Source organism: Puma concolor, chromosome C1 (genome assembly GCF_028749965.1).
Source record: "Puma concolor isolate L17-30 chromosome C1, mPumCon1.1.hap2, whole genome shotgun sequence".
In the NCBI taxonomy this organism is placed as follows: domain Eukaryota; kingdom Metazoa; phylum Chordata; class Mammalia; order Carnivora; family Felidae; genus Puma; species Puma concolor.
Genome location: NC_141674.1, coordinates 32,238,811 through 32,308,782, shown reverse-complemented (window position 1 = coordinate 32,308,782; position 69,972 = coordinate 32,238,811). Strand labels below are relative to the sequence as shown.

General features: G+C 57.6%; 1 protein-coding gene across 1 annotated transcript; it reads right to left on the bottom strand.

The window, feature by feature from the left end:
• Positions 1–37,314: 37,314 nt before the first annotated feature.
• FOXO6 (forkhead box O6) lies at positions 37,315–58,871 on the bottom strand. Its single transcript, XM_086716636.1, has 2 exons — positions 57,975–58,871; positions 37,315–39,524 (listed from the first exon to the last, which is right to left on the bottom strand). The coding sequence occupies exons 1-2, from the start codon at positions 58,386–58,388 to the stop codon at positions 38,265–38,267; spliced, it is 1,674 nt and encodes a 557-aa protein (XP_086572762.1). The 5' UTR covers positions 58,389–58,871; the 3' UTR covers positions 37,315–38,264.
• Between the last annotated feature and the right edge of the window lie 11,101 nt (positions 58,872–69,972).

Below are 69,972 nucleotides of genomic sequence, written 5' to 3'. Positions count from 1 at the left end.
GCTGTGACTCCCCGTCTCTGAGACTCAGCTTCTCCAGGTGAAATGAGGGCTGACCCACAGCTGGAAGGATTTTTCCAACCCAGAGAATCCCGGGGCTGGAATCCCAGAAGCCAAGGGTTGGAAAGAGCGTCAGGCTATGATGTCCCAATATGGCTCTGTGGCCTGACAAAGTCAGGGGTCACCTGGGGAGCCCGTGAACGTGTAGACACGGGGGCTCTGTTCCACCCCTAGCAGATGAGGAGACGGGGGCCTGTACGTCTGTGGATTTAGTCAGTGTCCCAGGTCCATGCCCTCAGTGGGCTTCCTGCCCCTCTGACTTCTGGAGGGCAGCGGGGAGAGGGAGGTTCTTCCAGAGACACGATGCCCAGGGATCCCTGAGCCTCCCGAAATCTTTGAGGCTTCACCCACTATCCAGACCCCCTCCCCAGAGCGGGGCTCCAGCATTCACTCCCCCATAGAGTTCTCCACCAGCTTCTCTCTCCATCCAGACCTTTCCAGGCTTCCCTCCCATCCAGGGCACGGGTCTACTCTTTGTTTCTCCTTCTTCTGAAGCTTGCACTTACTTCTTCACTTTTTCTTTCCTTTTTTAGTTGTTTTTTTTGTTTGTTTGTTTATTAATTTATTTTGAGAGAGAGAGAGAGAGAGACAGAGCACAAGTGGAGGGGCAGACAGAGAGGGAGAGAGAAAATCCCAAGCAGGCTCCGTGCTCTCAGCGCAGAGCCCGATGCAGGGCTCCAACTCACGAACCGTGAGATCGTGAGCTCAGCCAAAATCAAGAGTTGGATGCTTAACCGACTGAGTCACCCAGGTGCCCCAAGGGTTTGCTTTTTCGAAGTGAACGTCTCAATGCACTGCTCCCTACGTGTACCCCGTGTGACTACCGCCCTGTTAGCTCTGGAATTTCCCTCACTCTGCTGACCTCACATTAGATGTCCGAGGCCCCTTTCTAAGGCAGTTTCTTTTGTGCTCCTCAGGCTGGACTGCAAACTCCCCAGGCCACACCTGGCACCGAGCAGGAGCTCAGGAAAGCCTCTGGGAGGGAAACAAGATGGCTGGAGGCACGTAGCCCCCGCTACAGCTGCTGCCGTGCTAAGGCCAGCTCCTTGGCTGGCATTGATGCCTGACCCTCAGGACACCCTGACACACGGGCACGCAAGTGCGGGCACCCACCTGCCCCCGCCGTGCCCGTGTCAATGCTCAGACACCTCTTTCCTGCCAGGCTCCCACCCCATCCCCGTGCATCGGCTCCAGCTGTCGCTTCCTGGAATTCCGCAATCACACATGTACCAGATTCCAGGATCTGCCACTTTCTCTGCAGGGCCTCCAGCCTCACCCAGCGAGGCCACGCTTGTCCCAAAAGGCGGCACTGTCTTCCATCCCCGTCCCAACTCTGCCTCAGCCCACATGGCGGCCAAGCGCTGAGCTGAGCACGGACGGTCAGCTCTCCCACAAACTCGCATACTCACATGTGTGACCTTGGGACAGTCATTCTCCCTCGCTGGGCCTCAGTTTCCCCATCTATAAAGTGGTAGTCAGACTAGGTGGATTCTATGGGCTTCTCTGGGTCTGAGGCTTCCCACCGGGCACTGCCCACAGTAGGTATCAATAGATATTTTTTGGACAAATAGGTAGCCCCAAAGGATGGGTCCTCATTGATGGTGGAACCATAGGCATCGGTGCAGATAATCTAGAGGCAGAATTCCAAGTGTGGACTGCCTGGGTTTGAAACCCTGGTGTCAACTTTCCCATCTGTAAGGTGGAGATCCTAGCAGGGTAGGCTGGGGATAAAGTGAGATAGTGCACAGAAGCAGCTAGAAGAGGGCCAAGCCCATCCCAGGGCTCAGCAGAGTTTAGCTCCTATTGGTACTCCTAGTACTCAGTGTCCCTCAGCAAGGACCTGGATGGAGTCCATGCCCAGGACCAGCGGGCAGTGAAGTGCGGCGGCAGTGCCTACCTGGTGCCACCAGAGGGCACCACGATGCAGCCAAAGCTGCCCAGGGGCGCCAAGGCCTCCCTGACTCCCGTGGGGCAAGACCCGGTCAGGAGAGAATTGGCAATGCCAGCCAGAGGCCTGTCAGTTGGAGCGCAAGGGCAGAGAGCGGATACCCACGCAGTGCTTTCTCCACAAGATGCCCCACACCATCTTGGCTTGATATTCTGCCCATTTCTATCATGTCTGGGACCAACAGCAGCCCAGAGAGCACCTCGACGTTCCCACCAGGGCCCTTAGACCCATTTAACAGAAGGGAAAGCGGAGGCTGGAGAGAAGGAGAGGCCAAATCCAGTCATGAGGTGAAAGCTGGCTTCCCTGCTCCGATGGACCTCCCTTCACATCCCGCTGAACATCCCAGGGTGTGACATGTACCCCCAACCAAGGCTGGGGAGCCAGCACCTGTGCCCACCTCTGACACTCCTTGTTCAGAGACACGGCAGGGGAAGAAGCATTGATGGAGGGGAGACCTTGAGGAGAAGGGGCCGGAGAGAGTGCTGGGGTGCACAGAGAGAGACAGAGAGACAAAAAATATGAGGGGGGCCAAAAGGTAGGGGCATGGAAGAGACAGAGATGTGAGAGAGACATTTGAAAGAGACAGAGACATGGAATAAGACCCAGAAAAAAGTGCATGGGATAGAAAGAGAGATGGGGAGGGGCGCCTGGGTGGCGCAGTCGGTTAGGCGTCCGACTTCAGCCAGGTCACGATCTCGCGGTCCGGGAGTTCGAGCCCCGCGTCAGGCTCTGGGCTGATGGCTCAGAGCCTGGAGCCTGTTTCCGATTCTGTGTCTCCCTCTCTCTCTGCTCCTCCCCCGTTCATGCTCTGTCTCTCTCTGTCCCAAAAATAAATAAAAACGTTGAAAAAAAAATTAAAAAAAAAAAAAGAAAGAAAGAGAGATGGGGAATCCTTAGAACTGAGAAGAGGGGCGGGAGGTGGGGAGACTGGGCAGGGGAGAGAGGGAGAGAGAGACAACCTGAGAGGGAGGAAGAGGAGGGAAGGGTAGAGGGAGGGAGTGAGGGAGGTGGAGGGGCAGGGCCCTCTGAAGGCAAGAGAATAGAGATAGAGGGAGAAGGGAGACAGCTCCCAAAAGGCAGACAGAGTGATGCAGGAGAGATCAGGAAACCTGGAGGGAGACAGAGATGGGAGACGGACACACAAAGAAAGAGCCGGGCAGCAGGGGAGCCAGCCTCCGCCAAGGCCACCCCACGGCAGCTTTGCCCTCCTGGGGGCTCAGCCAGAGCTTTTGCCCCAGCCCCTCCACCCCACCCCCTACCTCAGCAGGGCTTGCCAGCCAGACAGCCCCTCCTGGGGGTGGTGGTTGAGCAGGGCTCCCGGGGGCACCTAAGGCAGACGGGCCTGGGGCCCTGGGGCCACGTTGCTAAGAGATACACCCAGGGCCCCAGGCTGTCTCCTGAGCCTCTCCCAGGCAGGGCTTGGCACTCACCTGGGGGCTCACCTGGGGCTGGGGTCCCCCCAGCTCCCACCCCCCACCCCAGCCCTGGTGGGCTTCCGCCCTGTGGGCCCCTGTGGGGCGAGAGGCAGTGAAGACGGAGGGCATTCACACTTGGTGAGCGCCTACTCTTGGCCAGGCCTCACCAGCTCCTGTCCCTGGGTGTGGGGACTGGCGCGCTTCTAAGAAACACTGAACCCCCAGGCTGGGGTTCAGGCTGCTGAGAGGCTCGTTCAGATCCAGCCTGCCTTTCACCAGCTGTGTGCCCTTGGGCAAGTCAGGTGCTCTGAGTCTGAGCACCTCTTCTTTTCTTGTTGTTTTTGTTTTGTTTTTGTTTATTTATTTTGGGAGAGACAGAGACAGCAGGAGTGTGGAAGGGGCAGAGAGGGAGAAAGAGGATCCCACACAGGCTCCGTGCTGCCAGTGCAGAGCCCGACACAGGGCTCAAACTCACGAAACCATGAGATCCTGACCTGAGCTGAAACCAAGAGTCAGACGCTTAACAGACTGAGCCACCCAGGTGCCCCTGAACACCTCCTCTTTAAACCAAGATATCAATAGTAGCCATCCCTGAGGGTCTTCCAGAGGAGGAAACGCCTCAAGGGGGTCACAGAGAGGGGCCGGGAGGCAGGTTTTGAGCTCTGTCCCCACAGGAGCTACGGCTGGGTGCACCCCCCCCCGCCCCCCACGGCTCCCCAGCGGGTCCTGCCCTGGCCCCACTTGGAGCCTGCTGACCAAGCACAGATCTGATTCACAGCAGCCTCCGGGGAAGGGCCACCTTGACCCCTCGCCAGGTGCGCAGACGGACACCCGAGGCATAAACCCTAGGGCGCAGGCCAAGCCAGCTCCAGGCCTCTGCGTGCTGCCCCGGGGCCTCAGGTGAGAGCAGCTCACTTCTCAGGCCCTGTTCTAAGCACCTTAGCGAACCCACCGAACCCTCACCAGGCCCACGCACAGGTGCGCCCGTTTTCTCCATGTCAGCTGAAGAAATGGAGGCAGAGAGCTGTGACTTTGCCCAAGCTCCCATGTCGGGCGTGGGGGACCTGGTTCTTGGGCCCACGGAAGGGTCTTTCAGAGCCCAGCTCTTCACCTCCAGCCCCGGTGTCAGTAAACCCAGAGGCTCCACAGGGAAGGGGAGGGCGGAGGGCCGCGACTTCTCCCTAACGTCCTCGCCCAGCTCTGGGCTTGGTTTGCGCAGGGTGGGTGAGGGAGCCTTGAAGGTGGTCGGGGGAGAGGGCCAGCCTAGGGCCAGGCTGCAGCTTGGGCCTCCCAGCTGTGACTTACCTGCCCCCACGTCCCGGGCTGATGCTCACCTCCGCAGAAATCTGTGGCCGCAGTGCAGGGGCAGCTCCGGGCACTTTCAGAGCACGCCGCCCTGCCATCCCTTCCCAGCCAGCGCTGCGGCTGCCTCCAGGGGGAGAGCTAAGAACCAACCCCACCCCCCAGCTAAGCTCGGCATCACCTGGGCTTAAGGACCTGTGGCCTGCACGGGACAGCTGGCCCAAAGCCTCTCACCCCAGGCTGCTCCTGCCTGGGTCACCTTCTCATGGCCTCAGGCCTCGCATAGTCAGCCTGAGACGGTGGCTGAGTTGGGACCACTGTCGACAGCTTCACCAGGGCACTCCAGGCTCTATGCCTTCCCAGCCAGGCCCGTGGCTTTGTGGAGAGAGGCGCTTGAGGTCAAGGCTGGCCCTCTCCCACCCTGGCCCCATGAACCCTGCAAACCCCTCGACCTTTCACTTAGACGTGTGATGAGATGAAGGAGACCGGCATCGCCCCGGGCACCCAGCAGCTGCCCCTCCACGGATGCCAGCCCCTTCCCACCTCCCTCTGGCCTGCCTGTGGACACTGGGCATGGTCAGGCCGGTGGGAGCCTTCTGGATTATTCTCCAGGCGCACCAGGCCCCTGGCCGGAAGTGCCCTGCCTGGGCCCCAGGAGGTGGGTCCAGGGAGCTAAAAGGAAAACCAGAAGGGACACCAGAAGGCAGGATGTGGAAAGGGGCACCTGGGAGGCGCGTGGACAGTTCCCTGTGGCTATGCGTCCCTCACCCATCCTCCCTCTCCCTGGGGGTGTGGCCCTCTAGGGGCTCCTGGATTCACCTTCCACTCCTTGGTCTCCCTGCCCCCTTACACAGGCACACACACTAAAATGAGTCCAAATCCTGCCTCAGGCTCTTTCTAGCTATGTGACGCGGCTCGTCACACGGCTGCACGTGTGACTGATGTGGGACGGAAGGAGCCCCTGAGGTGCAGTTATGGCCTAGAGACCTATGGGCCTTGGGGTCTCAGACTGCAGGAGCGACTGACTGTGGGAGAGCGTGGGCGGGCGTGGCCAGGCTGGGGGGGAGGGGCCTGAGCATGCCTAGGTGCGCATGGGTGCTCACGTGTCTGTGTGCACGTGCTGTGTGCTTGTGTGTGCTCGCCTCAGCCTCTGCCACTGTCACCTTCCTTCCTACCCAGACTCCTGGGCCGGGGGCGCGCTTCTGATCACTCTGTGCCACTCACGAGGACGCTCTGATCCTCTTAGCTCCCGCTTAACCCCACGACCCCCTAGCGGAAACCCTCCCTGTCCGTACTCAGCTGGCCGGGGGGCACCACAGCAGAGGGCTTAGTGGGTTCATTGCTAACAGTGAACCCCAAATCCTCACTGGGGGTTGAGAGGGACACTTCTCAATCAATAAGACGCTTTCTTATCCACGATCCCTTTTGGTCCGGACAGTCTCCTGCGATGTGGGGATTTTCACTGCAGTTTGGTGGTGAAGGGCACTGAGGCCTTCGAGAGGGAGCGGGACCTTCCTGCGGCCCGACTGTGGGTAAGGGGCAGGACTCGCTTAGTTTGGACTGCTCCCATGCCTGAGGCCACAGGGAAGTGTCTTGGGGTGCCCCGTGGGGGAGACTCCGAAACCTGGGGGGTCTTCTGACATCCTGGGGGGTCTTCTCCCTCCCAGAGCTCTGCTCAGCTCTTAGGGCCCCAAGTCCTCACGACAGGCTCCTCTCCTTGGCTCTGGCCTCTGTACCCCGTCCGAGCTCCCTAGCAGCAGCCTCCCCCGGCTCCGCCTGTCCATCCTTTGGGGCCACAGGTCATGCTCAGGACCACCTTGGTGACAGTCCAGGCTTCGTGCCCTCCCCCATGGTTTGCCTTTCCACAGCCACACTGGCTCATCTGTCACACAGCAGTCAGACTGATATTAGTCTGGCCTTGCAGTTGCCATCACGAGAAAAGCCTGGACCGCCACCCCATCTGTCCTGTCCTGCCCTCTCTGTCCCCAGCAGCACCCCCTCCCTTCTCCTCACTGGTGGCACTCAGGTCACCGCCATGTTTCTTGCTGAATTCTCATCGTGCCTACAGTCTCCCCTCCTTACAGACGGTCCATGCTCTGGTCCCTGTGCCCGGAACGCCCTCTCCCTGAACTCTGCCTGCCTGACCCCCTTGCTCTAGACCTAAATGTCGCTGCCTCAGAGACTCTTCCCTGACTACCTCATTTAAACTAAGTGTCCCTGTTAATCTCTCCCAAGGCACATTTCCCAATTTATATGAATATCTCCCTTTATGTCTTTATTTGCTTCACATCTGTCTGCCACACTAGACCATAAGCTTCACACACGAGGTCAAGGGAACACATAAGTCCCTGTATGTCCAACACGGGTCATAGAGATGCCAGGCACACAGGAGGGTTTCGGTGAACCCGTGTTGGCTGAATAAACGAATCTGTGTTGGGAGATGAATAAGCAAGGCTTGCCTCTCGTACACCTGCTTGAATGGAGCTGGGCGGTAGGAAGGTGGGGAGAGCCTGCCCAGGTCCAGAAGGAGCGGCCCTGGTTTACTGCTCATACTCCGGGGGAGGTTGAGGAGGGGGGCTCCACCCTCCAGCCCACTCTCAGGGAGGCTGGCCAGCCCTTCAGCTGGGTGCTGGGTGCCTGGCATCTGCTTCCTGAGGGCTTCTCCTCCTCCCTCCTGGCCTTCCAGGGGACACTGGCCTATGTAGACTTGGCTTCCAGCCCAGGCCCTCACCCAAACTTGCTCGGTGGTCGTGGCCAAGTCCCTGCCTACGCCAGCCTCGGTTTCCTCACCCCCAGAACAAGGGAAAAGGATGCTCTCGCTCTATGCCAGCCAGCTTCCAAGGAGGCCCCCTGTTGTCACAACCCTTTGCGGTGTGTTGTTTTAGTTTCTTTTTTTTTTTTTTAAGTAAACTCTACCCCAAATGTTGGGGCCAAACTCACAACCCTGAGACCAAGAGTCACACGCTCCACCAACTGAGACAGCCAGGCACACCCCCGCCCCTCGCAGTTAGTGAAGATGGCTGAGGTGTGTAAACATGGGAGGAGGTCGTGAAAATGACAGAGTGGGGCTCCTGATGCTAGGTCCCAAAAAGACGGCGAGGCTTCTGCCTTGCTCGTTCTTGTGAGTCACTCTCTCTGGGGAAGCCCGTTGCCATGTTGTGCACACGGTGAAACAGCCCGATAGAGAGGCACTGAGGGCCCCTGACAACCGGTACCGGCTGGCCAGGTGCATGAAGGAGTCGCCTTCGGCCACAGACCAGCCTGCACCGGACCCCAGCCCTGCTCCCTCCAGAACCAAAGACCAACACGTGGCTGTGCCTCAGGCACTTTCTTATCCCCAACATCCAGCCACTGACCAAACTTGGTCTATTGGATCTCTTTCAACGTTTTTTTTGTTTGTTTGTTTGTTTGTTTTATTTATTTTTGGGACAGAGAGAGACAGAGCATGAACGGGGGAGGGGCAGAGAGAGAGGGAGACACAGAATCGGAAACAGGCTCCAGGCTCCGAGCCATCAGCCCAGAGCCTGACGCGGGGCTCGAACTCACGGACCGCGAGATCGTGACCTGGCTGAAGTCGGACGCTTAACCGACTGCGCCACCCAGGCGCCCCAGGTCTATTGGATCTCTTGCGCATCCCTGGAATCCTTCTTCTCTTGGCCATGTCCCACTCAGGCCACACTCTCTCTCACCTGTCACGGCAGCCCCAACACCAGCCCCTGGAAGGAGGGACTTTTTAAAACATAGATCTGACAATGTTGCTCACCTACTCTATAACCTTCTCTGGCTCCCCTGTTGCCTTACCCCTATAGGGTAAGGTCCAAACTCCTTAGGCTGGCATTTAAGGTTTTTATCACCTGTCCCCCAGTTATCCATTCAGTTTCATCTCCAGTATTTCTTGGTCTCAAGTCTGATGCTCCACTCCAAGAGATACCGAACCACCTGCAACTTCTGGAATACAAGGGTTTCATGCTTCCAGATCTTTCCTCTCTCACGCTCTTCTCTCTACCTGGATTTTCCGCCCTCCTTCTTTGCCTGGAAAATTCCTCTACCAATCCGTCAAGACCCAGCCATTCTGATCCTCCACAAAGAGCTGGTCTCTCTTGGCCCCAGTGCATCTTGGTGGATTTCAAGGATCAGCTGGCATGTCTTGTCCCCTACTAGACGACAACCTCAAAAGCAGGGGGTATCTTGAAATTCTGTATTCCCAGCGCCTTGCTCAGTGCCCAGAGCAGAGCACATCAAAGTACTTACAATGGAAGATCTTTAGGTTGACCTTTAAGACCCACATTGGATGGAAATATTTCTAAAAAGGCGTTACACACTTCCCTGCCTTTTCAAAATAGTATATGGGGCATGCCTGAACCTTGCTTGATTGATTGCATGATTTGTGTCAGTGCAGATGCAGAGATTTTCAGAAGGAACTTCGGAGATCATCAGTAGACGAGGAACGAGAGTCAGGCTGGAGGGATCATGCAACTTGCCCACATCAAGCAGCTGGCTGAGCTGCAGGATGGTGACCTCCCTGCTTTACTGGACCATTGACAGCCCTTGCCTTTGCCCCTGCAGTAAATGGCCCCAAAGTCTGCGTCATTTGAGATTTTGCATGTTTTCGCCATCTTCCCTTTTCTGCACGTTACTGTGTGCCAGTGTACCCATGCCTTACCCTACCCTTCAAATTCGCTACTCCGGATCCACCGGAGGCAGGAAAATCAGGTAGCCAGGCTTGGTGGAGCCACACGGAAAGGAAGAGTTACCATCCCTGACGGAGACCTGGGAGCCCCTTTGCCCCAGGGAGGGTGGCGGGAGCTTTAGTGCAGGGGCTTTGTGATGCCCTCCTTCTGCTGTGCTCCAGAGGTGACGGTTATCAAGATAAGAGACTGAAGGAGCAGGGGTGACTCTAGCTCTCAGTGCAACTGAGAGACGCTGCGGGTGACTCCACCATGGCCACATCACTCCACAGGGGAGGGAAGGAAGCAGACCCTGGAACCATGGGCTCCACCTGAAGGAAATTCCCCTTCCCACACCCCCATCAGAGGAACAGTGCCTGGTGTGAGGGGTAAAAGGGAAGAGTACCCTTGTGGGGGCTGGGGGTAGGAAGAACTCTGGATGCTGTATCCAAGGAGCAAATGGACAGGGGGCAGAATGGGGAGCGATGAATAAGAGATGTGGGTTCTAGGGGCGCCCGGGCGGCTCGGCCGGGTAAGCTTCCGACTTCGGCTCGGGTCATGATCTCGCAGTTTGTGGGTTCGAGCCCCACATCAGGCTCTGTGCTGACAGCTCAGAGCCTGGAGCCTGCTTCGGATTCTGTGTCTCCCTCTCTCTCTGCCCCTCCCCCGCTCGCGCTCTGTCTTTCTCTCTCTCTCAAAAATAAATAAACATTAAAACACAATTTTAAGAGATATGGATTCTAGTCCCAGCTCCACAATTAATGAGTTGCATGTCGAGAGGCAACTCAGCTAACCTCTCCGAGTGTCATTTCCAGATCTGTAAAATGGGGATACTGCCTACATCACGGGACTGTAGTAAGATAAATGTGTGTGTGTGTGTGTGTGTGTGTGTGTGTGTGTGTGCGCGCGCGCATGTGTGTGCGTGCGTGTGTGCCTGCACTGGTGCACAAAAACTCGGTGAATTCTAAAGTGCTGCACAAAGGAACATGATCTTCATTCATTCATTCATTCATTCATCAGATACTTAATGATCACCTACTATGTGCCAGGCAGTGTTCTAGGAGCTGGGAATAAGGGCAGCAAACATGATAGGAAGCCCCTGTTCCCATGGAACTGACACTCTAGGGATGGAGACACATAAATGAGTAATAATGTATCAAGTGAGGTATGAGCCAGAATGGGCAGAGTCATGCTGCCATTAGTGGCTTAAAGTCACTAAGAATTATTTCTCATCCACACTACATATTCTTGGAGATACCTGCAGGGGGCTCTGTCCTCATCAGGGACCAGGCTGAAGGAGGCTCCCTCTCCAACTTTGGCAACTGGGAACATGGCAAATTGCCCAATAAGTCCAAAGCCTCCAACCCCAGCCCTGGGAGTGATACATGACACGTCTGTCCTATTTCACTTCCCACCAGTAAGTCACATGGCTAAATTCATCTCCTCCAAGGGGCAGGGAAGTATAGTCCTACCTCGTACCCAGAAGATGGCAACGGGGAGAATTTGGTGGAAAGCACTAATGCCCACCACAGAGACATTCACGGATAAGGACCATGAAGAAAAATACGGTTGTTGCAAGGAGATGGAGTGGGTGGGTAGGAGAGAAAGGGAGAGGCCACCTGAAGAGGTGCCATGGGAGCAGACATCAGTGAAGCCTGGGAGCAATCCTGTAGGAAGAGCACATACTCGGGAGGGAGAAGCAAATGCCCTGGGGCAGCAAGGTAACCCAGGGCTGGAGCAATGAGCCAGGGGCAGAGTAAGGGAGAGAAGGGGACTGCGAGGACACCGTTGGCCATGGCAGGGCTTGGCCTTTCCCGAGTGAGACAGGACACTATCACAGGGTGGCTGTGGGCAAATGACTAAACACACAGTCCCTAGAGCCAGAATGCCTGAGGCCAAGGCCCAGCTGTACCCTCTACTAGCCCTATGACCTTGGGCAAATCACTTGACTTCCCAGAGCCTCAGCTTCCTCTTAGTAAGTTGAGGGTAATAAGAGGATCTACCTCCCGGAGTTACTGTGACCACAAGATGCTTAGAACAGCACTCGGCATCCTGGAAGCGCTAGGGCATCATTGGCTATCACTGCCATCAACCTCCACCTCTGCCCAGGGAGGTCCCTCCCCTCCAACCTTGCCCCTCCCCCAGTCACTACCAGCCCCCGCCCTAAGACATCACTTCTGGATCATCCCCCTCCTGAGTCCCAGAGCCCTAGAGACCAGAGTCTTCCCCCTCCCCCTCCCCTCGGCTCCTGCATCTGCTAAGTGGGACCAATTCTCCCCAGCTGTCTAGGCTGCAGGGCGCCTGAACTCCCAGGTGAGCACAGCGGGCTCCCTGAGCCTGCCCCCTGCAGGTGTGTGACCCCCCCCCCTTGGCTGCCAGGTGGATTCCTAGCCGCTGGTGCTCTCCTTCCCCCTTCCCCTGGGTTGGGGAGACCGTCGGTCCCTCCCCTACAGTCACCCCCCACCCCGGCTCTGGCAGCCAAGCTCCCTCGCTGGCAGGAGCTGGCACCTCACCCAGGAGGGGAGAGCAGCTGCGGAGATGGTGGGAGAATTCCTGGCGCTGCTGGATTTGTAAAACAATTGATTAAAGACAATGCAATTAATTATTCCTTGATGAAACAGTGGAAATTACCCAAGAAAATGAAGATTCCAGCAGCAGAACAGTAAATCCCTCTAATTATGTCATTTCTAAAAAAAGGGGGGGGGAGGGGGATGAAGAGGATGGAATCCGTAGGACAGAGGGAGGAACAGAAGTGTAAAAATAAGCAGGGTGACCCTGGGGCCCCATGCAGGGGGAGCAGGGGAGCAGGGGGGACCACCACCCTGGCCTTCACCATATTGTTCAAAAGGAAATCCGAGGGGCGCCTGGGTGGCTCAGTCGGTTGGGTGTCCGACTTCAGCTCAGGTCATGATCTCGCGGTCCGTGAGTTCGAGCCCTATGTCAGGCTCTGTGCTGCCAGCTCAGAGCCTGGAGCCATCTTCGGATTCTGTGTCTCCCTCTCTCTCTGCCCCTCCCCTGCTTATGCTCTGTCTCTCTCTGTCTCAAAAATAAATAAAAACATTTAAAAAATAATAATAATAAAAAAAAAAAAAAAAAAAAAAGGAAATCCGAGGTGACAGAGCTCTCTGTGGGGGACAGGAAGCAGCCTGGCAGGCCAGACCCTGGATGCGTGCCTTGGGTGCATTAGCTCATTGTCCTCGCACAGAGTGCCCGTGCTTTATTCCCTTTTCATATACAAGAGGATATGAGGGGGGTGGGGGGCACCTGGGTGGCTCGGACGGTTAAGCATCTGGCTCAGGTCACGATCTCACAGTTCGTGAGTTCGAGCCCCGCGTCGGGCTCTGTGCTGGCTGGCAGCTTAGAGCCTGGAGCCTGCTTTGGATTCTGTGTTTCCCTCTCTCTCTGCCCCTCCCCTGCTTGTGCTCTCTCTCTCTCCCTCTCTCTTTCTCTCTCAAAAATAAACATTAAAAAATATTTTTTTAAAGACAGAGAGGGGCGCCTGGGTGGCGCAGTCGGTTAAGCGTCCGACTTCAGCCAGGTCACGATCTCGCGGTCTGTGAGTTCGAGCCCTGCGTCAGGCTCTGGGCTGATGGCTCAGAGCCTGGAGCCTGTTTCCGATTCTGTGTCTCCCTCTCTCTCTGCCCCTCCCCCGTTCATGCTCTGTCTCTCTCTGTCCCAAAAAAAATAAATAAAAACGTTGAAAAAAAAAAATTAAAAAAAAAAATAAAGACAGAGAGACTGAGGCTCAGAGAAGTCATGTGATTTGCCCAAGGATGCACAACTCTTAATTAACAGAGACAGGACTTAGACTCAGGTTTGACTCCAGAACCTGGACTTTTTCCACCCCATCTGCTGGGTCCCAACACTAGGCAGTAGGCACAGCAGATGCCCTTGGCAGAAGCTTCTCTGACCCCTAGCTCCCTGAGGGTCCCAGTGGCCCACAGAATCTCAGGGCGAGGTGTGGGGAATGAGGGGCTGCCTGGTGCTGACATGTCTGCCCATCTGAATTGGGCCTGCAGTCCTCTGGGAAGGAATCTTTCTAGCCTTCCATCCTCTCTGATCCCCTCTGGATGTCCTTAAGCAGGACCCGCCATGGCCCCGGCCCAACCATGTGTCCCTGGGAGACCTAGGTCCTCCACTTTGCCCAGGACTAGGGAGCCGACAGCCTAGACTCTACCCTGGCTCTGCCAGGGGTTGTTGTATGGCCTTCGACAAGTTCCCTTGCTTTCCCGGGCCTTGGTTTCCCTATCTGTAACAGAGGTTATAGGACCAGTAGATACATTGGTCCATTTGAGGATATGGACCCAGTCCTGCCCCAGCTATGATAATGAACTTGGTCCCAAGGAGCTAAAATGGGCCCTAGTGGGCAGTGAGAGGGGAGGGAGGAGTGAGTTCTTGCTGGGGTGAGGGGGTGCTGGGCTGGCAGGAACAAGGAGCCCTATAGGGGCAGTGGATGGAAAGAGACGACCACTGGGGATCCCTCCCAGTGTCTGCTGAGTCTAGGTGGAGAGGTGAGGGCTGGGTGGGAGGGAGGAAGAAGAGGGGCCTGGAATGCAGCCTGACCACTCCCACTTTCAGAACACCAACCAAGGGACCAGTTGACTGGAATGGCCCGGCAGGTAAGGCCTAGCACAGAAAACGTGTGATTCTTTCTCAGCTCTGCTGAGATCCTTCATCAGAGATTGTTGTTCCCACACCCCTGGACCACGTCTGGAGAACACCCCATAGTTTTTCCGGATGCTTTCAGGCACTAACCATCTCATTTTTATAAATTAAAATATCCAGTCTGATCTAACATCAAAACTTCAATTACCCATTCAATCTAAAACAGATTCTTCCCATCACTCTCTAGTTGGAGCCTGACTAGGCTAAGAAACCCAAGCCATGGGGAAGGGAGGCCCGGTCCTCCAGGAAGGGTGGGGCTTACAGGTCCTCTCTCTAGAGATTTCTTGTGGGTCTTTAGGGGCTCCCTCACCAGAGAGAGAGTATTTCCCTGACACAGAACAGTGATGTCCACAGCTGATATCTCGTGATTGTCCCCAGCTCCTTTTTCCGGGGCTCCACCCTACTTGAAGTCCAAGAAGTCACCTACCCTTGGCAGGCAGACCCTCTGTGCAGCGTGCCTTGCTATGGCCACTCAGACCCACAGAAGAAAGTGGGCTCGCCAGATTCTCTCCCTGACCACCATAGACGGTCCCAAGTCACTCTAGACTCCGTTCAACCAACCAGGGTCAGGTCTCGGCCGCTGTGCCTGCCCAGATCCTAGGGGACCCCTATCAGCTTTTCCAAATGTTTCTCCTGAAGCCCCACACCCTCACCCAGTTAAATGGCAGTATGGGGGCACACCTCGCGCCTCCAAAGGAATCCTCATTGCCCATCTCCCTCTGCCTCACCCACATCATTCTCCCTTCCTTTATGCATCTTGAAGGTGGGTACCAAGGGTCCCAGAAGCAGCTTGAGGTCACCAACCTTGCAAGGCCTGAAGAAATGGGCATTTCAATTTGGAGCATGGGGGTTCTTGACTCCATTTACTCTCAGAAGCATTCCAAGTGAGCGTGCCCCGTTTGGACAATGTAGTATGAAAGCAAGCCTCTGCTCCCTCAGCTATATCCCCATCCCTGTCACCACCCCCAGGCCCAGCCCCAACCCCCTCCCCGATCTATCATAGAGCAGCACCTCTACTCCGGCCATCCTGCAGCGTCTTCGACAAAGGGACTGTGGCCCCAAGGGGGCTGGCCGCAGAGCCGGGCCCTAAACCCAGGCAATAATTCATGGGCCAGTGCTCCCTCCACCAGCTCAATGGCGGCCATCATCTCCCTGACTGATGGAGAGCTGGGGAAGGGAAGAATTCCCCCACCCCTCCCCACTCTGAGGTTGCAGCAAGGGCTCCTACAAGAGCAAGGTTGGGAACCGGATGCACCTGGGTCTGAAGCCTGGTGTTCCCACTTTCCGGCTGGCTGATTTGTGGCAAGTCGCCTCCCGTTTCTGAACCTCAGTTTCCCCCTCTGTAAAATGGGCCTAAGTCTAGACCCACAGGGTGGCTGGGAGGAGTGGCTGAGACGAGGTCCTAGCCAGGTGCTGGCACAAAGCAGGTTGGTTCCCTCCGGACCCCTCCCTTGAAATCAGGACACAGGGGTTGTACTCCAAGCCCAGAGACCCGTTTTCTGGCTGAACTGGGTCTTGAACTTTGCATCTGCGCCAAGGAGAGACAGGAAGGCTGGGGTGTGGAAAGGCAGACAGCAGGGGCCGGAGGGGCTAAGGAGGGTGTGCCCTGGAAGGGAGTCTTTAGAACCTCGGGGTGGTGCAGGTATAGCCCAGATGGGAAGGGCTGTTCCTCCCGCCCATCTGCTCCCAGACCCCTCCTACCGGGGATGGCACTCTAGCCCCTCCCCCCAGCTCCCAGCACAGATGGCAGGAAGGAAATGCCAAGGCACAGAGGCAGGGAGGGGCCAGCCAGCCCCCGGAGGCTCCAGCCCTTGCCAAGCTTCCCACAGGAGGAGGAAACAAGGCCCCTCCCTTGCCCATGGCACTGCCCCTCCAAGAGCCACAGCCCACTGATGCCCTGGTGCCTTGCATCCTGTTGTCATGGTAACCAGGACTAGCTGACGTGCCGACAGGCAGACCAAGAGCTGCTGCCACATGAATCACTTGAACTTGATGTGACAGACACAGGCGGGCAGCCTGCACAAGGGCGGAGGGAGGTGGTGCCCCCGTGGGCCAGGGGAGCTCAGGCTGAGTCCCTCCAGCCATGACAGGTGTAGGGGCCTCAGAAGCCCACGAAACCCTCGAGGTCCCTACTGAAGGCGAGGCCCCTGGGACCAGCCATGAGCCCTCTCCAAGCCCCCATCCCCTGATGTATAAAATGGGGAGAATGGACTGGGTTGTAAAGATCAAAATAATCAGCGTGAGCTTTGCTTTGTCAATTCAATCCTGACACAAATGGTGGCTATTTGGGAAAGCGCAAAGGCTCCGTCCTCACACAGACTTGGACTTCGGTCCCCATTCTGCCACTTGCTGGCTCTGTGCCAGTCCCAACAACTTTCTATTCTGCAGAATGGGAGAACACCGCCTCCCTCACTGGATTCAACTTTGCACTTGGTCATTTAATAAAGACTTATCAAAGCCACCTGTGGACCAAGCACTACGGTTAGGTCCTAGGGACATGAGAGGGAACAAGGCAGACACATTTCCCGCCCTCAATGAGCTTACGTTCTAGTGGGAGAGGCAGAGCGGGAACAAGTACACAGACAAACGAAATGTCCAAGGTTGCCATGGCACCGTGGAGAACACAAATGAGGGACTGGGGTGGAGATTATGACCCGACCTGGAAGCCGGTTGCTCAACCAACTGAGCTGCAGGTTACGAGCTCTCAGGACAAGCATCCTCGGGCGAGTCTGCAGGACAGGAGGAGGACCACTGGGGCTACAGCAGTACAAACAGGTGTGTGTGAGCTGGTGTGAGCTTTGGGAAGCCACGGAGCCTTCCAGAAGCCATGCGATTTGATTTCCATGCACATGCTAAGACTGCTTTTGCTGCCGTGTGGAGAACGGCCTTCTGGGGCCAGCTCAGGTGGACGTCAGTCGCAGAGGTCCAGAGCAGAAAGAAGGATGGTGTGAACCCGTGGGTAGCAATGGCAATAGAGGGAAGCGGTCAGATTTGGGGACCCTCGGGGAGATAGAATTGCCAGAACTCTTTCATGATCTAGGTATGGGGGGTGGTTAAGAGAAGGGCAAGAAAGAGGGGTACGATCCGGGTCTCTAGTCTGAGTAAACAGGCGATTGGTGAGGCCAGTTTCTAAGATCTGGAAAACCGATTCATTTGTGAATCGTCTATGAAGATGAAGCTTCAGTCCCTGGGACAGAAGTTATTCTTCCAGGCCATGCTGCCTCCCCTTCCCCTGTCCCCAGGGGCCTGCCCTAGGCCTTTCTGGAAGAGGTGTTTGGAGAGGGCTGTATGGCAAGAAGCCTAAGTCAGAACTCGGCTTTGTCAGTGACAGAAATGCAACTCCAGTTCCCAAAGGCACAAAGAAGGATTTAGCGGCTTAAAGAATCCGAGGAATTAACCCACAGGAATGGCCCGGAGCTGGGGATCTGCTCTCTGCTTCTGTCCCCCTGCTGGCTCATCCATTCCCACTTTAGACCCGCTTCTTCCCCAAGGCAGGAAACACTGAAGCCTAGGTGACCTAAAAAGAGGAACCCGCTCTTATTTTTTCATTCTTTTTTCACTTCAACAGGGCTGGCTTGGCCCCCTTTGGCCTAAAATATGAGGGAACACAATAATGAACTATGCGAAGAGGTAAACGCCTACTCCAAAAGCACATATATCTTTAAAAAATTTACTATTCTAAAAAGTATTCACATACAAAAGCAAGGTAGTTTAAAACAGGGCAAATAAAATACAGAAAATACATGATAGCATCCCTTTTTATACACCATAGCTTCCAAGAAAGACTGATGCTCTTTCACTTCCAGCTGAGAAACCTGGAGAACTTCAACTGGCTAGGCTTGAATCATGTGCCACACTTGGATCCGTAAGCTATTATGGCGGGGAGTGGGGTGCAGGGTGTAAAAACATGGCGTCCGTCGCTATGGGCACAGGAAGTGCCCATAGGGCCTCGCTATGAGGCCAGAAGTGCTGTGACTCCCAAGGGAAGGGAAAGGCGCTGCACAGAGAACACTCCCAACATCTCTTCCAGGGTGTGAATGTCAGGTGAATTCCGGACCAGAGAGATGGAAAGGAACAGCAAAGAAAACTTTGCCAAAGTTTGGAAAATTGAGTAGCTGTCATGTGGAGGTCCCCCAGGAGGGACAGCCAGAGAAAAGCCTGTGGCCCTAAAAGCCATCTACTGAGAGCAGAGGATAAAAAGCATTGTCCCAAGGACACCTGGGTGGCTCAGTTGGTTAAACCTCCGGCTCTTGGCTTCGGCTCAGGTCATGATCTCACGGTTTCGTGAGTTCAAGCCCCTCGTGGGATTCTCTGTCTCCCTCTCTCTCTCTGCCCCTCCTCCACTCATGCTGTCTCTGTCTTTCTCAAAATAAACTTAAAAACAAAAACCAAAAAACAAAAAAGCATTGTCCCAACGGAGAAAAGTGGAAGGCAGAATCTGTCTGCACGTGAGCAGCCAGAGGAGCAATGTCCATACTTCCAGAGTGGCCAGGTGTGTGGGGAGCTAATGGACACTGTAATATCCTATAATACTGGTGAACGTTTGAGAAAGACCTTTATATCCCCCAGGGACTAGGGCGGCCAAGGAAGGGCCTGCGGTTGGGAGCTGACCTGGCAAACCAGACAGGAGTGGACGGTCAACCGACGTCTCCCGAGCCACTCACAAGCCGTGTGGCCTTCAGTAAGTGACGTTTCACATCTCCAAGCCTCAGTTTGCTCGGATTTAAAATGGCAAGTGTGTAAAATGAAATGATGTAGAGATGAGAGTGCGTCTCTCAGGAGGACCAGTGAAGATAAGATAAGGCACATCAGACAGCGGCTGCAGAACCTGGCCCAGGGGACATGCACACTCGACAATGTTAACTACTATCTCCACCACGACTGGAGAGGAGGTGTGGAAGGGGTAGGTCAAGGACTATTCCCTTAACATGAGTCCCAATGAGAGAACAGTCTCAAAGGCAAAAGGCTTTAATTTGTGGTCAATGACTCCACCCTGGGCAATGGTAATAAAAGTTATACTTTCTGATCACCCCTACACGCTGGGCATTCTGCTGGGTGCTTGACTTAGCCGTGAGCTCATTTCTGTCCCTGTGTGGCAATGATTTGAGACAATGTATCAGTTAGCTTTTGCTGCGTAACAAAGTAGCCCACGCTTGTGGCTTCAAACAACAACCACTTACAGAGCTCATGATTCTACGGTTGGGAAATGCAGCCAGGCTGTTCTCCTGGCCTTGGCTGGCCTCATTCACGCATCTGCCACCAGCCCCTGGTCAGTTAAATGGCTCCACTTCTGGGAGTTGCCCGGCTGTCATGTGGGTGACAGGAAGAGCCAGAACTTGAACTCAGAGGTCTCCATGCCCGATTGCATTGTGGCATTCAAACTCCATCCTCTCAGGGGAAAGGAGCAGGGCCCTTGTCTGGCACCACCCCAGATGGCCCGATCTAACAGGCCCCGGAGAGCGCGGCTGTGAGGCGGCAGTGGATAAAAAGTCAAGGCTGAGACGGGTCGGGACCAGGGGATTCAGACGGAGCCTGCGGCCGCGACAAGACTGCCAGCTCTGCGACATGGGTTTCAGCCTGCCTCACGCAGCCACAGAACTCAACTGGACAGACCAGAGCTGACCCTCTTCCAGGCAGAAACCTCGCCTGGGCCTCAGGCTGGCGGGAGCCCATGGTGAGCGCCCGTGGTGAGGAAGCTGCCTCCGATTTCTGCTACTGAGCTCGCAGACTGTGGGTGGTGACAGTGCGGCCAAAAGATCAAAGAGGTGCCACAAGGTGAAAGAAAAAGATGTGTCCTCTCCAAAGCGCTCTGAGATCACCTCGGTGGGTACCGAGGGTGAGCGGAGGGGCGCTGAGGCCGGTGGGGGCACCCCACCTCCTCACCTCCGCTGTGACCGGCCCCTCCCCCCACAGAGACACCAGAGCCAGGAGCACAGCTGTGCCCAGCCAAGCTGCCGGGTGCCAAGACGGGCCTGGCGGGCTCGCTCTCATCTGTCTCTCTTTAGCAGGAACAAATGGGAACGAGGGAATCAATTAACAAGGCTCCTTAGCCAAATGACTGCTGCTCCCGCCTTCCCCAGCCGGTTAACCCTTTGCTTCCAGGGCTGGAAAGGGCTGCCCTGCTTGCCAACCGAGCTTAGACCCCTGACGCCCCCAGCTGGAGGCCGTGCTCTTGCCCTGTCTGTGCCAAATGCTGGTTGCAGCTGCCAGGCTGAGGAACCAGGGCCAGGAACGCAGGCACCTCTGTTCCACCTCAGCAGAATTTGGGGTCAGTCTCAAAGGATCCTCAGGGGCTCTGGCCCAAGGGGCCCTTTCTTCTCTCTCCAGGGACCTGATGCCCTCTCCTGGGTCAAAAACCCAGGAACAGAAGCCACAGGCCTAACAGTGGCCTTCAGACTGGGACGGTGGGTCACTGCCCAGTCCCATTTGGGGCCCACACTGGGTCTAGACAGGATTCAGCAGGCCACGTTCAGTGAGCCCTGACCACTCTGAATTTCCATGCTAGAAATTCTCTCTGAGGAATTCAGAAAGCAACCGTGGGGGCTAGAGTCCTAGGTCGCAAGGAACCCTGGGTCTGAGTCCCAGCTTCACAGCTGATATGGGGCCTGATGACATTTTGAATGATTAATTAATAGGCCACTCTCCCACCCACTCTCACCAAATGTCTTGACTTGTCCTCCAAGGGTCTTTCCTCCCAGTTTCGGCAGTTGGGTTTGAGTCTTGAGCCACTATGTGCCACCGATCATGGGCTGCCACTTGGGGCCACCATACGCAGTGACGCAGGGGTCGCCCCTGCACCAGCGCGAGAAACAAAGCTGCGTATTCTCAAAAGGTACTCTTCTAAGTTAAGACCGAAAAAACAGGATGCTGCTTGTGTGGAGAGGGCCACTCTAGCCTCACCCTCTAGACTGGATAAAAGACTTGAAATGCTGGAAAAGGTGGTAAAAGGGACCCCGAGGGGACAGGTCAGCAGGGGGGGACCACCTGCGGAGCCCCACAGAATGAACTCTGCGCCTAGCCAAGGCCTGAGACATATGTCAATTAATACGGCCGTTCGTTCATTTCACAGTTAGACAGTGAAGGCCTTCTGTATGCCAGGCACTGTTTGGGGCACAGTGAAGAGGTGACAGGGCCCTGGCTTGGGCAACGTGAGGGTGGGGACCATTCACTCCGTAATGGCAGTCAGCCACTCACCCACAAACCGTCCAGCAGGAATGAGGCTGCCCGTGCCGAGTCTTGCCTGGGCCATCCGCTCCCGCCTGGCTCCGATCCCCAGGACACTTGTTGTGAACCCCCTGGGCGATGGTGGGTGCTAGACAAGCAGAGGGGTGAAGGAGGGATGGAGGAGAGACTTGGACAAGGTGGAGCCAGCTGGAGAGTGCCCAGGAGGCAGAAGGCAGGCTGAAGGCCCCCAGCTGCCCCATCACAGCAGGTCACAGCCAGACTCCCTCCCTTCCCTCCATGCTTTTGCAGTTTCCCTGCTCTTACTGCAGAAGTGGGTCTGGGCTGCTGAAAACTCCAGAGCCTCAACATTGGCCCCAAGGTCAAAACTCTCAAGCGAGGGCACTGATTGGCCCAGTTTGAATCACCTGTCTTATCACCGAACCAATCAACCCCGCGCAGGAGGGTGGGATCTCCCGTTCCAGAAGCAAGTTTAGTTAGCGTGGGGAGGGGTGGGGAGGGGTGGGGGGGGTATGGTTCCCTGCAGACAAAACCACAGGTGACCACCACACTGACACCCCGGCACGTGAAGCTACCACGAGCCTCACTCTCTGACCTGTAAAATGGAGCTAGTAAGTGCGCCGACCTCACGGGGCCGTCCTAAGGAATAAAGGACATCAATCAGATGAGGGCTTGGCACACAGCAAGTATTAAAGAAATGTGGGTCAGTTTGACCCGGGACCTCTCTGGCCTCAGTCACCCGCTCTCTAAAATAGGGGATGTTCTGGTTATCTCCCCACCCTGGGTGCCCCAGGTTCCCATGGCCCGGAGCCCCCATGACAGGTGTCAGTGAGCAAGGCCCTCCTCTTAGAAGCTGAGGGCTCCCTTCCATTGCTCGGGACTGGGGGGCTCCTCCGCTCCCCACCCCCTGTGACTGCCCCCCAACTCTCTGAGTCTCTGCCTGGTGTCCCGGGGAAGAGCACAGGCAGGGCTGTCCAGAGCTGGACAACCGGAGTTCAGATCCCAGTTCTGTCTGTCACTTATAGTCAGGATGATCCTGACAAGGCTCCTCAATCCCTCTGTGCCTCGGGTTCCTCCTCTAACAATGGGGTAACAATGGGGCCGATCCCTCATGGGGTCGTTGTGAATGGGGCCTGAGCGCCTAGCAAATACCGAATAAGTGTTAGCCATTTGCGTTATTATCACTGCTGTCTCCTGTTCCACCCCATTGCGGAAATAGCATGGATGGGTCAGAGTGAGCGGAGCACTGGGGACAGAGCAGTGCACCAGACTGACTGACGCCACCCCTGTCCTCCTCCTCAAGCTCCCTGCCTGGTGGAGGCAGACACATCAACCGGCAGTTTCAGTGCCGTGTGACCGGGGCCATTCTCCAGGGAAGGCCAAGGGCTGGCTGCAGGGGCAGGTGATGACAGTGCAGATGCGGGGAGCGAAGGAGATTCGGGTGGGGGTCCAAGCAGAGGGGCCGACAGAAACTCAACCACGTGGGCGGGAGACCGGGGCTGGCCCTGGTCAGCTCCAGTGGAAGGAACGCACCACAGCATGGACCCTCAGGAGGTCCAGGGTATGGCACCCGCCCTCGGGGCAGGCTGTGGAGCCACGGTACCCACCTCTCGCCAGACTTTGTCCGGGTGTGACTTTGGGTGACCGACAGCCGGTGTGTGCGGCCGTGTGGGGGACGGTGTGTTCATGGGTCTGTTCCCGTGTGGGACTGTGTGTCAGGGTGTGAAGTGGCACGAGTGTGGAAGGAGTGGGCCGCCTGGTGCGCATGCCTGTTTGAGACCATTCGGGGTGTGGCCGCTGTGGGTGAAGTTGTGTGCCTGTGATTGTGTGTCCATGGGTGTCCCTAAGCCCTGCAATTGTGGCTGACTGGCTGCGACCAGGAGAATCTGTCTGTCTGGTGTGCATATGTATATACATGTGTGTGCATATTTGGTCTTTGTGTAGGTGTGTGGGTGTAAGTGTGGGTGAGACACACGTGTACTGCTGTCTGTGGAGTCCAGGGCCATGAGAGCCGCTCCCTCTCTTTTCAGACGCTGCTGCAGATCACACACACACACACACACACACACACACACACACACACTTGGGGCTGGGAGGGGTGGCTGCCCGTAGCTGCCACAGCCAGTCAGAACTTGCTAATTTGCATGTTAATGAAGCTTGGGGAGCTCTCCAGCTCTAGACTGACAGGAGCCCCCGGCACCCCCCCCCCCACATCCTCCCCTGACAAGCCTGGGAGGGGGGAAGAGGGGAGGGCTGAGAACCCGCAGAGGGAAGAAGAGGCGGAGGAGGCTCTGGGCTGTGGCTTCCCCCACCACCCCCCCTCTCTCCCACCCTGTGCGGGCCCCAGGCCCCACCACGTGGCTGCCTGCCCCAGTCCCTGGCACTCTCCCTCCTGGCCTAGCCAAGGGAGCAGGGCTGAAGAAGAGCCCTGGGGTGCAGGCAGAGGATGCTCGGGGTTCCCTAGGAGTCAGGACTAAGCCTCCACCCCTTCCCCCCCATCTGAGCACCCAACAAGCCACCCACACCCACCTACCTACCCTTGGGAAGACGCCCTGGGATGGGCATCCAAGAGTAGGTTCATGCCAACACAGAAGTCCCTCCCTTCTGCCCCCCACCCCGTGCCAGCTTCCATGGCCAAGGGGGCCACTGTGAGCTCTTCAGCCTGCACCCCAAGTCACAGGGCTCAGCTTGTGTGGGATCAGGATTCCCACAACGGCCCACAGCCATTGGCCTGGTCCCAGAGAGAGAGGGAGGGACAGGGAGGGGGGACTCTAGAGATAAGATAGGGAGGGAGGCAGGGGTAGAAATGGAGGCTGCCTGGCCCCCAGAGGGCTGTGCTGCCAGGGAGGGATGGGTGGGCAGCTGGTGAGGGAGCGTTAATCAACAGGTCAGTCCCAGACTGGGTGTCTGCCTCATGCTCAATCCAGTCCCCATTAGTCCACTCTGTCCCCATCTGCATTCTTGTCTGGTCTCTGGACACTTCACCCTTCCCACCCCCCACCCCCACCCTCAGGCCCCATCCCATCCCATCCTCCTCCTTCCTTTCCTAATCAGCCACATCCCACCGGAGGCTGGGCTCTCTGGGGAGCCCTCAGCAGCCTGCTCCTAAAAACACTGTCTGCTTTTGTCTCGGAGGTGTGTCCCCTGCTTTGGCAGAGAGGCAGTCTGGGCCAGGGGTCCTGGCTCCTGCCTCCTCGGCCTGACCCCCAACAGGCATTTCCTTCTCCTTCATCTGCTCTGAGTTCGCCTGGCTCACTGCACCCCCACCAGTATCTTCCTGGGCCTGGGTCTCCATCTTCCCCCTCCGTCTTTCCCCCAAATGCTCAAATATTCATATTCTCTCCTCTCGCCCCCGCCCCCACCTTCTCCTGTAGGTCCTTGGGCACTGCCCCTGCCCCTTCCCCCCTGTGGCTAGGCCTGGCCCCCAGATGTGCCCTCACCAGAGCTGGGAGGGCCCCTCAGGCCCTGGGGCTCTGCAGGTGAGAGGGGAGCCAGGCAGTTGCTAGTGTTAATTGCAGGGAGGATGTCTGGCAGAAATAAGGTGGTTTTTCTGCTTCAGTGACGACTGTTACAATCAAATTGTCCACAGACAATTAGCGGAGTGGGAGAAATAAGAATTAGATTTCTAATTATTTCCCCAGTAAAAGCCGCCCTGGCCCCCGTGGATGAGGGGGAAGGGCTTCTCAGTGGAGCCAACAGGCGCTTACCGGGGGCCAGCTTCCCCGGGCAGGGGACCCCAAGTAGGAGTCCCCAAAGAGGGAAGCAAAGGGCAAAGCCTGTTGAGCCTCAGGCGCCGGCAAGAGCCCAGAATCCGGACGCTCGGGTCCCAGAAGCTAACTCGGTTCCCTTGAAGCTAACTTGCTGTCGCTTCCCATCTCAGAGCCTCAGTTCCCTCACTCCAAAACGAGGGCAAAGTCATCCCAAGGTCATGGCGTCACCGTGAGGAGTGAAGGGGGCGAAGTGGCAGAAGCACACGTCACAGACACCAGCACGGGGTAGGCGTCCTGCCGGCCCAGCCCCAAGCTCGCACACACGTGCAGACAGACACACGGAGCATGTGCAGGAAGCCTCTCCGCGCCCCTCCGCCTCCCTGGATGGCTAGGTCGACATCAGTGACTGAGGGAGGGAAGGGGGACTGAACCCAAGCAGAGCGTAACTCTTCACAAAAACGCCTCTCCCCCTGATCTGTGTGGCCTCAGTTTCCACACCTGTCACATGAGGCTAGTGATGCTGCCTCCCGCCGAGGGTGGAAGGGAGGGTTCAGGGACACCTACCCAGAGGGCGCGCCTCACGCCTGGCACGCGCCGTGTGCCCAGCAAACACCTAACGTTAATGGTGGGAGTACTATCCAGCGTGTCCAGCCCAGGCCTGTGAGACTGGAGGGAGGGGGGAGGGGGCGTTTCTGGAGGGAACCAGGAGACTGAAGGAAGGATGAGTAAGTACTTTCCAACCCCTGCCAAGCACAGCACTCTGTGCCTTCGTCAGGGGCCCTGGACACCTACAGCAACCAACACAGGAGGACCCACTAAGCCGAAGAGGACAGTCCCGGGCTCGTGTCCGGGCTGTGCCCTTTCTAGACAGTATCCTTCTCCTCCCCGCACCTCAGCTTTCTTTGCTATACACTGGAAAGAATGGCAGTGGCTCCCCCACAGAGTCGCCCCGAGGTGGGGGACGGTGCTTTGCACCTGGAACGCTGCTGTTAGGGGCAGGAGGGACGGTTGGCGTGCTCGCTCGGCCGGGAACACCGGCGCCCCTCTTGTCCTGCACACAGACTCAGGGTCCGCCTCCAGGCCACCCCAGCCCTTCGGATCAGAGGGAGGACCCAGCTGTCCTCCAAGGGTCCGGGGCCTAGCGGCGGCCAGCACACCTGCACACAGGAGATCCCGTGAAGGTGCCACACATGGTCACACTCTCTCTGTCCCATTTGCACACACACACACACACACACACACACACACACCCTTCCTGGGGCAGCCAGAATGTCCCCGAGTGAACTGGGGGGAAGCTCACGGCCACACCCACAGGGCTGTGCTGAGGATGCCAGCTGCAGCCCAGCTGTGGGGTCTGGGTGGAAAAGAGGAGCTGCGTGGAGACTCAGCTGGGAGTCGGGCAGGAGGGGGACTCAGCTGCCTCTGGGGCTCCAGGTCACCTTCCTACCTCTGGGGCCAGCAGGCTGGGCTTGGCAGGGGCGGCAGCCACCTGTCTGGAGGCGACAAGAGCCTCTACCTGTATCGATCTCCCTCCCCCACTGCCCTTCCTTCAGCAACAGTGGACCGGGACCCTGTAAACGGTGCCTCTGCCCACCTTCCCCCACCTCCTATCCCATCTCTTTCTTCCCACCGCCCCTCCACCCCACCTCCCTGTCTCTGTCTCTCTGACCCCCTCTGTCTCTGCCTGGGTCCCCCGATCTTTGTCTCCGGTGCTGGGTCCCCGGCCCTGGTGTGGGGCTATGTAAATGTGGTATTTCCCATCTCATCAGCCGGGCTGCCTGCTTGGCTCACATTTAATTTGATCCGTGGCGGCGCCTCTGCGGAGCCACTCATCAAAGCGGGAAGACAATTAGGTGAATGTCAGGGTGGCCTAGGCCCCACAGGGCGAGCAAGACCTGGGGCTGGGGCCACGAGGGGTGAGGGGCAGGGGGCTGGCTGCAACTGTCGCCTCCCTCGGGGCCCGACCATACCACATGTGAGGTCCCACGCCTGTTGGGTGGCCAGAGGCCTGGACCGTCCCTGTGAAGAGAAGGCTACCCTCTGCCCAGGATCGGCAGCTTGGAAGGGGGCACGGCGGCTGCTCCTGCAGCAGAGGAAGGGCTTGGCAGACCCCCACCGCAGGCCACGAAAGCAAAGGCCCTGGCATCCGCGTGGCTGCCATCAGGTGGGCTCCTGGGCTGGGCACTAGCTGGTTTGGGAGAGGGTCGGAGCTTCTGGGCTGGCTCGGAGTCCCCCGAGAAGAGTGCACACTCTTTCCACAGGCCCACGCCCACAGCCCGCTCCTGAGGGGCCTCTCCTGAGCCTCAGCTCAGCCTTTCGTCCTCCTCCTCCCTCTGTCTCTCTTCTCTTCTGTATCTTTATTTCTCTGATTACCTTTGTGTGGGTGGGACTCCTACCTGTCTCTGCTGTCTCCAGCCCCCTCCCCCTCCTCCCCACCTCTCCCTGTCTTACACCCGCACCCGCACCCGCACCCCACCCCCACCACATCCTGGGTCTCCCTGGGAGCCTCTAGCCTCAGCTAGATTCCCCATGCCCCTCTCCACGGCTTCCTCACAGCACACCTTCCAGATGAATCCCTATCTCCGAGCCCAGCCCTGGATTCCTCCCTCTGCCCCCTACTCCTCAGGGATTCGCTGCCTCCAACATCTTCCTCCCTTCCGGCCCCTTCCCATCAGCTGTCAACATATTCAAATCTCTCCCTTCTTAAAACACAATAATAATAATAATAATAATCAAAGAGTTTTCTTTCCCAGAAATACTCTCCCTTGATAGCTCAACCTTGTCCACCCACAGCTGTTCTCCCCTTGCCCTTTAGGGAAGCTTCTGGGAGAGTTGTCTACACTTGCTCCTTGACCCACTCCGATCTGGCTTTCCTACCCATCACACCCTAGAAACAATCCTTGCCAAGGTCACCAGCAACCCATTCGTCGCTAAATCCCCTGGTCATACCTCATCTGGATGTCAGGACAATGTCAGACACACTCACTGCTCTTCTCTTCTTTGCCTGTCCAAATCCATCTTGCCCGTCTTCTCCAAAGCCTAGCTCCAGCCCCCTCCAACAACACCTCTCCTCTCTGCCCCAGCTGGCAGGACCTCCTCTTAGGCTAGGCTCCCGGGCTCTTCCTGCCTGGTCCATGCCTGGACACACAGAGTCACCTCCTCCGCAGACACGGACTCCTCTATTTCCCAGGCTCCTGGCTGTAAGTGGCTCACGGCTCCTGGCCAGTGAGCTGGGGACAGAGGTGAAATGGTCACTTCCTGGCCAAAGCGTACAAGAGCTGATGCCTGACCTTCCGGCTGCCGTCGCAACCAAGAAAGCCTCTTCTGTAATGGCGGGTCCTCAAGGTCGAAGCTGCACAGAAAGCTGAGTCAGCCCACAAGGGACAGCAGCCCTGAGAGACACCAGGACCCGCAGCAGACTTTGCATGAGCAAACGATAAACTTCCGTTGCGTTCACCCGCTGAGATTTAGGGGCTGTCGGTCACCACAGCACAGCCTCTCCCATCCTGCCTATCCAGCCCTCTCTGAGCACTATTTCTCTGTCTCTAGTCTGACAGTAACGATCCGCTCTTCACAGGGTGATTGTGAGGGTTAATTGTTGAGAGGCCCACCCTCAGTTCCTGAGCGCCTACTGCGTGCCGGGCCCACTGTGTGGTGCCTGACTGTGAGATGTCCTGGCTGGGCAGGTGTTATGTAATAAATGGTTCTGTCAATCCCAAATCCATATGTTGATCCCGGTGTGTTGGTGTTTGGAGGTGGGGGGGGGCTTTGGGGGTCTTAGGTTTAGATGAGGTCACAAGGATGAGACCCCCATAATGGGATTAGTGTCTTTATCATATGAGGGAGAAACCAGAGTTCTCTCTCTCTCTCTCTCTCTCTCTCTCTTCTGCCCTGGAAGGAAACAGTGAGAAGGTGGCCATCCACAAGCCAGGAAGGGCTCTCACAAGGAAGCAAATCTGTCAGCACCTCGATCTTAGACTTGCCACCCTTCAGATCTGTGAGCAATGAGTGTTAGTTACACCATCTAGTCTATGGTATTTTGTTACAGCAGCCCAAGCAGACTAAGACAGCAGGGCTCCATGTATCAGAGAGAAAAGGAGATAGTTATGCTCAGTTGCTCAGGTTGGGTACTGAACAACCGGGGCACTGACAAAACTTGTAATTGGAAGTCACCCCCTGGAGTTGTGAACCATAATAACCCTGTCGTATTTCCACTCTCAGTTCTGTTTTGAACCCGCTGATAAATATGGAGACTGCTTTTGTTGCCACAAGAAGAAGAATGGGGGTTGTCTAAAAAGGGCACAGGAGAAAGAGGAACAATGGTTATGATATCATAATGTTAGTATTATCATAATAATGTCAGGAAACATTCACATCATGCTGCTCTGTTCTAGGTACTGCTCCAATCACTTCACTTATATTTATTCATTTCTTTTTCACAACAGCCCTATGAGGTAAATATCACCATCCCCACTTTACAGACGAGGAAATTGAGGCAGAGATAAGGTAAGTTACCCAACATCTTGTGGCTTATAAGCAGCAAAGCCAGAATTTGAATCTGAGCAGTCTGGCTTCAGAATGGCTCTAAACCCCACCACCGTATGGGCTCCTGGGGGGGAGGGCAGCGGGGGCCCCCTCCCCAGTCCTACCCCTGGCCTGGATCTGAGCTTCCAGGATCAGGGGGGAGGGCGAAAGCTGAAGAAGCTGGTTTCGTGAGAGTGTTTGGGAGGTGACATGCACAAGCACAGCTTGGGGCCCAGATGACAGAGGCACAGAGCTAAGCAGGAACTTGGCCACCTTTACCCTTTACCCTTCTGTCCCGCCCCACCCCCGCCCTGCCACCTTGGCCTTGATGCAGGGCCCAGAACTGCTCTGGCACCCAAAGGGCAGGGGACCTGGAGAACATCCAGAAGCCACCCCTCTGGCCTGGCATTGATATTTCACGATAGGAGGGATGGTGGGGAGGGCTCTCCAGACACGTTCAAGGGTGGCAGGTGTGTGTAAACAGGAGACTGGGCAGAACCAGGATCGAATCATAGGTAGGCTCCTGTAATGAAAGACAGGTTTGTGGCTCCCTGTGAGACCCCCCCCCACCTCTGGAGCCTCCCAAAACCAGTGGAGACCGTGGGGAGGGGTCTGGGGCCCTTGGGTGAGCATGTGGGGACTCAGAGCCTGAATCCCTTGGGCATAACGATAAATGCAAATGTGATCTCACTTGCGCTCATAGGTTCTTCAGCTCTGTGACACATCATGCCACGGACAGGAACTCGTTTAATTCTTACCTCAACCCACTTTATATATAGATGAAGAAACCGAGGGTCAGAGGAGCTGACTGCCAGAAATCGTTCAGCCATCGGGTAGCAGAGGGCAGTCGGCCTCGGGGCTCATGCACTGCCCACAGATCCAGCTGCCCCTGGAAGCGCCAGCCCTCCTGACAGACTCCCCCCCCCACCCCCGCCCCATGTCCCCAAGGAGACCTCCTCCTGGGGACCAGGTTATACAGGTCTCGGGCAGCATAGCAGAGGTCTTGTCGACCAGGGTGAGCCTCTGCCTCACCCGCCCACCCGTGTGCTAGGGACAGAAGGGGGACTTTATGTGCAATCTGCCCGACTCTCCAGAAAGCACTTAGGTTTACGATGTGCATGAAATTGATCGCCAGTTGGCACAGCCCCCGCGCACTCAGTGCCAGCCCAGCACTGGCAGGAGGCTGCCCCCCCACCCCCCGCTTTCAAGGAGCGTCAGAGCCGCCTGCCAAGGCCCCTCGTGAGGGTCCTTCTACACTAGCAAGTACAGGGTGGAGGGGCCGCTCTGCCCGAAGGCCTCTGCACAGCTCCCATACCCCCGCCCCACGATGGTTAAATAGCTCCGCGTTTTATGCCAATCCCAGCCTCTTCGGCTTCCCCTCTAACGAGCCGATGCTTTCAAAGGCCCCACTAATTGGTGTTTGCGCCTCACACACCACGACACTTTGATAGTCACTTAGGACGTGGGTCCATCCATCACCCCCACGGTACGGGAGGTTGCTCACCTCACCGCACCCGAGTGCCCTGGCCTGTGCTTCTGTTCCTGTGTGCACATGCGAGTGCACCCGTGTGCCTCGTTTCATACGTGGAGGGCATGTGTCTGTACAGGCACACGTGTGTGTGTATAAACGCTCCTTGGAGGACGCTTACTATGCACCCATGTGTTTGTATTACAGAGCATGTGCGTGGGTAAATACTCGCAGGTGTGCCCATGGGGTGTGCATGTGTGCGTGTGTGTGTGCGTACCTTCCTGGGTGGGTGTGTTTGCATGCATAGGCAACAGAGCTTGTGTGTGTTTACGCGTGCTTTCGTGTGCCTTGCGTGTTTGTGTGTGGACGTCTCCTTGCGGGCGGCATGTAGGTGTGGAGTTTTGCAAGTCTACGAATAAAGTCCATATTTGTATCTGAGTGCACCTGTGAGTGTGCGGGTTTGCACGCCGAAGCCCGGGGGAGGGCAGACATGGGTGTTGTGTGCGCGCAGGAAGGACGTGGAGATGAGAGGGTCTCTGGCTGGGGTACGCGTGTGCAAGCGGCGTGCGTGTACTCGGGCACCTGGGCACGACACGTGGAGGAAAGGGGTAACGCAGTGGTGAAGGGCCCGCAGGCTTTGCGTCTGAGGCCTGACCCTGCCATTTCCAGCTGTGTGACTCTGGGATAACTGCTTAACCTCTCCGACTATCAGTTTTCTCACAAATGGAGATGATAAAAGCGTTCGCCTCATGTTGCGCGGGTCAAACGGGAAAATGCACTCAAAGGGCCAGCAGGAACGTGCAAGATGCAGGGGTGTGTGCCTGTGTGCAGGCGGAGAGGCCCTTCCCAGCCTCCCAATCCTTCCCTGCTCCCTGGGAACACCCGTGGCTCAGACACTCCCCACCCCAACATGGAGTTGACTGTCCAGAAGAGACCCTACGGATACCTGAGGGGAGAGGTGGTCAGGCCCGGGGTCACATAGTAGCAGCGACAACCTCTGAGATCTTTGTCACGTCCTAAGTGAGTTCTCACTTTCATTACCTACCTTTGACAGGTGGGAAACTGAGGTGGAAAAGCAGACACGCGGGAGGTGGTGGCAGAGTGGAAGCTTGCCGTCGGGGCTGTGGGAAGACAGGATGCCCCTCTTATTCCTGAGCGAGAGGGGGCGGCTTCAAGAGGATGGAGTGATGCCAACCTTCGTGCACACCGCGCACAAATACACAAGCCTGGAGCAAAGGGGGGTGGTCATCCGTCCCCGGGCCTGGGGTGCTTGCCTCAGGAGAGGGTCACTGATGCAAACTCAAGCTGAGTACGGGGGCAGCTCTTCAGGAGCCGAGCCCCACCCCCTTTGCAAACACAGCCCTGGTCCAACCCTATCATTTACTCTGGAGGCCCAGAGGGAAAGGAACTTGCTCAAGGCTACAGGATAGGAAAAAGCTAGAACAGAGGACCCTGGGCCCAGACCACGATTGTCACCCCCTTGCTCTCCTCATTCGCGGCTGCACCACTCAGTTGGCATTGATCGGGCTGGTAGGCAACGCGTGGGCAGGTCGTAGGGCCTTCGAACCTATTTGGTTTTCAGCCTGAAGGGTCCACTGCATCCCCAGGGAGAAGGGACCTGGGCTCTGGCACTGCCCCCGTCTAAGATTGCAAGCAGGGTGTGTTACTTTTTCTTTCTTCATTCAGATTTTGCAGGGTAATTTTCTGCGTTACATTTTTAATTTAACAAAAAAAAATCAAAACTTTAGAAATCATAACCAGCGGCATTGCTATCTCACCATTAGCACTGCCAGCCCCCAGAGTCATCACCAGCCCCAGCATCACGGTAGGACTTTGCTGTGCCCCCCCCCCCCCCCCCCCCCACTGCCACCAATTCCCACCTCGTAAGCTTTGCTGCTCCTGGCCGGCCCTTAAACCCTGATGGGGCCCAGAACCTAGCAGAAAGGCTCTCGCCTCCCCACCACTTACGACCCATTTCTCCTTGCCCCCACCCTCCATCGTGTTCCTGCCAGGACCGCACAACCTGAAGCCCTCCCCAGGTCTGCATCTCTCCCTGCTTCCTCCGGCCCCTGGCCTAGCCAGTCCTGCAAACCGCCGGCTGGGTTTGGGCCCCGAAGCCCCTCTTCGGTCCCCCTCCTCAGGCCTGGCGCCCCACCCACCCAGCCGGTGGCCTGTCTGCCTTCCTGAGCTCATTAACTGCAGGTCACTGTTCAGCAGGAAAGACGAGGCGTGGGTTCTGCGGGCGTTCATTAGCCGTGAGAGGAACAGTGTGTGTGAAATTAGCAGTCACCTGAGGACCTCGATAATTTCATAATTAGGAGGCCTAATGGCTCCAGCTCTGGATGCCAAATGACTTAACCCCTTGCCTGCTGGGCGCTTAACCCCCAGCCCAAGGCTGCTGGGGGTGGGGCGCAGTGGCCCCTCTGCTCCAGTTCCCCTCCCTGTGACCCAGTCATGTTCATTTCTGCCACCCCAGTGCCCAGCCTTGGTGCCGGCACAGTGCGGGTGCGAAAGTAAAGTTGAAAGAATGAATGAATGAGTGAATGAATGACTGAGCGAGTGAGCGAACAAACGAACGAACGGGGACCTGAATGGGGAAAGAGTTTCAGCCCCCGCTGCAGGTGCTCAGGGGAGGAAGGACTCTCCGTCTGCATGAGTAGGTGTGTGGCTGTGTGCATGCCTGCGTGTGTGCACGTGCGAGCATGAGGGCGCACACACGTGGATCTGCGATGTCTGCTTCTAAGAACCTTGTGTGAGTGTGCATCCACGCTCACATCTGTGATACCCGTTCTGCTGCCTCCTGTCGGCACACAGGGCGATCAGTGACAGGACCCCAAGTGCCGCCCTTGATGCCAGGATCTCCTGGCACTGCCTGAGTAATGGTGGCTCTAGAATTTCTCCACGGGGCACTTAGGGGCCACAAGGCCCCTTGTGCCACGGGGCACAAGGCCCACAGAGCTTGCCAAGAATCTGCATTTGCATAGCAAGGGCACTGCTCTTGAGATTGAACGTTTCTTTGGGAGGCTGGGGCGACTAATGGGGGGGCTAAAGTCATGGCGTTTAGCACAGGGGGAGCTGGTTATGACAGCCTCCGCAGACCCTCCCCCTGCCTTTCCCAGCAGGCTTTTCCTCCTCCCCGCCTTGCCCTAGTCCCGAAGAGGTGAAGACTGAGGTGGAGGGAGGGGAGCCCTGGACTCCAGGCTGGCTTCCCCAGTCCGGGACAATTGGTTCTGAGCCTCTAGCCACCCTGCCTGATTCCCCTAATTGTGGAGCGGGTGAGTGGGGTGATGGGGGGAGAATGAAGAAATGGGAGAAGAGGTGAGGAGAACAATACAGGAATAGGAAGGGAGGTGAGGGAAGCGGGGAGAAAAGGGGAGGAGAAAGGATGGGAAGCCCCAAGAAGGTGAGAGAGAGAGAGGAGAGAGACGGGAGGTGGGGGGTGGAGAGGCAAGGAGGCCGAGAGCATTATCAGCACTTAAAAAGCAGCGGCTCAGTTCTTTGGCACAAATAATGGCTTTTTATGAATAAATCATGTGTCAGACGCCTCCCAGGGAGTGGGCATGGAGGGGGGCGCGTCTGCTGGGCTCCAAGGCTGGCAGAGAAGGGCCAGTTGCAGCCCCCCAGCTGCAGGGGCGTTGTCCCCTTTCTCCTGAGGGGGCCCAGCAGGACAGACGCTGGCTCTGGAATTCCACTGGCCTGAGCCTGGCAGAGGCGTCTTTACTCTGAGGTGGTCTCGCTGCTCCCTGCTCATGAGCCTGGCCCCATCCCAGGGTAGGGAGTGTCCCGATGTTTCCCTCCCCAACCCTCCCCCAGCAGAGCAGCCCAGAAGACGCTCCTGGCAGGCTACCACCTCTCTCTGGTGCACCCAGAGAGAGGTATGTGCCAAGACGGCAGACACACCCAGAGAGGGAAGCATGCAGTGCACAGACTCCATAGCCCCGGGCGCACATGTGGGCACACTGGGAGATGGATACGCTGTAATTCCCAACACACACACACACAAGCTCACTCAGGCATGCGCACAGACAGGGAGACCCCAACCATCACCCAGCCTGCCCCTCACCCAGCACGCGTGCACACAGGCCCACACCGATGCCTATGGGGCTACATGGACACACACAGACCTGCACACGCATACCAGCAGCCCACCCTCCATCAGCTCGGGGTGGGGGCAGCTCTGCAGCCCATATGGAGCCCAGACCCAGCTGGGCTCTCCTGGAGTCTGCTTGTGGGCTGGGGCTGGGGCATCTGTCCCAAGGGATAGTCCATCAGCCTCTATAGGCTCCCGACCCAGTGAGGACAGCCAGCACACCCCACAGTGAGGTCTTGCCCCCCCCCCCACCCCTTAGCCCAGGACCTGTAAAGGTTCTCCTGGCTCCGAGCTCGGTGGGTGCAGTGCCCAGAAGCAGTGGGGGCCACGGGAAAGCCTGGGCGTTGGAGGTACACAGTGTAAGCAAGACCCCTGCTCTGCCCCTTGCCGGAAGTATGACCTCAGAGAATAATTCCAATCTTGTTCACTCCTCAAAATGGGTCTGAGACAGGTGCGTCTGCCCCAACTTCCAGACCAAGAAAGTGAGGCTCCCAAAGGTAAGAGCACTAGGCATTATTTCTAGGGCCACGCCCTCCTCACACTCTAGGAGCTCAGTGTCCTGGGTTTCCTCCTTCTCTCCCTTCGGCTGCTCCTTCCCAGCCAGTGGGTTCCTCCTCCTGTGCCAATGTGTTCTTAGGTGTTCCCTGGAGCAGCCCTGGGGCCGCCCTGCTCTTCCCACTCAGCACCATCCCCCAAGCCACTCCTAACATCTCCGTGACAAACCTCTGTGCTCTTGATTCTTCCCTCTCCGGGGTTTCTGACTCCACGATCCAGCTGAACATCCCCATCCACCATGTTGCCCAGTGCCAGGGACTGCCATTCACACAGTGGACACAGTGCTGAACAACCCTCCCAAATCCCAAGGCTTCCCTAGAATCTAACTCAGATGGAGCCTGTCTGAGGCTGGGCATGCCACCTTCCCCTGGGCTCCTCCTGCCTCGATTCTCAGGGAATGGCCCTGTCTGTCCAGTGCCCAACTAGAAACCAGACACCTCTTCACTCTTCCCTCTCCCTCGCCCCCTGTGTCCAATCCCAAACCAGTCCCAATGCTTCTCTATCCAAAACTTATGGGAACTCATCCTTTCCCCTTCTCCCCCTCACTGCGCTCCCCGATCCCTCCTGGTTTGAGTCACCAACAGCACCGCTGGCCCGGTCACCGATCCTCTCCCTCTTCTGGCCCATCTGCCTCTCCGCCATCAGTAATCTCTCCATCTCGGAGCTTTGGCCACACTAAACTGCTTTTGGTTCTGGAACCCACGTGATCTCGACTCTGGGCCTCTGAACATGCCATTCCCTCTCTGTCTGAATCCCTTCCCTTCCCAATGCCAACTCACTCTTCGAGGCTCAGCTGAGACAGCACCCCCTCCGGGTACCTCCCAATGCCTCAAGCCCGGGACGGGTGCGGCAGGGTCATTCATTCGCACAGCCCGTCTCCTCCATTCATCACAGCTCTGATCGATAATCTCCTGTTTCCTCACTTGTGTCCCCTTGAGCCTCTAAGTTACTTGAGGGCAGACATTGTGCCTATGATGCTCTCTCTGGCAGTCCCAATGCTCGGTGCAAGACCTTGGCACTTAAAGGCGCTCACTATGGGGAAGTGAGGGAAAAGTAAAAAATAAAGATGCCCACGGAAGCTTCCATGGATGGATGAATGAGTGAGTGCAGGGCTGAGCGCTTTACATACCTTCCTCATTTCCTCCTCAGCCGAAATCCACCTTCTGGGATGCTACTCCTTGTGGTCTAGACCAGGAAAGTAAGGCTACAGAGGTTGAAAACTTGCTTATGGTCACCGAGCTGGCAAGTGGCAGGGAGCAGATTCAAAGAGAAGTCTGTGTGCCTCCAAAGGCCTCCCTTCCATTATCCCAACAGGCCTTCCCAAACCATTCTCCCTCTCGGGTCCTCTTCTCTCATCTGTACAATGGGAACAAAAATTATACCTAATGCAGGACCCGACACGAACAGGTTCTCAATGAATATCTGTGCCTTCTCTCCCAACCTCTCAGGCTTATGTATTCAGGACAGAATTTCCCCAAACCAGAAACTTCCTGCATGCATATGTTCACACAAACAGGTGCAGAGCTCCACACAGGCACATCGCCAGCGTCCAGAACTCAGTAGGCGCTTAACCAATGTGTGTTGAGCAGACAGGCATCAGTGAACGCTGACATACACTGAGACACAAAACCACAATAGGGGCTCAGGCACAGGGACAACCCCCCTCCCGCAACGATTCCTGCCAATTATCCTCCTTTGCCACCACCACCCCTGCTAGCCCAAGGCGCGGGAAATATTTAAAACAATTTTATTCATGAAAATATGCTGTACAATGCACTCTACACGGCCTCGACACGGCACACACGCACACGCACACGCTGACGGCACGGCCACGGTACACTGCCTACGATATGCGCCGGGGACACCGCGCCCACAGCCCGCCCCGACCGGACACTTATAAATACGGGAGAGGAGGCAGGACTGGAACGGAGAAAGGGGTGTTGGTTTGGGGGGGGTGGATCCGGAGCTGAGACCTGCTGGAGAGGCTGAGACCAGTACTGGGGGCAGGGGGAAGTGGGGGGGGGGGGTTGACTCCAACCTGAGAGGAGAGGAGAGGAGAAGTTAGGGCCTGCAGGGATAGGAGGGAGGGGCTGAATCATGGGTATGGGGGCTCTAAGGGTGGCTTAGGGCTAAAGGGAAACAGCTCAGGGTGAACAGCCAATAGGTAGGTGTGAGTGTTTTCGGGAGGGGGTTCCTGGCTTGGGTGGGTGGGGCTAAGACCAGTGGGAAGGTGTGAGTTGGGAATCAGATTGGAGTTTGGGGTGGGCTATCCGTCGCGGCCCTCACAAATGAAACGAAGATTCAGACCACCTCTGGCCCCGTGCCACATCTCCCGGTTGGCATCGCCGACCAGAGCAGCCCGCCTGGCTGGTCCCCACTCCCACCCAGCCCGAAATTCCCCTCCGCCCAGGCTTCCTGCCCCAGGAGGGAGGTGGCGCGGGTCTCAGGAGTTTGGGCACGAATGGCAGGTGCCCCAGCCCCTCCCTACCACTTCCCTCAGGGGTAAACTTCTGAGGGACTTCTCTAGCAGACCTGGGGCTGCCTCCCGGATCCCCCCACCCCACCCCACCCCACCCCACCCCGTGAAGCTGGAATGGGGATGGGGCCCAGGGGATCAGGACGGGAAGACAGAAGCCCCTTGGGGGCGGGGCGGGGCGCCCGGGGGCGAGGGAAGGCGGCCCTCAGCCCGGCACCCAGCTCTGGTTGGGGGGCGGGGCCCCGGCCAGGCCAGGCGGCGGCGGAGGCAGGGCCGAGTCGAAGTTGAAGTCCATTTCGTCGCTGTCCATGAAGTCGTTGAGGATGATGGACTCGACGTCGCACTCGAGGCTCCCGCTGAACATGTCGAGGTCCAGGTCGGCCGGGAAGCGGTCGGGCGCGGCCCCCAGCGGCCCGGCGGCAGCGGCCGCGTACGGCCCCGGCAGCGCGTCCAGCAGGAGGCCACCGGGCGGGGCCCCGAAGGCGGCCGCGTGGCTCGGCGGCGCCAGGCCCGCGGCGCCCGCCTCGCCGGGCAGCGTCATAAGGCTGATGGGGTGGGCTAAGGCACTGCGCGAGGGCACCGGCGGCGCGTACGGGGCCGCGCCCTTGCCAGGGTAGGCGGCGGCCGCTCCCGCCAGCGCCAGCTCCCCGGGCGCGCCCAGCACCGGGCCGGGCCTGGGCGCGGGCGGCGGCGGCAGCAGCGCGGGCAGCGCCCCCGGGCGGAAGGGCGCGGCGGCCGGCGCGAAGCTGGCCTGCTTGTTCTCCTGGATGGTCTGCATGGGCAGGCGGCGCAGCGCGCCCAGCGCCGGAGGCCCGAAGCCCCCGCCCCCGCCGTAGGCGCCGCTCTTGCAGCCGCCAAAGTAGGCGGGCGTCCCCGCCCGGGCCCGCGGCCCGTACGCGTCCTGCGCGCCGTCCAGCAGGGCCTCGGGCAGCCCCGCGCCGCCCCCGTGCAGGCCCAGCGGGCCCCCCAGCTCGGCCAGGCGGGGCAGCTCCCCGGGGCAGCGCGCACCTAGCGCGGGCGACAGCGCGCTCGCCGGGCTCGGGTACATGAGCGGGGACGACGGCGCCAGGGCCTCCAGGGCCTCGTCGTCCTCCAATTCGGCCGCTTCCCCGAGCAGGGGTCTCCCGCCGCCGCGGAAGTCGGCCCACGCCTCGTAGTCATCGCTGGCGTGCGAGGCCGGGCTGGTGGCCCACTTGGCAGCGGCAGGCACGGGCCCCGGGGCTGGCGCGCCTGGGGGACTGTCATCGGGGCTTCGCTCAGGTGCCTGCAGCTGCTTCTTCTTGCTCGCCTTGCCCTTAATGCGCAGGAACTTGGCCCCGTTGTCCATGGACACGGCCCTCCGCCGCGGGGTCTTGCCTGTCTTTCCGCCCTCGGGGTTCAGCATCCACCAGGAGCTCTTGCCCGTGCCCTCGTTCTGCACGCGGATGAAACGGGTGTGCAGCGACAGGTTGTGCCGGATGGAGTTCTGTGGCCAGAGACAAGGACATGGGTGGGGGAGTGGGATGCAAGGAGACCATGGGAAAAGAGGAGGAAGTGATGGAAAAGAGGAGGGGGAGAAAATAGAAAAGCGAGAGAGGAGGTAGAAGGGCCAGAACGGGCAGTGGGAGCAAACAGAAATGAAGGGTGGATGGGGTCGGGGGTGGGGGTGGGGGTGGGGGGGTGTGTGTGGGAGAACAGGTGTAAGTACCAGGTTGGACAGGAATACCCACCTTTTCTACCCCAGAACCGCCCCCCTTCCACTGCCCAGAGGGTGGGGCTGGAGCTTTGGGCCTGGCCTTTTCCCAGGAGGCCTGGCCGAACCCTGAGGGCTACTCTCAAGGAGCTGAAGCAGGGCCCCCTCTCCCCAGCTTAGCCCCGCCCCGCCTGGGGCTAGCCAGGCTGCCAGGGCCCCCCAGCAGATTATGTAAGGGCTCATGCCTCCGCGGCTCATTTGTCTGCCCCCTCCCTTCCCAGCCTGGCATGGCGCCAGGAGCCCGAAAACCCAGGGCTCCAGAAATCAATCTCGCGGTGACTGATTAAGCCCTGTTTAGAACTAATTGCTCTTTCGTGTGTGGGGAGAATAAATTACCTGCTTTAATTTCGTGTCTTTAAAATGCAACTGCAGGTAGAGAAGACTGTTAACCCTTTGCTGGGAGGGCCTGGCCAGGGAAAGCAGAATACGCTGGGGGTCTCTAAGGTGGGTATGGGCCCGAAACTCTTCCAAAATTTCCCCCAACTCTTGTGAGCTCCTGTGAACCCTTAGAAGTCTTGGATCCCAGCAAGCTCCTCAGAGCACATCCATCAGCCCTGGGGACCTCAGAGCCCACCTCTACACAGTGCCCACCTTCAGGCCAGCCCAGCTTTCCAGCCCGCCCTCCCTTCCTGACCACCTGACGCACAGTAACTCTGCTCCCAAAAGCCCCTTCCTGGTGGAAGCTTCACAAAGTCCCCACGAATCAAGTGGCATAATCCCCGTTTATAACAAGATCAAGGCTCAGAGAGTTGAAGTGGCTTGTCCAAGGCTACACAGCCCTTTTGGGTACCTCCCTGGGCTCTACCTCTGCCACCCTGCACACCTTCTCTTCTAAATTTCTGCTGTGCCAGCCTCTAGTGCTCCCTATGTCATGGCCCGCTTTTGCAAAGAAGGTGGGGAGGGGGCCACAGCTCCAATGACCTGGCTCCCCAGAGGCACCTGAAGGAGTAGAACTTATGCTGAGCCTGGGGGCCTACCACCTAGTGGCCTTGACCTCCGGATTCAGGCACTGCCGTGGAAACAGCATGGGCTTGGCTATCAGAAGAGCTGGGCGGGATGCCTAGCTCTTTTCGGCCACTTAGCTACGTGACCATGGGCTACTGACTCAATCTCTATAAGCCTCAGGGCCTCAGTGAACTACTCTGGCAAAAATGGGCACCATTCAGTGACATGAAAGCTCAGAAAGCTGTAAAATCACTACCTGAGGTCATGTGTGTGGGTACCGATCGGTGAATGCACCAGGTGCTCGTAAACATTGGTTAAAGCCCTCACTCTGGCCAGAAGACCACACTGTTAGATCACCCAACAGACCTGCTCTGTCTCTACCTCCCTAATATCGTGTCCTGAGTATAACTGTGGTAGGCACCAACAAGTCTGGGAAGCTGGCATTACCCCATCTCACTGTACCAGGGAACAGAGGCCCAGAGGCATGATGTAATTTTGCCCAGGATCCCACAGGCAGCAATGCCAGGTACTACCCAGATCTAGCCAGTTCATGGACCTAATCGTAATTCATTTTTCTGCCCAGCCCCATAACCACTGACGGGTGAGGGCCCTCCCTCCTGCCTCCTTCCCATCAGTCTCCCTAAGGAGGGAGTATATCACCCAGGATATATTTCCACTCTCACCCCAGTTCTAGGTACTGACCTGACCCCTCAAGCCCTGCCCCCCCCCCCCCCCCCCCACCCCAGCTCTCTATCGCTGGCACTTTCCGGTCGTGGGAGGTGACAACTCCAAGGCCCCTCTCAGCGTTGCCCTGCCTGGCTTCCCCTGGGACCCTGAGAAGAGGGGAACTAGACCCCCAGGGAATGGTGCTCCCTTAAGTAGATACCCCCTTTCTACTCCTGCCCTTACACCTGGCTCCCTAGCCCCTCCTCCACACCTGTGTTCAGAGGCCTCAGGGGCCTCAGTTCTCCCCACGGGACTGTCTGGCTTACCAGAGGCTCCACCTCCTAGCCTCTCCAGCTGGAGGTTGGTCAGGGAACACAGCTCTTTATCAATGATCAATGTCATTATGTGCCGGCCTGGTTCTGAGTGCTGGCGGCAGGAGAGAAGGAAGGACATTGCCAAGTGCTGGCACCTACTCAGTACCTGCTTGTTCAGCCCTAGGTGTTATAAGCACTTTATCTCACGTATTCTATCAAACTCCATCCAAGTCCGGGATTGTGATCCCTATCTCAAGATGAGGAAAGTAAGGCTCAGAGAGGCTAAGTAAGCTGCCAGTCACACAGTTCAAATGGCAGAGCCAGGTGTGGATTTCGGGTTAGTCTCACTTTGAGACTAAAGGCCATCACATTCCACCACGGGAGAGGGAAACAAGTCAGGGAATTTCCAAAGAATCTTAGGAAGCCAGTACTCTAGTGCTTCTCAAACTTTCCATGTAAACTATCCCTAGAAGCTGGCAGCAGGGGAGGACTGGGGGCACGTTGCAAGGTCAAAATTTCCTATTAAGCCTTGTGCTTCCATTTCTAGCGTTCAGGGGGATTTTGCATTGTACTTCATAATGCATCTAAGTTCCGTGAATATAAAAATAATGTTTTAGATTATCTGTACCAAGAGCATATGCTCTGGGCCTATGAAGCTTTGCACCCTTCCCCACTCTGTTCTGTGCCTGGCCAGGTACCCCTGGGGGCTTGAGCTCCAGTCTGAAACCGTTGCTGGTCCAACCCAGAGAGAAGAAAGGACTTGCCCAAGGTTGCCCAGGACCCGGTCGCAGAACAGGGATTTGAGCACAGGCCTCCTGGCCCCCAGCATGGTGCTCTTTCCACTCCCCCAAGCCTCACCTGGGCAAGCCTGTCCTTCTCTCCGGGCCTGTTCCCCCACCTGGCCACCGATGAGCTGTGCCAACCGTCGACACTGCAAGTGCTTGAAATCATCCAGTCCAGAGGCTTTCAAACTTTTTTTTTCTTTTTTTGTAAGTAGGGGAACTCTGTTGGTATAGGGAATCTAATGCAAAACTGAGTGTTACACACTCAAGGGAGTGGGGATGGGCTGCCCGGAGCTAGGCCGGCTCAGCACCCCTGGCCCTCTCACCGAAAACCAGGCCCCTGTGGAGGGGATTCTGCAGGCCAGATGGGGCAGTTGAGGCCTAGAGGGCTGCCGTACCTCGCTCAAGGTCACCCAGGGAGGTGGCCCAGGGCTGGGCAAGGACTAGCCCTCTGACTGTGGAGCTGGGTACCAGGTGTGCACCAGGGCTGTGGCCCCTGAGGAAGTCCCAGTCCTGAAGCCCCGTCTGGCTCCTCAGGGCCCAGCCACCTGGTACCAGTCAGAGCTCTCAGCCGAGATCCAATGGCGAGCACAGATCACGACTCATCCACAAGGCCTCCTGGGAGGCCAGAGGCCACAGAGGAGGTGAGGGCGGCAGAGGAGGGAGGCGCCTCTGCCAGGCAGCAGTAACCAGGGCTCCCTCTTGGAGTCACCTAGCAACCCGCCACCACAGCCACAGCCCCGGCATGCCCGGGCTCCCCTGTGCCCAGAGCTGGGCCTGGCTTCTGGGGCCTTACACCTCCCGCACCTCCACGCAGGCCTGGGGCAGGTTAGCAGGAGGGAGGCCATCATGGGGCAGAGGGAAGGGACAGTGGGTTACATCCATGCCCATCCCACTCTCCCTCAGAGCCCGGGCTAGGGCGGCTGGCTGGTCCCCTGGGGTTTCACCCACCTGGGAGAGGAGGCTGATGCAGGGTAAAGTCCATGGCCTCTGGTGTTGGGTCTGGATTCCAGTTTGGGCTCCATGGCAGTGCAACTCTGGGGCAAGGTGCTTTGAACCTCTATTTCCTCAAACAGCAACCTGCTTGCACCCTAGCTTCCCTAAAGCCCTCCACCACCCAGCAGTCACAGTGATCCCTTATATAACTTGGATCACGTCCAGTGCTGCCCAGAGCCCTCTGATGCCCGCCCCCCCCCATCTCAGAGTAAAGAACAAAGGCCTTGCCATAACCCACCTTGACCTTGCCAAGACCTTCCGTGACCCCTCAGACTCCTCCCCTAACACTGTCCCGCTTGATCCCTCCCTCCTGTTCCCTGAACCTGCTAGGCACCATCCCACCCTGGGGCCTCTGTCTCAGGGGAAAACCGTTCACCCAGACGCCCACATCAATCTCTCCTCTCTTCCGAGTCTGTGTTCAGATATCATCTTTTGCCGTGAGGCCCATCCTGACCACTCTTACCATTTGCTCCTCTTCCCTGCCATTTCTTGGCCCCCTTACCTGCTCTAAATTTTTCTAAAGCAATGGTCACTTTCTAAATTAATAATTTATATATATATATATATCTGTACATTAATAAGTTCATATACCAATCATATAAATGTATAATTTAGGGGCACCTGGGTGGCTCAGTCGGTTAAGCGTCCGACTTCGGCTCAGGTCATGACCTCACAGTTCATGGGTTCGAGCCCCATGTCAGGCTCTGTGCTGACAGCTCAGAGCCTGGAGCCTGCTTCGGATTCTGGGTCTCCCTCTCTCTCTCTCTCTGCTCCTCCCCTGCTTGTGCTCTCTCTCTCAACAATAAATAAATGTTTAAAAAAAAATTTTTAATGTATAATTTATACTCTGTACTATTTTTTTAATCTTTTTTACTTATTTTGAGAGAGAGAGAGAGAGATGCAGAGAGAGGGAGAGAAAGAATCCCAAGCAGGCTCTGCACTGTCAGTACACAGCCCGAAGGAGGGCTCAAACTCGCAGACTGTGAGATCATGACCCGAGCTAAGATCAAGAGTTGGACGCTTAACCCACTGAGCCACCCAGGCGCCCCTGTACTTACTTATCGTCTGGTTCCCCTCACATTAGAATATAAGTTTCATGAGGGATTTTTGTCCGTTTTTTACCATACCCCATGTGTTTGACACATACTAGGCATTTCATAAATGTTCGTTGAACGAATGAGAGAGAGATAGTAGAGGGGGGTTAACACCGTGTTGCAGGCAGAACGAAAGGAAACTGCGCAGAGTAGCTGGCACATGAGAGGGGCTTCCCCAAACTGGGCTGAGAGAAGGGAGCACAGGACGAGAGACAAGCATGGGATGGAACAAGTCGGGAGCAATACGATCCAGAGGGAACTGCAGAGAAGGATAAGGGCTTCCAAGAGACTTGAAGAAGGCCTTGCAAGGTGAACGTGCGGCTGGCTGCCCTCCCCAGCCCCCATCCTGCTCCCTCCTGCTGCCCAGATAGACTGGAGTAATCCAGGGCTTGCTTCGGCCAAGGTTTCTCAGAGCCTGTCCCACCCGGGCCGGAAGACACTCCAGTGGGAAGAGAACAACCTTGTCCTTGCTGACGGTGCCTCCCTCACGGACAGGGTCTGATCCATTTGGTGGTGGCAGCTCATCTATCCAGCGGGACACCCTCATCTGTTCCCAGGACACCCTTCGCCCACGAGCAGTAATGCATTCATCTGACGGCACAACCCCATTTATCCAGCACACCAGTCCCATTTATCCAGCGAGTACAACCTCATTTGCTAACAGCACTCCATTCACCTGACGGGCCCCCTCATTTATCCAGCGGGACACCCTCATTTATCCTCCAAGTCGGAGTCTCTCCTTCTGCCTGTGGTGGGCTGTGTTCTCTGACGGTGCAACCCGGCTGGCCCAGCAGGACGTCATCTCTCCTACAAGTACTCTTCATCCCCTGACAGTACAACCTCATTTATCTAATAATGCAGCCTCACCTTGCCTCCAAGTACCACCTCATTCCCTGACAGTACAACCTCGTTTATCTTCCACTACAACCTCATTTCTCCTCCCAGTACAGCTCCATTCTCTGATAGCTCACCCCATCCGTTGTTCCTCCTCCAAGCCAGAGCCTGCCAGAGCCCCAGGACGGTGGCAGGCGGGGGGGGGGGGGGGGGGGGGGGGGAGGGAGAATGTGGCAATGTCCCTGTCCCCTGCCTACAGAGGGCTGCCTGGTGCTATGACTATGTCCGATCTCCACCGGCCCTACAGGGCCCGCAGACCTTGAGTCCTAGGTTGCTCTGCCCAGCCACTTTCCATTTAGCCCCTCTCGGGCTAAAAAGGGCCCACAGGATTGACTTCCTCCAGCTCTCCAGTAGAGAAAAGATCCCACCCGATTTGATTTGTAGCTTTTGCTGATTTCTGCGGCATGGATACTCCCATCGCAGCCAACTTTAAGCTGCCAGCATGACATCACTGACTATAGAACTGGGAAAAGTGTGCAGGACTGGCTCTTATGAGCCCATGCAAGCCAGCTCTAGCACACCACTGACACGTGCTTCAAATACCAAGGCAGGAGAAGGGCATTACCATTACCTACCACGTGCCAGACCCAGGCTGGCTTCTTTAGATACATTTCTTCTTTCAAGCCTGATAACCACTCTGCCAGTAGGTACCGCTATGTTACAAAGTGGGGAAACTGTGCTCAGGAGGGTTAAGGGCTCAATGACTCCTGGGGCCACAAAACTGAGAAGTTATGGAGCCAGGTCTGGGTCTCAGGGCTGTTGGATTCCAAAGCCAGGGCTCTTCCCATGCCCTCCCCCCACGTGGCAGGGACACTGTCCTGCTGCCCACCCCAATGGCCATCCCCGCTTTGGTTCTCAAGCCCAAGCTTCCTGGATTTCATCAGGCAGGAGACCCAAGTCTTGTGTCCCCCACCCACCACGAGTCCCATGCTACCTCCTGGCCTTCCTGACATCTGGGCAATGCCAGGACCCTCCCGGGTTTAGTCTTAGGTCTCATGTCCATCTGTCCAATCCCAAAGCCAGGTCTGGACATCTCTCCAGGTTTCATCACTGTCCCAGCTTTAGCTCAGCCCTTCGCTCAGGAAGCGGACCTTGCCTACCCAATGGTGATGACCATCCAGCTCCAGCTCCAGCTCCTCCCTTGAGTGCCTCCCTGGGGCCGTGTGAGTTCTCTGGCCCCCTCCATGACTCACATTTGCCCTCCCCCTCCTTCCTGCATGAAGAAAGGTGGGGAGCAGAGTGGGAATCCCAACTTCATTCATGGGACCTTGGGCCTCCCCTATAAAAGAGGGTAACAATCGTGATATTCACAGGGAGGGCTGGGACCTGGATGAGAACCTATCTGTCAAGAATCTCATCCCCTCCCTGACTCAGAGCCCTAGGAGCAGCCCCCGTCCCAACCTTTATCCCACACCCCACTCCAGGGCCCCAGGCTGGCCAGCAACACACGCCTGTCTTGGAGTCACAGTCTCTCTGAGGGTCACTTGCTCTGCCACCTGGGCTAAAGCTGGGGTTGTTCGGCGTGGACAGGCTTCCAGGCTGAACGGGATGACTTAGAGAGGCCTGAGGCCGTGTGCAAATCCTCAGTAGCAGGGTCTGTAGCGAAGGAGGGCAGGTGGCGGGGGCATCAGGGCTACAGGTGTCAACAGGTGGGTGCTTGGGCTTGGGGTCAGCGGTGGAACAGCAGTGGGAAGCCAGGGGCCAGGAGGAGCAAAATGTCGAACGCAAGGCATGAGGTCCCAAGACATCCCCCACGCCTACCCCAGAGATAGCGGAGCCCATACGCCAAGCCTGGTACAAGCAAACCAGCAGCAGGAGTCGAGGCCCACCTCTACCCAAAAGCCCATGGCTTCTCATCACTTGTGGGCTTGGGTCCAACTCCAGACTGACATACACGGGCCCTCTGAGGCTCTCCCGCCTCACCACCCGCATTCCCTTCAGCCCCCCTGGGCCCCAGCCCCCCTGGAGGTCTGACACCGCCATGTCTCTGCACACTCCTGTTCCCTCTGCCCCTCCTTCTGTCTCTGCTGGGCTGGTTCCTGCTGCTCCGCCAAGGCAAGCTCTGTGACATCTTTCCCGTTCCCTCTGCAAGTCCCAAAGGTAGCCGCTCCTACCTCAGCGCCACTGCAGAGAAACAGAACTACGAACAGAGTGCAAGTGTGTATGAGTTGGCCTCGCTACTTGAACTTTGCGGAGCAACCCCTGGCTCATAGTAAGTCAACACACAGGACGGAGCTCTCAGCGGCTGTGAACCGCTCAGACCTGGCAATTCTGTGCTGTGGCTGTTCAGCAAAACCTCAGGCCAGAGCTCCAGGCCTTGCCTCCTCCTCCTCACCCCTGCTTTCCCTGCCAGCTCTAGCTGCCTCTGCCCCCTCCCTGCTCTTCCTCAGCGCTTCCAGGACCCTCGGGAGAATTTAGCAAAGTAAGGGAGGAGAGAAACCACCATTTACTGAACATTCATCGTGTGCTACGCGCCATGCTGCCACAACGCTTAAAATCTTACTGTCTTTTTAACAAGCCTCTGTGTTGGTTCAGTGTGCCTATTTCACAGATGAGAAACTGAGGCTTCAAGGGACACCTGGAGCTGCCCAAGGTCACATGGTATAAGTGATGCTGCAGGAATTCACACCCAGGGCCCCTGTTCTTCCTCCCACCCTGAGATGCCTCTAAGGAGGCGCCCAGGCCAGGTAGAAGCTCCCAGGTGGGCCTGGGGTAGGAGTGGGAGGGAGGGGGTTGCTGTCCATGCTGGCTCATCAGCTCCTCCGCAGACTCTTGCCTCCCTCGTCCAAGACTGATGGGGATCCCTAGATGCAAAGCCATTCAGGCCTCTCCCTATCTCTCCTCAATCTGAGCCCTGTCCCCTCTGTAGGCAGCACCTCCCTACAGCCCTGCCCCAGGCCCTGGGAGCAGCTGCAGTGACCTCACCCAGCCCTGCCCTGGGCCCAGCTCTGGGGAGGGCCCAGCAGCTGTGCCCCAGCCCTGTAGGCTGGCTCCTAGGGGGGAAAGAGGAAGAGTGGGCACAGCGCCAAGAGAACCATCTGCTCTCCCAGGGGCACGGCCACCCGCACAGACACTGGCCTCTCCCCCAGGGGCTGCCCTTAGCCCTCTGTCCCCATGCCAAGGGGCTCCAGGAGCCCAAGGCAGCCCACCCAGACAGGGGCACCAGCCCTCATCTGCCATCTGTCTTTTGGATACTGAGAGGTCTTTGCGGGACACGTTGGAGCATGAACGTCCGCTGGAAAATGAACAAGTGCCCAGGGTAAGCTCTGGGTGTAGAGGCCAGAGGCCAGGGCTGGGTGTGCTGAGGGCTTCATGCCCCAGCCCCAGCCTAGCTGGGCTAAGAGCCTGAGATCCCCTGGGGGGAGGGGGCCTCCTCCATCCCCTCACATCTGCTCTGCTGGCAGGTGCCTCTGGCAGAGGGCAAGCCCCCTTCCCCCACAGCCCCAGCTCAGGTTACAGAGAAGGCAAGGCCAGCAGAGGACAGGGGGAGGGGACAGACGGGGTGGAGGAGGCAACACAGCATCCCAGAGTGTTGGGGGAGGGGAGTTCGGATCTCTGGATGGGAGAGAGCCAGAGAGCCAGAGAGGGAAGGGCCATGCCCAAGGTCACACAGCCTTCCCAGTGGGCAAAGAGAAGCCCGTGTCCAGGGGCAGGCAGCCCTGGGTTCAAGGGTGACCTTGAGCAAACCACTGCCTTCATCTGTGAAAATACAGAGCCTAAAACCTGCCTGCTTCCCTCCCAAGCCCTGAGGAAAGCTCTGCAGGCCAGAAAGCAGTGGGTCAAGTGGGGGCAGGTTGAAGCTTATCCTGAATAGCCGACACCTCCGGACACAAAGGGAGGCATCAGAGGAAGGACCACTGGCCCCCAGCACACACATACACTCGCACAAGTCAGTGTCTCTCAAGGATCAGGGCCCAGGATCCCCGCCCTACACAGCAGTGGGGAAGGGATTCCTTTCCTTTCTCAGAGCAACGTATAGCAGTAATGACATCTGCTCGGGCATAAGTCCTATCATTATCCCACTTTGTAGAAGAGAAAACTGAGGCTCAGTTGCCCAAGGCCACCCAGGGCCAGGTTCCGCTCCTGCCCACTGCCTCCAAGACTCCTATAAGCACACCACCCTGTCTCACTTCTAAGATCCTTAAGGGACCTCAGGCCTGCTTCTTGGATTCTTTGGGCCTCTACCGTCTCAGGCTCATCTTCTCCCCTGGACCCCAGTACCAGGCCCACACTGGGTGCCCAAGCCAGTCTTTCCCCCTGTCCACGCCATCCTCGAATGATCTCTCTGCCTGTATCACTCCCCAGCGTGGAGTGCCAGCTCCCTGGCTTGATATTCAAGACTGCTCTCCTTTAGAGCCCGGCTTGCTTCCCTAGCTTTGAGTCCTGCTGTGCTCTGACCAACAGAACTGGACCCCATGGGGCTCCTAAAGGAGGGTTTGACCTCCTTTGTCTGGTTCCCCAGACAATATCTGGTATTCTCCGAATACCCAGGGCTCATTATGTGGCCTTCCCTCATGACCCTGAGCCATCTTTATCCTGAATCAAATTCAGGAGTCCTCATCTTACCTCCCCAGTTTGACCTGTGGGCCACTCAAGGTCAGGGAGCCAGTTTGGTTCCTCTGAGCAGCACTGTCTTGGGTGGCTTACACCTGTAGTTAAGGTGAATGGAGGAAGCTGTCAGCAGCCTTGGGCTTGCAAATGGCGTGGGGAGTGGGGAGAAAACACCACATTGGGCAGCTCGGGGCTTGCCCTCAGGGAGCTCTGTCTGAGAAAGGGAGCCAGGTACCCCTGGAGTCATCCCCCAGGGAGGGCGTGATCAGCTTGGACAGGCCTGGCCAGCACTCTGGGCTAGGGAGATGTTAGCCCTGGGGAATTTCATTTCTGTCGCTTACAGCAGGATACAGTGAAAGCCACCTTCTTTCTCTAGACTTAGTTTCCTCCTCTGCAAAACCGGTAGAGTCACAGTACCAGCTTCACAGGGTGCTGTGAGAATTAGACGAAAGCATGTGTAATGGCACATGGCGGTTGAATCCCCGGCTAGAATAGTTCAGTGTGGCTAATTCGAGGGTCAGAAGGTGGGAGGTCGGAGTGATGTGGCTGGAGAGACTGACTGGGACCAGGGGGCCAAGGCCTTGAGTGTCATGCTAAGGCCCCTGTACTGGACCCTGTGGGAACAACCCGGCACTGTACACATAGGGAGCTATCAGAAAACAGGGGCTGTGACTTTCAGCTCCTCACTGGTCCAGTTCCAGAGGCTTGCTGAGAATTTACACCAACATGCATCCTCCCTCCTGTAGCCAAAGGCTCCCAGTGGCACAGGGTGTCAGTCCCGGCTGCTAGTTTCATCCTCTCCAGCTGTGTCTATGCAGTGTGATTCCTTAGCGAGGGGGAAGGTGTCGGGGCTGTGGAGTCAGTCCCTTGGACCTGACTGCATGGCTTTCAATTCTCTGGAGGAAACAAAAAAGCGAGGAGAGGAGGGGGCTTCACCTGGGCCGCCTGCTTGGAGAAGAAGCTGGTCTACACTGGGAGCAGAAGGGAGGTACAAGCAGGAGCTCGGGACACTACCACCTGAGGCACTGGCTCAGGATCTGGTCCGTCACTAGACAGACCTGTTAGAATCAGAGCCACTGAACTAAGACTAGAAACCTGTATTATTTATTTAAAAACTTCCAGGTGACTCGGATCATCAACCACTTTTGCCAACAATGAAGGATTTAAGGTAGGAATTCTCAGAGAGATGTAGTGGGTTCCAGAATCACCTGAGAGGTGGGCCTGTATTCAATCCACCCAAGCACCCAGCCTAGTTTCTGAAGGGTGTCACAAGGGATCAGTCCATGAGTCAGTAGCTCCCTCGATGAGCATTTGACAACGGCAGCAGGTATGGGGTGTGAAAGTGGCAAATGCAAAGGTGTCCTGAGATCGTAGGCAGCAGGGAAAGCAGGAGGGCGGGCAGGGCCTGGCCAAGGCCAGCTGAGGGCCCAGGGGTCCAAACAGAGCAGTTTGAGCTTGGTTGGCTCGCAGGGGAACTGAGGAGCCCCAGAGGGTTCTGGAGCATGAGTGAGCCTCGGGGCACAGGAGCACTAGGGTGTGTGGGGCTGAGGCTGCACAACACAAGGGGGAACACAGACAGGTCTGTGTCTAAATCCAGGCTCGGCCTCATCCCAGCTATGCTGCCCTGGCCAAGTGACTTCACCTTTCTTGGCCTCCATTTCCTCAACTGCAAAATGGGGCTATTAACACATATCTGGCAGGATCCAGAGACAATATAAAAAGAGAATGTATGCGAAGTGCCCAACTGCCTAGCACCCAGACCTTAATTCTGGTTCCCCTTCCCACAAGAGGCACCCCTCTTTAGAGACCAGAAAGGTTTCTCTGCAAAGAGGGAGGCCCCAGGGGGAGGCTGTGGGAGGCCCCTCCCCCACACGCCACCTGGCCCCCCTCCCACCTCCACATATGGGTTGGGGGGTGGGGAGAGGCAGCAAACAGCCAAACCCTCCCAAACAGGAGTTGGTTTCCATGGTAACCAGGGTGCCAGGAGGAAGGGGGGCGCTCCAGATCCAGCTGTCCCCCTGAGCACCCTACCCAGGGCCCAGAGCCTTAGCTAATGCCCACCCAGCACCCTGCACCCCCCATCTGCCTGCTCCGGGGGCCCGCTGAGACTGCCATGAGCACTCCGTTCATTGTGTCCAATGTTTGCCACCTGGGTACTGCCAGGGGCAGGGGAGGCATCCCCAAGCAGGAATCCCAAGTTCAAGTCCATCCACACCTGTAATCAATCATATGCTTGCACCCATGAGAAATCCTATCAGTGCTTTGTGCCCTGGGTCCCAACTAACCCCTCATGGCTCCTAGAACCCAACTGTGTCAGTTGCAGCCTGAAAGAACCAGGGATCCAGTTAAGGCCCTTTGAACACGCAAGAGAACACCAAGGACCAGAATGGGGAAGAGCTTTGCTCCAGCTCACACACTGGATCACATTCCCTCACGGGTGCTCTGTGGATGCTCTGTCCACCCCTCAGCAGTTCCGACTCCACAGCTCCAGCTGACCCCAAGCAGCTGAACTAATATACCAGGACACAAGTGATGCTCCAGGGGGTTGGACCACTGCCAGGGAGAAGGAAGGAAGTGCTAACAACTTTAAGACCTGTCTTGCAATACAATGGGCAGTCCCAGAGGGCAGCCACTCAGTCACCAGGGGTGTGTGAGAAGGGGACGGAGCTGGCTTGGAAAGTAGTGTTGGGTTCCATGACTCCCCACCTTCCCTAGAGACCTGAAGTCTGATTTGGAGGTGGAAGGGGGGGGGGCATGCGTACCCACCCCCAAGCTGGGAGGCAAGCCCATAGGCTGCAAATAGGGAGGGACTGCTGGTGAGCCTCCCACAGGTAAGGGAGACAGTGAGGTGAGGAGGGGGCTCCCCTGCTATAGCCAGTACGTCCTATCCCAGAAGCTCATATCCACACCTAGCTCATGACCACCCACCCCCACTCCTCGGAGGACCCAGACAGAGGGGGGTTCCACAACCCCCAGGACCCTGTGTGGTGGCCACTACCAACTGCTGCTCAAAGACATGACTGTGGATTGCCCGGAACGAGCCTGCACCCTTTCAAGATCCAAACACGAGCCCCCTCCTCCAGCCCCAATGGCACAGAAAAGGCTTGAGTTTGGGGGTCAGAAAGGGGTTCGATTCCCAGGCCGGACACTTCCTAGGGACGTGACCCCAGGGCAAGTCACTTCTCCCCCTGGGATACAGGGATGCTAGTGCCTCTGGAAACATGGTGGCCAGAATGTGAACGGATCTGCGCTGGACTAGGGGGCGCCTCTTTCCTGGCCCTCTCAGTCGGCCCGTCTCTGGCAGAGGCCCCCAACTCCAGTCAGTCCCCAAGCTGGAGTCCTCAGGGTGTGTGCAGAGAGGGGGGCCCCAACCCGCAGAAAGTGGGGGCTGGGGGGGCGCTGAACTTTCGAACCCGCAAACCCCCCGCGCCGTTCATTACCTTAACACGAGTTAAAAATAACCGTCTCATCTCTTTAAATTAGTCTGTCTGCAATTACCGCCTGGCACGGCGCTGCCCGCCATCGTCCCGCTGGAGCGGCGCCAGGTGGCAGGCGGGGCCCTCACCCTGTCTGTCCGTCTGTCTGTCTGTCTGTCTCCGCGTCCCCCCTTCTCCCCGCGGCAACCCAGGGGGCCTCCCCGCAACCCAGACTCCAGAGCTCCCCAAGTTGCGCAGGGAGGGGGCCGGGCCCAGGGGCTGGCGGGGAGCGAGGGGGCCGGCGGGGAGCAGAGGACTGGGGTGGGGGCTCCGGAGCCGGGCGGCGGGGGAGGGGCGCCGGGAGGCCCGGGAAGCCGGAAGGGCCCGCAGCGCGCCAGCGCTCGTGGGTGGGTGTGAGCAGGTGGCCGTGGGAGTCTGCCGGGCGTGCCAGCAACTGTGCCAGGAGCGGCTGGCACGGGCTCGTGCCCAGGAGGCGGGCAGCTGCCAGCCCCCAGCTCGTGCAGTGCGGGGGGTGAGGACACCCCCCAACCGGGGCTCACACCGCCTCCTCCCGCACCCCCACCAGCCCTTGGGGCTGGGGATCCCCGGAGGACAAAGAAGGAGGAGGGAGCCCTGCTGGAGCAAGCTGGAAGGAGGCGAGAAGCGGGAGCCCTCTGCACTCACAACTACTGCTCAGCCTGGCTGTAACAGTACCCCTCTCCCAGAGGTCTCTCCATCGGTCCCTCCTTCCACCCCACCTAAGACCTACTGGCCAGCCTCGGCCAGATGGGGGTAGCACCACCCCTCAAGACCCCATCCCCCAACCACAGGGCAGCTCCAGGCCCTGAGGGAAAAGGGAAGTCCCCATCCACTGTGCTCCTCCCCCATCAAGCCTGGGGACTGGAATGGGAGGGACCCAGGCCTGGCCTGGGAGCTCTCAGGGGAGCTGGCAGCCAGGAAACACAAAAGCAGGAAGAACAACTCCAGGGGCCGCTAAATGGAAGGAGCACCAGGACCCATACCAGCCTGGAAGGCTTCCTGGAGGAGTTGTGCACCAGGGAAGATGGGGCTGGGGCATCCGAGAAGTGGGAGGCTCTACCCGGTTGTCGGACAAACACACTTCTAGGACACTGCAGAGGGAGGAGGACCTCCTGTTCAAGCCCTCACCCAGGGCCTGGAGACCCTCCACCCTGAGGGAAACACTATCAGCCTCTTCGGGGGGGTCTCCAGCACCAAGCCGAGCCTCTCTGCAGGCTTCAGCTTGTTGGGGGTCCTGGCACCTGCTGCTGATCTTGCCTCCTCCTGTTTCTATCCTTAGCACCTTTGACTACCTCCCCACATCAGAGGTGGGACCACAGGGCAAAGGCCAAGCATGTGGGCCCTTCCTGATCTGGCCCGCTCCGCCTTTCCTGTGCCACCTTCCATCCATCCCTAGGAGCTACTGGTTCTGGCCTGGCCCGCCCAATGGTCTAGCACAGTTCTACCTCCTTGCCTTTGCGTATGCGGTCAACATCCCTGGAGAGACTTTCTCCCAAATTCTGCCCCCCAGTGAAGACAGCCCGGATCAAGTACCACCTTCTCTGTGAGGGTTTGCCTGGGCTCCCAGGGGGTCTAACCTGCCCTCCCTGCACCCCTGCCCCCATCCCCAGCCCTTCCTGCCTGTAAAATACACAGCCTGGGTGTGGAGCCCTGATGCATCCTGAAGGCAGGCCCGACGCCTTCCCCTTTGGTCCCCCATCCTCCATCTAATACAGGGTTTGGTACACCCCAAGGATTCAGGTGCAACACCTATGTGGGGGAGGGGAGGGAGGAAGGAACAATGGGCCCCAGCCCCAGGCCTGGCACCTGAGGTGTACAGAAGCCTTGCTAAGCACAGACTGGCCCCAGGAGCTGGGGATTATCCCTCCACTGGGTTCCTGGAGGGACTGAATGGGAATGGGGTGGGGTGGGGTGGGGAGCAGGAATGAGAGGAGGAAAAGGATGGGGGGTGGGGCAGAATGAGGGCAGCCACTGAGGGAATGAGATGGGAAAGGCCAGAGGCCCCCCTGAACAGCCCTCATCCAGTGCCTGGGTGGTCTCGGCCAGGGCCTGGGTCACAAGCCCAAGCCTCAGGCTCCCTCTCCCATGCCCCAGCTCAGGACCCGCCTGCCAGGGCTCCTTCCTTCCTGAGCCAGGTGCAGGGAGGACCAGTGTGTCCCCAGCACCGTGGTGCAGTGGTAACCACTTCCAGTGGGTAGGCAGGAGACCTGGGCCGTCATCCAAGGCCTGCCGCTCACCAGCGACCTAAGGAGTTCCGGCCCCTTCCGGGGCCTCAGTCACACCGCCTGAGAAATGAACTCATGCGACTATGTTATATCTCCAAGCACATTCCCAGTCCCATTCTAGGATTTAGACCTGCCCCTGTTCAAAAGCCATCTGGGTCCCCCTCCCACACCCAGTGCCAGCAGGACACTATTCCAGAGACTCTATGGGGCCTCGGAGGGAGACACACCTGGATTGGAGTCCAGCTTTCCCATCTACCGACTGTGTGACCTTGGGCAGTTCACTCCTCCACTCTGCGCCTCAGCGCCCAGCTCTGTAAATGGTGACAGTAAAACCCACCTCAGGGACTGCTGAGGGCATTAAAGGAGACACCGGACACGATGCCCGGAGGTGCCTGGCACGGGGCTTGACCCCGAGACCCTGCATGAACTGCAGCTCTCCCCCAGCATCCAGCCCCATGTCTCCTCTTGCCAGCGTCCCCCACCAGCCCTCATCCATCAAGCTCAAGCGGAGTTCCACCTCCTACAAGAAGCCCTCCTAGCTTACTCTGGCCCACAGTACCCTCCCCAGCCTCAGTATCTTCTGCACCAGCCACCCATTTCCTCACACTCTCACCAGATAAGCACTGACGGCTCCCCAGTGCCAGGCTCTACGCTGGCTGCTGTGGGCACAGAGATTGCTCCCACACTGCCACTGTCTTCTAAAGGGGGTGTGGGGAAGGGAAATGAAACAAGACACAAAAGACTGAGCCCTGTGACAGGCGGGGAGAGGGCCAGAGAAGAGGGAGTCCTTAGCTAGCTAAAAGGGGTCAGGGAAGGCTTCCTGGAAGAGGCATCCAAACGCTATGCTCTTGAGGACAGGAAATCTACAGGGAGAAGTGAACAGTGGGACAATGCATGGGGACAAGGAGGGAGGTGGGAGCAAAGCTGCAAAACCCAAAAGCAGTGCCCACTTAGGAGGAATAAGTGTTCTGGTGGGGTCTGAGGCCAAGGGGACTGGAGAGAGGGTGTGGAGGGAGACTCACGTGAGTGCCTCCAACCTGTGCCTCTACCCCCATAGTGGTCAGAGAGAGACAGAGAAGCAGCCAGCAAGAAGCCTGAGAGTCACGCGCCCCCAGGTCAGAGCACTGTGGCCCCTACGAGGCAGCCACTGGGCAACCAGAGCTGTCCACGTCCACAGGCCTCCTCCTCCTCTGGCACACCTCCTTCCCCTGACCCTGTCTGCAGCCACCACTAGGCACAGCTCCCTCCCTCCATCTAGGCAAGCCCCCCTTGCAGAGACCCCTCTCCCACAGGAGGCCTAACAGCTCAGAGGCCTTAGGCACAGCCCCTACAACCTCCTCCTTCTGCAAAGGCACCAACTATCCCCATTCCTGGACAAGACGGCCAGAGGAGGGTCTGGAGGCCACAATCCAGTCAAGCCCTTGTCCTCTCCCAAGATGGCTCCCCCCTTTCCACTGGATGGCACGGAGGCCTTCCTGGGGTGCCCCTGCCCCTCCCCTCCCCTCCCCTCCCAATCCATCTGGGCTGGGAAAGCCAGGAGAGTGGAAGACAGCCTGGGGTGGGCAGGGACAGATCCCCAGTCCTCAATACCCTGCCCTCACACCAGCAGAGGTCATCACCATGCTGACCCAGGCAAGGGGGAAGAAGAGCTGCCCCGTGGAGAGGTCAGATCCCAGCTCACCTGACCAGCTCCCCACCCCAGGCTGGCTGGTGCCCTAGGGTGAACTCCTGACACCACAGGAAGAACTGTGGGCTCAGGGTGGCACTCCTTCCTTACCCTGGAGCCAGCTCCAGGGAGGACAGTGGGAAAGATTTGGGGGGAAAGCAGGGGCTGGCCCCAAATCATTATTCCGGCTCTTTAAGGAGGGTGCCTGGGTGGAGAGGGTAAAACAAGAGTAACACACAAAGCGAACTCGTGGGGGTGAAGAGGGGGCCCCCTAATACCCGAGGCCTGGAAACGGGTTCCTCTGCTCTGCTGCCAAGGATGGGGTGGGGGTGTCCCTCGGGGGTGCTTCAAAGTAGCAGTCCCTTGTCACCTCACCAGACCTCCCACCCTGCATGGAGAGCACGCACACAGCTGCTCCCAGCACGCCCCCGCCTGTCTGCCGGCCAGCCCCACTCCCCGGGCACACACTCCGTGACCCCAAGGGGTGCCCCGGGGCCTCCCTCCCGACGGCTCACTGGGAATCCGGACGCACCTAGCGGCCCCTGGAATCCCCAGCCGGCGACCCCAGCCCCCCTCCCCAGCCGGACGCTCCCACCTTCCAGCCCGCCGAGCTGTTGCTGTCGCCTTTATCCTTGAAGTAGGGCACGTAACGGACCATCCAGTCGTAGATCTGCGAGAGCGTGAGTCGCTTGTCCGGGGCGCTCTCGATGGCTTTGGTGATGAGGTCGGCGTAGGACAGGTTCCCCCACGCGTTCCGCCGGGAGCTCTTCGCTTTCCGCAGCGGTCCGACCTCCGCGCCCAGCGGCGGCGCTGGGGCCATCGCCGGGGCCGTAGCCCGGCGCTCCGGCCCGCAGTCCTCGGCGCCCTCAGACACCCCTGAACCCAGCGCTCCGTCCTCGTCGCCGGCCAAGTCGGGCTGCGGCAGGGGCCAGGTACACGAGCGCGGCCGGCTCTGCGGCGCGAAGTCCGGGTCCACGTCCACCTGATGCGCTCGCAGCTTAGCAGCCATGGTCCCGCCCGGCTCGGGCGAGGAAGGGAGGGAGACTCCGCGGAGGGTGGGCGGGCGGCTCCGGGATCTGCGCGCCCCGGGGAGGCCCGCGGGAGGGGTCCCTGGCGGCGCCGGCTCAACCGCGGGGCGCCATGGGCCGGGGCGCGGAGACAGGGGGCTGGACACGCTGGGAATCCCGAAGAGAGGGAAAGATGGGGGCAGCGAGGGAGCGGCGGCCCCGGAGCCCAGCGGGCACACACCTCGCCCAGCCCCGCTTCTAGCACCTGCCGCCTGCTTGCGCCTGCAGCCACCACCGCCACCGTCGCTGCCGCCGCTCCCCCGGCGCCGGCCCCGCACGCGGGCCCCGCTCTCCCGGGACGAGGCCGGATTGCACCATGCCGGAGCCCGAGCCCGTGCCGGAGCCCGCGCCGCCGCCGCCGCCGCCCCGTGAATGCCGCCGCCGCCGCCGCCGCCGCTCCGGCTCCAGCGCCAGCTCCCGCGCCTGCCGCGCTCAGCGCCGGCTGCACCTCGGGATGGGCGGGGGACGGGGAGGGGGCGGGCCCGGCGCGGGAGAGGGCGGGGCGTGCCCGCCCGCGGCCACGGAATCCTCGGCCTTCCCGCGTGCCCCGCCCGTGGGCTGGGGGTTGAGGCGCGGGGCTCCCGGCTCAGGGCGACCCCGTCGCAGCCCCCGCACGCAACAGCGCCGCCTACGGAGCAGGGGAGGAGCGGCGGGAGCGACCCCGCCCCCTGCTCAGCGCTGGGGGAGGGGGCGCGGGGGCGGGGCCCTAGCTCTCTCATTGGTCTGCAGCCCAGCTGTCCCGCCCACGGACTCGGCAGGATCCCTCCCAGAAGCGCGTCAGCGGGTTATTGTTACAACCCGGGGTTTCCCGGGGCAACGGGGATGGGGCGGGGCTCAGAACCCTTGGCCCCGCCTTCTACTCCCGAGGGGAATGCCCCGCCCCCTGCTTCCAGACCCCCGGGTTTCCTATCTTCGAAACCTGATAGGGCGAATGATCGAGCTCTCCTTTGTACCCTGGACTGGTCTGGGGAAAGGGAAGGGATCAAGAATATCTGAGTTTGGGGTGAGGCTTGGCCACAGTTGTAACTTCTCCATCTGCAAATGGGTTCTTCAGGGGCTCTTAGGGGACCTGTGGACATAGTTTTAGAGCCTTGGTTCTCAAAGTTTAACATGTAACAGAATCAACCTGGAGAGCTTGTTAAAACATTGCAGGCCAGTATGTTTGGGTTGGAGCTCGAGACTTTGCATTTCTAGCAAGTTCCCAGATGATGCACCCGGGACCACATTTTGCAAACCACTGTTTTGTAGCCTCTGGAGGCGCTTGCAGGGGCTGTTGAACAAGCATTTGCCCCCAAGTTCATCTTGTTTAGGGAGAAGCTTCTCATTTATTTAACTGATATTTATTGAGCACTTTTAATGCACCAGGCGCTGTTCGGGCCACTCCAACAAGAGTGGCAGGTGACAGAGACAGATGAGGCACCTATTGCACAGGCTAGTGGAGGAGTCAGATGTTGATCAGATCATTATGTGGCCTCAGAAAGGAGAGGGAGTCCACGACCTCATCCTGCAGGGTCCTAGGCTAGGTTTCTAGCCACCACTGTACCTGCCAGCCTTTGCTCAGGGTATCCCCTCTGCCAGAACACCTTTCTCCTCCCCAGGAACCTCACTGGAGACTCTCCCATTCTTCAAAGCCCAGCTCAAGTGTCAGCTCATCCTAACACCTTGTCTAACTCTAGCTCCTACCACCATCTCTGTTGCTTGCCCCCGCCACTTGCTGCTCTGCCAGCAACACCTTATGTCCCTTTAATACAATATTTCTCTCTTGCCAGTCACGATACTGAGGCCTAGAGTGAGGAGGTCACTCGCCCGGATGGAATGGCCAGCACCAGAAGCTCAAGCCCTCCAGCCAGGATGGTTCTGCAGTTGGAGAGGCTGGAGACCACTGCTTACCAAGTTCTCCGGGCAGTGGGGGGGCCGGGCCCAGGCCACAGGAGATAGCTGGCTCTCAAAAATTCCTTCCTTCCAGCTTAGGTCCTGAGAAGTTGGGCCAAGGGTGAGGGTGGGGGTGGGGTGAGGCTGGAGGGGCCCCTCCTCGCCACCCCAGGGTAGCAGTAGGCCCAGCTTGCAAATGCCTGACATGGCATCTGCCTGACTCACATCCCCAAGGCAGGGGTGGGCATGGGAACCACTGGCTGCCCCCACTCGGCGTGCATACACACACCCTCCAGGTGGTTCTGTTTAGAGTCACAAGAGGCCTGAAATCATTGCTGGACCCCCTCCCGCACTTCTCATATGCCCTGCCTGCCTGGGGAGCCCATACTGGGGCAGACCCCCAGGTACCCTGGAGGCCACGCAGGCCTCCTGCCAGCCTCCAGCCTCGGCCCAGCCCACTGTGTGAGGGGCCTGCTGGGGGCCATACCAGAGCTGGGAGGATCCCTTAGCTGGGGGCCCTGGCACAGGCTGCCACTGCGGGGCCGGGAAGTCAGATTGGCAGAGATGCCCTGGCGACTGACTCAGGCTCTGCTCGTGCCCCTGCCCCTCCCAGTGTCCACAGCTGCTGCTCCTCTGGGACCCAGGTCTGGCACACTCAGCCTCCCACACGTGTGTGTGTGTGTGCATGCACACACACACACACACACACACACACACTCAAGCTCACTCCTACCACAGACACACTCATTCTTTACTCACAACTTGGCCCCTGCTCACACATTCATTATGAGGCAGTCTAACACAGTGATTAAGAGTATGGGCAAATTACTTAACTGCTCAAAGCACTATTTCCTGATCTATAAATGAGTACCATCACAGCACCGACTTCGCAGGATATGTAAAGAATTCAATACCATCATACATGTCAGCCCCAGGCTCAGAGTAAGTGCTCAATAAACGCTAGCTCTTTTTCTTACCACTGCTGTTGTTCCTACATATCTTCCCTTGTCCCAGTTCACACCGTCCCCCCTGCTCTCGCCACGCACACAGTGGCACCCACTGGCGCACACTGGCTCACTCACACCCCCCCCTGCAAAAGTCCCTTCACTTGTGTCTCCAAACCACACCCTCCTGAGGGTTCCCTTGACCCCAGCTCTCTCGCACTCCCCACCCCTCCCCCACGCTTGCTCTCTCATTCACCCTGCTTACCGCTCCCACATTCATTCCTGCCCACGAACAAGCCCCCGCTTGCTGACCCTCGAATTCCTCCCCCTTCCACACCCAGGCACGTTCGCTTCTGCTCACGCCTTCCCGTGCACTTGAACGCGCTCGCAATCCAATGCACGCACACTCGCTTGCTCCCATGCTTACAGGTGCATGCTTTACCCCGTTCAACTCAACTCGTGCTCGGATCACAAGCTTGTGCCCATACACCCAAGGAGTCCCAGCGCGTGCCTCACCACCTCCATGGTCCATCCCCTCCCGGTGACCGCTACACGGTATACACCTCTCACTTCTATGAACAGGGACATGGCCATGGGCAGACACCCCCTCTCGGGGCCACAGGGATACTCCCCACGTCCTCACAGGACTGTCTTCTCCTGGGCTGCTTCCCCTCCCCCCCGTCTCGGCTCCGCAGCCCTTCCCAACTCTCAGAATAGCCCCTGCCACTGCGGCCACCGCCACCTCCCCGCTGCCACTGCTGAGCTGTCAGGGCCCGCCAGAGCCCGCTTCCCCGGCGCTTGGTGCCAGCTGTCCCGGCTCACTCAGGGCAAGTGAGGACAGGAGGACGGGCTTCTCTGAGGTTTGGTGGGCGTAGCTACTCTGCACCCCCAAGAATCCCCTTGCAGAGTTGGCTCTCAGGGGAGTCCACTGCCACTTGCCCAACATTCTCTTAGCCCCCCGAGGGTGGTGCCCGTGTTCCCTGACTCTCCTACCAGCAGGTGAAGGCAGAGAAGCCTGCCTCCCCTTCATGGCTCAGACAGACCGCGGTCTGAGGAGGAAGAGGTTTGCTCAGGGCAGCACAGTGTGCTGGGAGCGCAGCCAGACCAGGGCCGGCCGTTCCCTCATGGGGGGCTCACAAGGACCATCCCCTAAGCCACACGGTTGTCAAGAACCAGCCTCCCCCCGCCCCGCCCCCACCTTCTGGTGCTGAGCACCGCCTGGTTGACATTTGATGCCACAGTTGTCAGGAAAAAAGAATAGCACAGGAGTGATGTCTGGGGACGCCTCTGGAGGGGAGGGGCCGGTGCCCAGACGAGGCCTCCAGGGGTGGAAAAGGGGAGCGTCTGCAGAAGCCAGAGGGGACATCAGGACAGCTGGGAGAGTCTCCAGAGCAGGCTCAGGCCTGGCCCAGGGACAGTGTCAGGGAACGGGTGGGGCTGAGCTGAGGCAGTGTGGCTGAGGGGGACAGTGCAGCAGGGGAGGGCCCTCATGACACGCCTCCTTTAGCTGCCTCCACAGTCCCTGCCTGGGGCAGAGAAAGTTCTGGGGCTTTGGGGAAGCAGCTTAGATCAGTGAGTGCCGGGTGCCCAAGGACCTTGTGTTCTCCCGAGCCGGGGACCGTACCACACCAACAGGGTAGAGAATTAGTGCTGAAACATACTGCCTCTCCGGGCCACGCCCTTCTGCACACCGTCCCATTCAGTCTTATCTTTTTAGCGCCGGAAGTTTTATGGAGCACTTACTGGCAGCCCCTGCAGAGCACCTGACAGGCGTTATCCAGAAAACCCTGGCCCCTTGAGAGCGAGACCTTTGACCCTCCCTTGTTCACTTGTTCACCTGTCGGACGCATGTATGTTCCCTCCATCCTTCTCCACCATGGGCTTGCCCTAACATTCTAAATTTCAACACAAGCACACCTGAGACCCAAGAGGCCTGTCGGTCACCCCTCTTCCTGCATGACAGGGGGGAGGCGTATTCGTTCGCTGGGGCTGCTGCAACAAAGCAGCAAAGTGGCTGAAAGCAACAGGAATATTGTCTCAACGTTCTGGAGGCTTGTCGTCTAAAATCAAGGGGCTCGCAGGGCCGAGCTCTCCGGGAAAACCTTCCTTGCCTCGTGCAGCTTCTGTTCATGGCCAGCAAGCCTGGTGTTCCTTGTCTTGTAGACACGTCGCTCCAGTCTCTGCCTCCTTCTCCACATGGTGTCCTCCCTTGTCTCTTCTCCACGGCTTCACATGACATTCTTCTCTCTGTGCGTCTCCTCTTCTTATAAATCCAGCCACATTGGATTTAGGGCCCACCCTGCTTCGCTATGACCTAATCTTAATGATCTACATCTGCAAAGCCTTTGTTTCTAAATAAGGTCACATTTTGAGGTTCTAGGAAGAGCATGACTTGGGGGGGTGGGCAGTGGGGGACGCTATTCAACCCAGTACAAGGGGTGTCATGGAAAATGTGTAGGATTTGGAGATAAGCAGCAACCAGGTTTGAGTTCTGCCTCCTTCACTAAGAAGCTGTTTGACTTTGGACTTCTCTGTGTCTTGTTTCTTTCCCTGTAAACTGAGGACAACAACCCTGACCTCCCAGGGATGTAGAAAGGAAATGACAAAGTGAGGACTTGACAACAGAGCCTGGCAGAGGAATCCCTAGCATCGCATTGTGGTCTCATGCCCTGCCCTGCCTGGCCCTGCCCTGTCCTGCCCTGCCCTGTCCGGCCCATGTGACCTCTCCTCCGGAATGTCCTGACCCTGGCCTGTCATCCCCCTAGATCCAATGACGCTCTCAGAACATTGAGCTGCAAGGTTCTGCTACTGACCCTGCTCTTGGCTAAGTCGCTCCTCCATTCCTCAGGGGCTCTGTCGTCTGATTAGTCAAATGGATGGGAGGCTTGAAGCAGATGATCTCGAAGGTTCAGTCTGAGGCTGACGTTCACAGAGCCCTGAGACCTCCTTGCAAAATACTAAAGTCGTTTGGAATTCCAGAGCCATGACTGTTAGGGGAAGAAGTCGTGGAAAAGGGAGTGAGGTTTCTAGGAGAAGGCTGCCTCTTCCAGCTGCCCTCCCTCTCCGGGTCCCCCCAGCCCCCCAGGCCACGGAGGCAACAGACTTTCCCAAGCCGGTGAGCCTGGGAGGAGCCAAGCTGGGAGGAGCCCCCAGATGCCCACCCACCCATAGCACCCTGGGTTTGCTGCTTCTCCCCTCTGCGGTCATGACCCCAGCGCTGGGTGACATGTAGCTACAGAGGGAGGCAGAAAGTGCCAGCCCCATTAAGGACTCACTGTGTGACCCTGCACTGGTCGCTAACCTCAGTTTCCCCTTCTGCAAAATGGAGGTCACAGCAACTACCCCCAGAGCAGGCAGGAGAATAGAAGGAGAGAACATGGGGAGAAGGAGCTGTGCAGCCTCAGAGGAATTTCTCAAGGCGTTCTCTCTCTCTCCATCCCACAGCTTGGCCTTGCCCTGTGTCTGCTGGGCACATGGCAAACACTGCCACCTCTTCGGCCTGACTCTTGGTCTCAGAACCCCTATAGCATGAGGGCCTCCGATAGGAGAGGCCTTGGGCTCCTGAGGAACGAGGAAGATCAGAACGACCGACCCTACTGAGAGAGCTGGTGAGCGGGGAGGAGGCTTGCAGTGATGGGGGGCCTCCTGTGCGCTGCTGGCTCTGTGCCACGCCCCTTATTCCATCTGCACAGGCACCCCTGGAGCCTCAGCATGAGTCCCATTTTGCAGATGAGGAAACAGGGCATCTGATGAACCCACCTCGCGGGGCCTTTGTAAGAATGATGACAATAACAAATACAATAATAATATTTATCGAGTGCTTCCTAAGGACAGCCATGATGCTAATGATTCTGTGGTCCTCCCTTGATCCTTAATTGACCCTGAGAGGCTGGCATTGCTTTAGAGGGGGCATCAGAGACTCAGAGGGATAAAATGACTACCCCCCCACCACGATCTAAGCCAGAGCTTTCTGCCCCCAAAGGTGGTGCCTTTACCGCTGCAGTTGCTTTATCACAACTGGCTGCTGCCTGCACGGGTGGGTGAGGTCAAATAAGGCGAGGGGCCGGTGGACACAGACCACCCAAGCCAAATGAGACTGACAGGGGAACAGGGATGGGGTATTTCATCTTCTCCCTTCCGTGTGTTGTGAAACCTGTTCAGCCCACGCTCTTAACTTCTACTTTTCAATCCTTACAGTTAAATAGTTTGGTCAGACTAAGGGAGGAGGAGCCAAAAATGCAGTCCACGCAAATGAGGCCATTTCACCCTTCCTAAGCCCTCAGTACCCAGGTGCCAAGCGATGCTGCTTTTTAGGTGCCCTGGTCCTTCCAAGTGCCCTGGGACCTGGGCCCAGCCTTCTTTGCAGCCGCTTCTGTACTGCTCCTCTGGGTGCTGTGCATGGCCCAGGCATGGCCCTGCCACAGTGACAGCAGTTCTGGCTGCCAGGAGAGGCCAGTCATCTGCACCTGAGCTCTCTCCACGGCTGGCTGCCATTTGGAGTCCCCCCCCCCGCCCCCACCCACCCAAGAGGGATCTGACGCCGTAAAGCACTCACTGAAGTCTGGCCTCCAGCTCTGCTTCCTTGTCTTGGGCCTTCATTTTACCTCCTGGGCTCGTCTCTCAGTGTGGACACAGCACAGAAACTGAGCCCAACAGGCTTCCAGCTCCAACTCTGTGACTTTGGGCAGTTCCTTTCCCGGAGCCTCGGTTTCTTAGCCATAAGGCAGCACTGGCAGTCCCTACTTCACAAGCCCATGTTGAGGATGATCATCTCGATAACACAGATAATTATGAGAATACTGGGGTGCCTGGGTGGCTCAGTGAGTTAAGTGTCTGACTCTTGGTTGCCATTCAAGTCGTGATCTCACAGTTTTGTGAGTTTGAGCCCCACATCAGGCTCCGAGCGGAGCCTGCCTGGGATTCTCTGTCTCCCTCTCTTTCTGCCCCTCCCCAACTTGTGCGGTCTCTGTCTCTCAAAATAAACAAATAAACTTTAAAAAATTATGACAATATTGGGGTACCTGGGCGGCTCAGTTGGTTGAGCGTCCAACTTTGGCTCAAGTCATGATCTCACTGTTTGTGAGTTCGAGCCCCGCGGCGGGCTCTGTGCTGACAGCTCAGAGCCTGCTTCGGATTCTGTGTCTCCGTCTCCCTCTCTCTAATCCTCCCCTGTTCACACTTTGTCTGTCTCCCTCTCTCTCAAACATAAATAAACATTGGGGTGCCTGGGTGGCTCAGTCGGTTAAGCGTCCGACTTCAGCTCAGGTCACGATCGAATACTTATTAGGGGCTAGCTCTACACTAAGTGATGCCATGGCTCTCACTTGATCCTTCATAAACCCAGGGAGGTTGCCGGTATTTTATTATCATACCCATTTCACAGATGAAGATGCAGTAACAGAAGCCCCTGGCACATCACAGGCGCTTGACAAGGGCTGGTTCTTTCTTTTGGCTTTGGGTTTTTCAGGAGTCTAAATTCATAAATGAAACCAGCTAAGTTCAAGCCAAGCCAAGGGGCCCAGCACTCGTTCCCACCCAGATATCTGCAGGTGTCCAGCTTGCCCCGTGACTCCAGCTTGGCAAACTGGACGCCCGGTCTGCTTCCTCGTCCTGAGGTATCTCATCTGCAGACCCCTCCTGGCTGAGCTTGTGAAGGAGCTGGGCGGGGGTCAGGAGACGGGGGCCCACAGACGGTCCTGTCCACATTTCCCCTAACTCCTCTGAGCCTCGGTTTCTTCTCTGTCGGTGTCTCAGAGTGAAGGGGTTATAAAGGAATGGCACATAGTAGGTGCCCCAGAGCCGTTGTGTCCACAGCCTCTCCATTCAGTTCAGTCGTGTGAACGGGTCAGAATTCACGATCCATTCAAAATACCAGCCCAGTACCCAAGGGAGCCATAAACACAGGGAACAAACCAGGCATCAAGTGCAGAGAGGAGGCGACAGGACTCCACCAGTGGGACTGGATGGGCCTTTCGACCCCGCAGGCTGCAGCCGGTGCAGCCCTTTCTGGCTGCTGTGAGCAGAGAGGCGAGCTTTGTGTTCATTTGTAGTAACTACCCTCAGTTTAGGATGAGGGTCATTCTCTCCTGCCGTTTTATTACAAAACTCTTACTCCTTTTCCTCACTTCGTGGTCCTGTTGCTATTATCTACGTAATTTTATAAAAATCAGAATCTACCCCAATCCTTGTTTTCAGAAGTAGATGAGGCATGAGTGGCAATGAGGGCGGGAAGCACAGGTGCAGGGAGGCAGTCCACGGAGGGTATAGACAGAACCGAGGCACGGCCCTGCACACCGGCCACACTCCCCGCGTCCTTCCAAGGCTCAGCTGTCCCCCCTCTGAGAGCTTCCCTGCCCCCACCCCAAACCTGCAGCTACACCAGTCCTTCCTCCTCTCTTCTCGTTCTCCTCACTTGCCTGTAATGACCTGCTTCCACATCTGGTTGCTAGTCTGTGAGGTCCTCTGTCTTGCTCATCTCTCGGGGCCCAGCCCAGGACCCGATGGGGGCAGGAGAGGTGGGGGAGGGGGGGATGAGAAGCTTCCCCAGGGTGAACCGCTGGAACTGGGTCTTCCAATAATTTCCTGCGCCAGGCGAGGTACCCAAGAATAAGAATGACTAACCATAAAAATGTGTACATAAATGGTCTCCTGCAGTGACAGGCACGTGCTGGGCGCTCCAGAAGTGACAGCCATACTTAGAGCAGGAAAACACTGGCGCCACCCGGAGGACATTATGTGAGGGCAAAACCACACAGAGGATAACTATGCAGCTCTTTAAAAATAAATAGACCTCAGGCTCCTGGCTGGCTCAGTTGGAAGAGGAAGAGTGTTCAACTCTTGATATCGGGGTTGTGGGTTCGAGCCCCATATTGGGTGTAGAGATTAGTTAAAAAAAAATAAACTTGAGGGCACCTGGGTGGCTCAGTGGGTTAAGCGTCCGACTTTGGCTCGGCTCATGATCTCACGGTTTGTGGATTCAGGCCCCACACTGGGCTCTCTGCTGTCAGCGCAGAGCGTGCTTTGGCTCTTCTGTCTCCCTCTCTCTCTACCCCTCCCCAGCTCGTGCTCTCTGTCACTCTCTCGTCTCAAAATTAGACACGAATGGGAACTGCGTCCCTTGGATGGCGTGAGGTGCCCAGATAGGGGTACAGCTGGCCAGAATTCAGACATCACAGTTCCGAGTGGGAGCTTTTTCTGTGCTCTCTCAAGACCTCCCAGGGGGGAGGGGTGTGGTGAGTAGAAAGGACATGGGTCTTCGAGGCAGACCTGGTTTGGGACCTTGATGCCCACCTTGAGGCACCCTACAGACTCGAATCCTCCCGGAGAGGGAGGCCACACTGCCTACCCTGGGGACATTTGTGAAAATTAGTGACAAAGTACAGAAATGGCCAAAGATCCCCAAGTGAGAGTGGGACTTGAGCCATGGTGTTCGTTGGTGAGGTGGTATCTTTACGAAGGGGAGGGAGTTACAGATGGGGACAAGGGTAGCTAGAGATTTGGACTCTGGCCTTCAGGGCTCATGGCCTGATACACCTCAGAGAGGGAAATCTATACCCAATCCAGGTAAGAAAAAGTGAGAGAGGGTAGCAGTTAAAAACTCAGGTCTGGAGTCAGTCCCTGATGCAGATTCCAGTTTCCAGCTTCCTCACCTCTAATTGTGTGACCTCTTTGGGCCTCAGGGTCATCATCATTAAAACAGGGAGGATTGGGGGCGCCTGGGTGGCTCAGTCAGTTAAGCGTCCAACTTCAGCTCAGGTCACGATCTCGCGGTCCGTGAGTTCGAGCCCCGCATGGGGCTCTGGGCTGATGGCTCAGAGCCTGGAGCCTGCTTCCGATTCTGTGTCTCCCTCTCTCTCTGCCCCTCCCCTGTTCATGCTCTGTCTCTCTCTGTCTCAAAAATAAATAAACGTTAAAAAAAAAAAAACAGGGAGGATCGTAGTCCCTACTTCTCAGACTTGTCATGACGATTAAATAAAGTAATGCATGTCAATTGCCCTAGTACAGTGCCTGGCAGAGTTAGGGGTAACAAGGCAGAGGGGCATAAGCCCTTTTTACCTGAGAGAAAAGGATCTAGAGTGCCTAATGGACCTCAGGCTATGGCTAGGAGAAGAGGCCGTGGGGAGGAGGAGGTGTGGCTTTGGCAACCCCACTGTGGAGTGGTGCAGAGGGCAAAGTCAGACAGATGGGAGCAGAATGCCAGCATCACGACTTCCTCGTTGTATAACTTGAAACAAATCACTGCCCTTCTCTAGCCTCAGAAAAATGAACTGTTGTGCCTGGTCACCCAAGGCTCTCTCCCTTCACCTGCTTCTTCCCCAGCACCTGTTCCTGGCCATCGTCTCGCGGGGGAAAGGGGCACAGGCCTTGGAGTCTCAAAGGCTTGCTTTTTGATCCCAGAGCATCACCTGTCACCCGGGTGACTTTGAGGAAATCACTGCTTTGAACAGAATCTTTGCTTCCGTGTCTGGGATCGAGGAGAACCCCCCCCCCCCTTCCTCACAAGGTTGGCAGGACTAACAGCCGACACATTATATGTGAACACGCCTCACCCAGTATTTTGAGTAAATATTCATTGTGACCGAATCTTCAGTCTTTTTCTGGGGGGACGCCTACATCTTACAAGTCACTTTAAGAAGAACTTGATTTGGGACACCTGGATGGCTCAGTCGGTTAAGCGTCCAGCTTCGGCTCAAGTCACGATCTCGCCGTT

Coding starts and splice junctions, on each gene's coding strand:
- FOXO6 (XM_086716636.1), bottom strand. CDS start 58,388: ATGGCTGCTAAGCTGCGAGCGCATCAGGTGGACGTGGACCCGGACTTC. Junction 39,525..57,974: donor ACAGCTCGGCGGGCTGGAAG/GTGGGAGCGTCC, acceptor CTCTGGCCACAG/AACTCCATCCGGCACAACCT.